The 72,089-nt window shown below is 46.8% G+C and overlaps 1 protein-coding gene across 1 annotated transcript; it reads right to left on the bottom strand.

The window, feature by feature from the left end:
• Positions 1–27,779: 27,779 nt before the first annotated feature.
• Positions 27,780–64,757, bottom strand: LOC130544284 (uncharacterized). Its single transcript, XM_057315340.1, has 14 exons — positions 64,700–64,757; positions 64,221–64,383; positions 61,493–61,740; positions 60,960–61,096; positions 48,966–58,197; positions 47,833–48,030; positions 47,152–47,320; positions 45,409–45,668; positions 45,104–45,237; positions 44,694–44,994; positions 30,489–30,624; positions 29,867–30,114; positions 28,963–29,096; positions 27,780–28,052 (listed from the first exon to the last, which is right to left on the bottom strand). Exons 1-14 carry the CDS (start codon positions 64,755–64,757, stop codon positions 27,780–27,782), a joined length of 11,691 nt encoding a protein of 3,896 aa, XP_057171323.1.
• Positions 64,758–72,089: the final 7,332 nt, after the last annotated feature.

The following is a 72,089-nucleotide window of genomic DNA, read 5'->3' as shown; positions in this document are numbered from 1 at the left end:
GAGGCAGTGGGACCCCGCGGCGGAGAGGGCAGACAATGCCCGGTTGCTGTCCAGACTCGCTCTGTTGCTGTAGCTCTTTCATCTCCAGCCCTCGGAGATCCTTGACCGAAAGCAGTTTGTGAACCACTCGCAGATGTCAGCCATGATCAGTGAGCAAGATGAAGGCATACTTGGCTACCTGACGGATTTGAAGGTCGGCCCGGGAGACTGAGGCCGGGGTGGGGGACAGGAGAGGAGAGGGTGGCCAAAGTGAGTCCTCCCCCAAGTCAGGAGGGTCAAGGTCTGCTGGACAGAGCTTTCACGCCTCTGCCCCACTTTCCCGCCGGGCAGGTGGAGGAACTGCGGTTTCCCCGTGAGTGCCGCCACATCCTGCTCTTCTTTCGCAAGAACTCCTACTTCCGGAATGAAGTCGTTGTGAAGCAGTATGTCGTCAGCGCTGCTGGTAAGAGGCCGCTGTCTGGATGGGCGGTGGCAGGTGGAGGAGGGCGGGTTGCCTTCCCCGACTCATTACCCAGCACCCTCTCACACACTCGTCTTCCTGCAGGGTACGGGCCATCTCATTCCCCTCCCATCCAGTGGCACCAGGATTTCGAACGAGAGGCCCACAGCCGCAGGCACCACAACAGCAGCCTTAACTTCTTCAACTGGTTCTCTGACCACAGCTTTGCCGGGGCTAGCAGGATAGCTGAGGTGGGGCCCTGTGACAAACAGCGTAAATGACCTTGCTGGCTTCTCCAGCTGCTTGGGATGGACACCTGAGCCCTGCCCCCGTTTCTCCTGCCAGATCCTCATGGACGACCTGTGGCCCAATCCCCTGCAGTATTATGTGAGCAAGAAGGCAGCAGGAGAGGGAACTGAGAGGACGACAGGTGAGGAGCCCAGGGCGTGGGCGCCGAGACGTGTGCTGTCGGGATCCCTGGGCCCTGGGCTACACAAAGGGAGACACTGAGGTTCACAGGAACACTCCGAGACAGCGACCCCGGGACAAAGCACGTCACCCTGACATGGAACGTGGGGAGGTGCAGTGCCAAACGGGTTGTGCCTGGGGAAGCTTGAGGCAGGCGAGGCCACGCAGCGTCATGGAGCAGAGCCAGAGAAGCAAAGCCGGCTCAGCGGCTGCACTTGCGGCAACTGTCATTCTGTGGCCCGTGAACCCCAGCCTCAGGTCTGCGAGTGGCGCATTACAAGGGTGACCAGAGGCACCCTTGGCCCAAATGTCTGGGTGTCCTGGTGCAAAGCCGCACCCCGCCTTCCCGTCCCTTCTCTGTGTTGATCACCACAGTTGTCCCCTTAAATTCCGGAGGCATCTCCTTTGCCAAGCCCACTGGCCCGCGGGCAGTCATGAAGGAGCACGCTCGTTAATACGTGGCTGGAGGAAACCTAACGCGATCACAGTCGGGGGCAGGGGCTTGGCCAGGGGAGAATGAACGCCATTCCCGACGAGAACCTTGAAACCCTCAAGCAACCTTAAGTATGGCCCAGTGAAGATACCCACTGCTGTCCTCCTGTGTCCGTGTGCACGTGTGTCCCCGCGTGCGTGCTTGTGCGTGTGCGTGTGCGTGTGTGTGTGTGCCATCTCGTCTAGGGAGCTTCATGATGTTGAAATGAGGATGAGGACCATCGCACTTGACGGAAAGCAGTCCGGAAACTTCAGAAGGAGCCGAAGGGTCAACCCGCTTCCTCTCTGCAGGAAATAACTGAAGACAGGTGCCGGGGTGAAACACGGCCTGTTGAGGCCCCGGGAGCCCTGGAGAAATATCGAAATGTAAATAAACAACGTCAAGTGTGTTTCCGTGTGTGTGTGTGTGTGTGTGTGTGTGTGTGTGTGTGTGTGTCTGTGTGCTCTGGCACACGCACTCTTCCTCCTGGAAGGGGCTCCAGGGGACTGACTGAACACAGCGGCTGCATGTCGGTGTTTTCCTTCTGCGCCTGGGCTTCCCCAGTCTGTGGATCGGCCTGTCCTCTAGGCTTGCCCACAGGGCTAGGACACGCATGGTCTGGGACTGCATCCCAGGGGGCAGAGGTACCGTTCCCCCAGGCCCAGGGGGGCTGGGCAGGGAGAAGACCTGATCGAAAGGCCAGCCAACCGGGGCTCATCTCTTCCCTGGGGAAATGAGGGAGTTCAAGGAAAGGGAATAACGAGCCAGGGACAAACACGTCCAGTAGCCAGGTTAGGTGGACGCCGATGGTGGCCTCCAGGGATGCTCCCTGGTGGATGGCCTCAGACACACCCACCGCACATTCCATGGGGGGAGGACTCAAGGTCCATGACTCTGTCGAACCCAGTGCCACTGCTCTCCCCAGGTCTAGGAACGCACACAGCCTCCTGCTGACACAGTCAGGCTCTGAGGACCAGCAACCACGTTAAGGAGTGAGGGCCAGGCTGTATGGAGGGACTGTGGGAGAGGGGACAGAGGGAGCTGGGAGGGTAGGAAACATGACCCTCTCGTTCCGGCACAAGGGCCCAGGAGAAAGGAGAAATTGCAGGGGGACACACACACACGCACGCGCACACACAGTGGTGCACAGACACTGCGTCCTCACACACACACTCAAACAGCCGCACCCGCAAGCTGACACACACACTCAGGTGCACCCTCAGTCACCCACCCCCCCCCACACTCCACTCCCTCACTTGTCCTGGCACACACAAGCTCACACAGCCACGCTCTGCCGGCATCTCTAGTGCCCTGACTCCCTAGGGCCCTCGTTTGGGCTCCCCCAGACGACAAAGAGGCGGAGGCGTGCGGGAGGGGTGGTATGGTTCCTCAGGACTGGCAAGGCCCAGTCCCCGCAGCGGTGTGCTGTCTGTCCCATGACCACTGTGGTGCTGAGATTCCTGTTTCCACATGGGCTTAAGGCGTTTGCCCAAGGCCCTCTCTCCGCTGAAGACCCCACAAGGTAAGCACCACCAAGAGGCACGAATCACTGGTCCCTGTCACAAGCTGAGGCAGTTAGTCTCCAGGTGTCAGCCCACAAGACCCTTCCACACGTGAACAATAACCCCTTAGGTAGGGGCAGGATCAAAGCCGTGATTGCAACACCTTATCAGGGATTGCACAGGGCCCCACACTCCAGGTTGGAAAGAGCTTATCCAACTCCCTAAACTTTTGTTTTGTACATTACCATGGCTTCCAAGATCCTGAAACTTATTTTATTTAAACTTATTTATTTATTTATTTATTTATTTATTTATTTATTTATTTATCAGAGAGAGAGAGAGAGAGAGCACAAGCAGGGAAACAGCCCAGGGAGAGGGAGAGGCAGGCTTCCCGTCGAGCAGGGAGCCCGAAGCGGGGCTCGATCCCAGGAGCCTGGCTGCAGGACCTGAGCCGAAGGCAGACGCTTAAGCGTCTAGCCACCCAGGCGCCCCAAACCCCCTAAACTTGAACAGGAACGCAGCAACCCTTTGGGGAGCTCTGTACACTTGCTGAATAAACTTTGCCCTGCTGCCCACCACTCCTCTTCTGGACTACATCTCCTTTCCATGACACGGCATGACTGAGAACCCGGGCACTGAGGGACCCACAGTCCTGGATCCCAGACTGCTGTCTCATCGGAGAGGACCACATCAGGAGTTCACTAGCGTTCTGGCTCCATGACTCTGAACCACGTGTGTGTCCCTGGCCCTTCTGGATCTTCGTGTTCTTGTCTGTGTAAAGCGTCCCTCTTTGCCCGTGTTAGTCAGTCTTCCCGAACATGCCTTGGCGTGTCTTGGCCCGGCTGTGCCTGTGCCGTCAGGTCTCCCATCTCGCATCCGTGCTGAGCCCAGATAGGCACAGCTGTGCCTCTAGGAGTGCTCTGGGCTTTGCGAGTCTCTGCTTGGCTACAGCTGCCGGGCTGTTGGCCTGCCAATGGGTTGGCGTAAGGGTTCCTGTCTCTGAGTCTGTCCACCTGGGAATTGGACCCCGTTTCATCCATTTCGGGGTCAGAATCCTCTCCTCCTCCGACGGGGGCGCGTTAGGAATCTTTGGTGAGTCCCGAGAAGTCCTTCACTTCCTGTACCGTAGGGTGGCGCAGTGACGCCTCCTTGGAAACAGAGGAAGGGCCAAGCTCCTCCTGCCGGGCAGCTAGGGGCTCACCAAAGGGTCCTCAGCCGCCCCGCTTAGGGCCGAAGGTCACTCATCGTTCTCCCTTTTCCCGCTTTCAACTACTTTGTGGCCTCAGTCTCTTGCACAGTGCGTTGATGTGGGCAGGTTTTCAAAGGCAGAACGTCCTGCTGCCGTCCCCATCTTGCTGTGTTGCCGCGTAGCCTGCTCCTGAGCAGGACCGACTGACGTCCGCCACTGTGGTTCTTGGTTTCTGTGTAACCCATGCCCCTTTCCATCCTCAATTCCTGCGTTACGTCCTCCTTTGCTGTCCGCTTCGTGTGTCTGGGAGACAGGCGGACATCTCTGGCACCACTGGATCGAGCTCCGCTAGGCCTCCGAGACCTTGTGCGTGAGCGAGGTACCCAAGGCACCGTCAGGGACATGCGGGGACCTCCAAGAGGTCCTTCCTGCCCCTTCGTTCTGAAATTCCTCTGCAAACGCTTGGCTGATCCCAACGCTAGGGACGCAGCCAATATTGCCACCTGCAGGCCCGGGGCACCTTGGGTCGGTAGAACTCCTGCGCCTGGCGGAACTCAGTGTTCACACCCCGACCCCGTTCACCCCGTCACCACTGCTCTACCCTGGGGTTGCTTGCCCGCCTCTGGCTCTGTTAGCTTCCTACACATGGGTGCTCCCACCCGTAGGCTTCCTTCTGGGAAGGGGCTGGCTTCCTCCACGGTAGACAGTGCTTTACCGATTCTACGCTGAACGCCCCTTCTTGGGGGCCCTCCCCACTCACAGTTGCAGGGAACACCCCAGCCTGGGGGAACCCAGGTTTGCCCATAAGTGGACTTGGTTGACGTAGTGGGCGAGGGGCCTGCTCCCGGGTGGGTGTCGTGACTCCACTTCACGTTCCCACAGCTTACAAGACCCAGCTCTGTGCATGCTGAGCCGACGATCCTACCCATGCCCCTGCTTGGATGCACTTGTCCTTCAGGCCACACAGGCAACGCAGCGTGGTTCCATAGGCAAATCCTGCTCTCCTGTTTCCTCTGCGAGTACTTTACGGGGATGCCTTGTATCTCAGGCTAGCCCTTGGACTTAAGGGTCTAGTGACCGGCTTCCTTTCAGCGGGTAGGACTCTGCTTATCTTAGAGCCACACACCCCACCGCCACCCCACGGCCCTCTCCCTACCACCCTAGGCTCATCCTCTCACTCCTTCTCCTGATGCCTGGTGCATATTTTCTCGGGCGTCCTTGGCGACCATAACCTTTACGTTACACTCTTTTTCCCTGAACGTGTTGAAGGTTATCACCCACTGCCTTCTGGCCACCGTCCATCCTAAGGGGAAGCTGGCTCTTCCTCCCACTGAGGAACCCCGGGGTGTGATGGGTCAGTCCCGCCTCTGTGGGCTGCCGAGAGGCCTGTCCTTGCCTTTGCACCAAAGACAAGAGCCCATTGGCCTGGGCATCCCTTTGGATCCTTCCTTCCCCTAGGACTGCATTGGGCTCCTTGGATGTGCAGAGTCAGCATTGTCCGCAAAGTGGCAAAGCTTTATCACCTTAGGTCCTCATGCACTGGCTGCCTCTTCCTCTCTCCCACCTCTTCCTGGCATTCCCAATTTGTGCCTGCTGGTGGTCAGCATGAGCTGACCCCTCTCCCTCCCTCTCCCTCTCTCCCTTCCTCTCTCCCTGCAGAGTCTCTCCCTCCTCTCTCCCTCTCCCTTTCCCTCTCTTCTCCTCTCCATCCCTCCTCTCCCTCTCCCTCCTCTCTCCCTCACCCTTCTGTGTCCCTCTCCCTCCTCTCTCCCTCCTCTCTCTTCTTCCCCCTCCCTCCTCCTCTACTTCTCCCCTCCTTTCCCTCTCTTCACCCTCTCCCTCTCCTCCCCCTCTCCCTTCTGTGTCCCTCTCCCTCCTCTCTCCCTCCTCTCTCTTCCTTCCCCTCCCTCCCTTTTCCTCCCTCCTCAGTCCTACTCTCCCTCTCTTCCCCCTCTTGCTCTCTTCCCCATCTCCCCTCACCTGGAGCCCCCAGCCTTCTCCATTTCCATGGCTGTGCTGCTTCTGGTGCAGTATTGCCTCAGGAGCTTCCTTCAGGGGCTCGAGCAACATGACAAGAGCTAGTGTAGTTAGGACTGTAGTGGTAACTCCAACGTCTGGGCTGTCTCAGGGACGGTGTTAGAAAATTTTGCTTCTCCCGCCATATGGCCTTTGGTTTTGCTCCCTTCCTCGTTTGCGTCAACAAGCAGATTTTGAAACACTGAAACGTGCTACCGCCAAAAGCCCTGCACTTTACCCCAAGGGGGACCCTCCTGCCCCTTTCCGGTTGAAATCCTCCAGGCGCCCAGACCCATTCCTTTTAAATGAGGCCCTCCCACAATGCAACACTAACCCTCGCGGCCTTGGCATCACCCACGCGGCCTTCCTGGCACTCAAGGCGGTATCCCTCGGGCACCTCAATGTTCACCCAAGGTGGGGACCGCCATGAGGCGTGGGACTGTCCCGAAGGACCTGGTGAGTACCGGAGAAAGGGCACGTGTGCTGCCAATGCTCGCTGCCATATCCCCTCGCAGGCAGGTGGTCCACTCGGTGACAGACACAGCAGGAACATGCAGCCAGTGGGGGGACCAAAGGCAGTGGAGCTGCCCAGCAGCCTCAGCTCCTCAGGAAGGTGGATAAAAGCAGGCTCCGTGGACCATTCTGCTGGAGCTCTGACATCCTTGGCAGTTAGAGCAGGAGGGAAGGAGGACACGAGAGTCCCCCAAGGAAGGAGAAAGCAAAGATGGGAAGAGAGCCAGACAGAGAAGGGTGTGGCAGAGGAAAGTACAGCGGGAGCAAGTCCTGCCAGCGGCTTTGATGAAAGACTACCCCGAGTCACTGTGTAGGCTACATGGCCTGCCCATTGGCATGCCACCGAGTCCGAATCCCGGACCTCCCTGGGGCTGTGTTAGTAGCTCTGTAGGCACCGTGGGGTGGCCAGGGACCTTGGCTCTTTGCTAATTTGAGGCCAGTTATGTGTGTGTGTTTCCTCTCTTTTGAGGAGAGTCCGGGCGCGGAGGGGGTGAGGGAGGCAGCCCCTGCATCCTGGATCCTGGTGGGCGGCCCCCTGACACCCTTCGCCACCGTTCGGGTAAATGCGGGAAGGCCATGGGCACAGCGATCTGGCGGTGGTTGGAGCACCAGGTAATGGCTCCAGGGCTTTCCTTCAGGGTCACTAAGAAAGGGCCGGGTGAGGCTTCCGGGGGTCAGGGGGTCACCCTCTTGAGCCGTTGCATTGGAATTCCCCAGTGCCAGCAGCCTGGTCCCCCTGGACGGCCGGGAAAGGCAACACGGGCTGTGTGATAGGAGGGACCTCCGGCTCATGGCCTGGCAGGTGATAGCCGGGAATAGACCAGGTTCCAGATGCGGAGGCCACCCCGGAGGAGGAGGCACACAGGCCGGCTCCCTGGCTGGTGCCTTCGGGGGCCGAGGGGCGGGGGTCTGGGCGGGCACACGCTCCGCCCTGTCATCCTCAGTACGCTCCGTGCCCAGCGGCCTGGGCGTGACTCAGGGCTCCGTGTCACAAAGGCCGCATGCGTGGCGTCGCGTCACCGTCGCCCCGTGGCCATCTGGTCCCTAGCTCTTCTGCGCATGCCTTCACCAGCCTCCGGCCTCTTGGAGGCCTCTGCTTCCCGCCTCCAGTTGGGGGCGCCAGAGCTCCACCTGCCGGCCGCGTGCGGGAGCCAGGTGCTGGCTCCTCCAGCTCCTTCGCTCCGCTGCGGGCTCTGCTCCCTCAGCACCAGCACCACATGGAGAGCGCGGCGGGCTCCGGGCAAGGCGGGGCTGCCCTGCCATCCTGGAGCACCTTGTTCCTGGAGGGGGGCCGTGAGGCGCCGGAGCCCTGCGCCCAGGCAGGCGCCTGGGGTGAGGCGGGGCCGCTGCAGGCCCTAGGTGCCGGGGGGATGGGCGCAGAGGCTGTGCTGGGTGCGGAGGCCCAGCAGGGCAGAGAGCAGGCCGGCCCCGGGGACGAGTTGGTGCTGGTGGTGGAGCATATCATGGCGGTGGTGGAGGTCGTGGCCGAGGAAGACCAGGAGGCGGTGCAAGCACAGCAGGACGAGCAGCTGCAGCAGCTCCAGCAGGGGGAGTCAGGGCTGGGTCCTGAGCCAGCCGGCGCCCCACTTGCCGCGCTGGAGATGGTTCAGTTCGCGCTCAGCTCTGTGGATGCCCAAGCTACCAGGGCCTACTTGCGGCTCAAGCGCAGGATGAATCAGAAGCGGAGTTCTCACCTGGCTCGAAGAAGGGCCATCATCCAGCGCATCCCCGGCTTCTGGGCCCAGGCGGTATCCTTTCTCCTGCTGGGCTTGGGTTTGTCTGCGGTGGAGGACCACTGGGAGGAAGGGACCAGCAGAGGCTCTGCCAGGGGCAGGAGTGCTGGGGGAAAGGGTCCCCGGCCCCTCTCCACCCCCAGTGGGAGTGGGTCCCCTGTCCCTATAAGGCGCAGCACAGGGGCGTGGGCCTTGAAGGTGGGGGGAAGGCAAGGGCTGAGGCTTGTGGAGACCACGTCTGAGCAGAAGCTGCGGGCAAATGCTCTGGGACTGCAGGGAGCACTCCCAACACTCTCCCAGGGGTCATGGAGCACATGTCCACGCCCTGCATGTCTAGTGTAGTTCCACCCTTGGCTCGGAGCAGGTCCTGGAAGGAAACGTCCTGCCGGCTGCGTGGGGTATGCCCATTGAGAGGCAGGCCACCCCCTTCCCTGTCCTTCAGAGCCTGTGTTCTTTAACAAAGAGTACAGTGCCCACCCACTGCTGCGTCCTCATGCGGCTTCCAGAGTCATTCAGCAGGCCGCCAGGCTTCCCCGTACATCAGAAACCCAGACACGCTGTACGCGGTGCTGCAAACTGTCTCCTCAGGCCCTACACAGCCAGGCTGCGGCCCCATGCCCAGGCGCCCCCCCACCCCCCGTTTGCTCCCTCCGTGTCTCTCCCCTCTATGTGCGTCCCACCCTCTCCCTCGCTCCCCTCTGCCCTCCCTCTGTGTCCCTTCCTCCTGTGTGGGTATCTCTGTCTCTGTCTCTCCTTTGCTTCCCCCCCCGCCCGTTGCCACCCAACCCCCTTCCCTCCCTCTCTCGCTGAACCTAACGGGCCCTCCCTTTGCCCTGTGGGTGTGCAGCCAGGCTAAGGGAGATGAGTGGCCCCTTTGTGGGCGCAGAAGGCCCCTCCAGGACACAGGCCTGCAGGCCAACACATAAGCAAACACGGCCCTGAGAGCGCAACCGACCACATCTGGACACCCAAAGCAGTCACTGCCTGCCTGCCAAACACACAGGCCAGGGTGACGGTGGAAGGGAGAACAGGCAGGCCCTTGACCTTGTCCTGCCGGGCGCAGACCCTCTCGGAGGCACTGGAAGCCAAGGCACCTGCTGGTATTGAGCAGCTGTGATGAAAGAGCAGGAGCTGAGTGGCTTGGGAGGGCAGCAGGGCCTGGTGGTTCTACACGTGCCCTGTTTGGGGCCCTTCCTCTCCCCGGGAAGGGCTGGGTTGGTCCTGGCTCTCCTTCCATAGCGCTGAAGGCGAGGCTCCTTGACCCAAGGCAGATCCTGAATCACCCCCAGATATCAGCCTTGACGGGTGACCAGGACAAAGATGTGCTCAGCTACATGACCGATTTGGAGGTCAGCACTGGGAGTGGGTGGCGGGGGTAGGACCACTGGGAGTGGAATTTGGGCAAGGGAGGGCCCGGTAGTATTGTTCAGCGGAGGATGCAGGGAGCATCTCGGGACCCGTGGAGGACAAGTCCCCTTCCCCTCGTCTTTCTTTTATGTTGCAGGTGGAGGAACTGGGCTGTCCCAAGGACCACAGCAGGTTGATGTTCTTCTTTGGGAACAACCCCTACTTCCAGAACAAAGTGATCCTTAAGGAGTATCACCTTAGCATTGCCGGTAGGCGTGGGCTAGAGCTTCGAGGGTGCCGGGGGCGGGCCGGCGGGGGCAGGTGGGCACTCGGGAGGAGCAGGGAGTGTGCAGGGACACAAGTGGAAGCCAGAGCCGGCACAGGATGGAGAGAGGCTGAGAGGAGAGCGGGAGAGAGGGCGACAGGGTGTGGGTCCTAGGCAGTGCAGAGCCTCCCCTGAATTTTCCCTTCCTGCAGGATACAGGGCGACTCGGTCCACTCCAGTGCAGTGGTTCTGGGATGAAGAACGTGGAGCTCCCAGCCAAAGACTCGACACCACCAGCCTTACCTTCTTCAAGTGGTTGTGCGACCCCAGCTGCCCAGGGTCTAACAAGATTGCCGAGGTGGGGCCGCTGAGGCCTTCATTAGCATTGGTGATGGCAATGGGGGCAGCCTGGGAAAGGGTCCCGGGCCCCGTGCTCACCTGGGCGGTTTCCCCTACCAGATCATCATCGAGGACCTGTGGCGCAATCCCTTGCGGTACTACCTGAGGCAGGGAGGCAGCCGACGACACTGAGCAGACAGGAGGACCTGTCGGTGAGTAGCCGGGCCACTGCGTCCTGAAATATGTGTGGGAGGTGCCAGGGCACAGTCGGGTTTGGGACTCAGTTTGGAAACTGAGGCTCAGAGGACCCTGGGCCCCGGATCACCCAGGGAGCGGCTGGAGGGAGAGTAGGGACCCTGGCGAGGGAACTCAGGGCACACACCCAGGGCAGGGTGTCCACTGGGGCAAGTTCATCCGGTGAGCCAGGTGTGAGCCAGAAAGTCTCAGGTCGTTCGGGGGAAGCAAGGCTCCTCCACCCCATTTCTCTGAACACTCACCCATGGCCGTCCGCCGGGTCCTCAGTTCTCCTGCTGGCTTTTCAGGTGGGGACAGTCTGCCAAATTTTGGGAGTGGGGCTCCCTTGTCCCGAGACGCTCCGACGTCCCTCCGTGTTACGGACCACCCCGTGGCCTCCCAGAGCCACACGGCCATTCTTGGCAATGGTACTAGGCCATCTGGAGGAGGGTGGTGAAGCCCTAGAGGAGGAGGAAGCGGGATCCCACAAGGACAGGGCCCTCGGTCACCGCCGCCTTAGCGATCCTCGGCATGAGGCAGTGTCACGAACACCTCCCTTGTGCGTCCGTGTGTCGTGTGTTTGTGTGTATGTGTCGCGGGCACGGCAGCTGTGCGGACGTGGACACCGCAGAGCATCAGAGTTGGACCAACGAGAAGCAGTGGAGGAGGCGTCCAGCGTTGTGAGAGACGGGTGGACGAGTCTACGTGGTGCTCTGCCCGCACAGGACAGACGTGGGGGAACAGATCTTCAGGGCCAGCTCTAGAGAGTGTCCAGCACCCAGATCGCCAGGGATGGCGGGCGAGTCATAAACAAGTTCAGAAGGCCTATGTGTCTGTGTGTGGATGTGTATGGGGGACCCAGCACACGGCCAGTAGGAGATCAGCCCTGGCCTGTGGGATTCCGTGTGTGCGGGGGCTGTAAGGCACGGGGGCAGGGCAGGGCAGGGCTTGGGTGTGGAGAGACCACCACTCTTGCTCGGCAGGTCAGGGAGAAGGACGGGAAAGGGCACACCTCTCTACATGGGAGCCGTGTTCTTCAGGGCAGGGGAAGGGGCGTGCCGAGCGGGGCACTCGTGGCCCGGTGGCTCTGCTACCGCCCCGTTCACCCCGCTTGGAGAGCTTCTCCCTGTACCCTTTCTCCTGGAAGCGTGCCCTGCATTGCTGTGATGCCGTCCCGTGCATGCTTCCTCTAGTCAGGATCACCGCAAAACCACGTGTCCCTGGAGGACTAAGGAGGCGGTTCCTCAGGGTCCCTCACGGTCCCTCCAAACCCACGTCCTGTCCCTCTGCACCACCCTCCCACAGGCGTGCATGTGTGTGTGTGTGTGTGTGTGTGTGTGTGTGTGTGTTGCGTGTTCAAGTGTCTGCATGAGCACACACCTGTCCCAGTGTGGTTGTAGGCCCTGTTCGATGATGGAGAGGGACTGCGGGGTTTCTAGCTCTGCTGACTGAGGAGAAAGGGGTCAGTGGGTGACTGCAGCCACATCCCTCCTGACACACAGACGTCGTGGGCATTCCTTGGGTATTCAGGGGTGTGTCTGCCCCCGGATGCCACACGCAGAGGGGCCAAGGGGAGCAGGGAGGGGTGGGAGCTGGCAGGCGTATGTCAAGCGACCTCCCATCTGTGCTGCTGGCACGGCTGGTCCCAGCTGTGGGAAACACCGTGAGGTTTCAGCATGTGCTACAGAGGGGCTAAGAACTTGTGCCCCGATTTGCGCTGTCGGCCAAGGGTCCCAAAGAGTAAGTAAGTCCCCACTGGCAGTACGTTTCTGCAGAGGAAAGAGTCCTGAGGGGAGCGCTCCTCCTGGCCGAAGGGCCGTCCTGGTGTCCGATGAGCTCCAGGTTGGGGCGGTCATCTCTGCCTCCTGTGGACCAGGTGGAGAAGAGGGAAAGGAGAGGAGGTGGACCCTCAGGGCCCGTGTTTTCTGCCTCACCGAGGGGCACCTAGCTTGCTGCTCCTGAGTCGACAGGCGCTTCCCAAATCAACACCTCTCACTACCCCTGAGCTGGCTCCCACCACCAGCATGCCCCCGAGGACGCACTTCCCCAGGTGACGTTCCCCACTAGCTCTGCCACAACTGGACCTCGCAACGTGGGCCCCAGCTCTGTCTTCCTGTTGCCTATCAATGGTCTCTGTGTGAGCGACCCAGTGGCCCCTGGGCTGCTATGCTGACAGCTCAGCCTGTTTGGACTCTTGGCCTCTCGTCTTTGGGGAACTCTGTTCCTTCCTGCCTGTCGGAGCAGCTAGCTGTAGGTAGAGGAGGGTTCTGGCCTTCGGGCTCTGGAAGCCCTGCTGGGCCCATGGCCCCGTGTCCGGAACAGCACTAGGTGGCACCACTGTGCGGCAGTGGTGGGGATCTAAAGCCCGATACACTCCTCAGGAACAGAGTAGTGCGCTGGAGAGCCGCAGTGCCGTGGGCACAGGGAGCTTCCCTTGAGCCACTGGAAAGGCTGTTCCCTCATACACGTCTTCCCGGCTCCTTGACTCCTAAGCTGCAGGGCAACCTGGCAGCTCCCATGGTCTGGTCCCTAGGATTCTTCATGTCCGCAAGGTGGAGCTGAAGACCCATGGACCCCACTGGTCCCACGGGACCGGCCAGCATGCCTTAGGCCCTAGAAGTCCCCAGAAAGGGCCAGCCCACCATGCCTGTTTTCCCTGGAACCTTCTGGGCTTCCTCTGGGCTTTCGGGAAGGACCTCCCAGCTATAAAAGGGAGAGGAAAGGCTGGACGGTAGCCACATGCCCTGTGCCCCCAGAGCAAGGCGCCGTGCTGCCTCGGCCACGTGGAAGACCTGTCTGCCGTGGAATGAGGTGGGGTTGATTGGATGCAGGCATCAGCTGCCAGGGAGTAAGTCTTACGTTGCCACGCCGTCTCCGGGGCATGGCTCGTGAGGCACTTTGCCGGCACCGAGGACAAAGTGGGTGTGGAAGGAGGCCCTACTTTTCAGTCATGCCTGGAGAGACTGGCTTGCATTGGCACCAAACCAACTGCCCAAAGCTTACTGTGCCGGCTTACAAGCACACTCTGGGTGTCCTCTCACCACGACTGCGAGCCCGCCGCGGGGCCGTGGTGGCCCGGCCTGATATTCCGCTCACGGTCTGACCCGGGTGGCCTGGACGGGCCAAGGCTAGGAAGGGTACGTTCTCTTCTGCAGGCCAGGCGAGCCGGGAACCCTTTCCCATGGCATTCGCAGTGTTGGCACAATGCAGCACAACACATTCTGTGTCTAGTGGGAAAGGCGTGTGCATTCCTGCTACGTGTGTCCTGGGTGCCGTCCTCAGCTCCTTGCCGCCTGACCTCCCTAACAGCAGACAGACAGGTGGCTCCAGGCCAGCAGACGGCATCACCTGCCACCCTCTTAACAGGGTTCACCCAGACATCCTCTTCAGGGTCCCCTTTGCTCTATGCTCGTGGCTCCTCTAAGGGTCAGTTTCTCTGTCCTCCAGGGCAAACACACTGCGTGTCTGCTTGCGTGGTTGTTGGGTGAGTGTGCTGCTGTGGGACCCCGCTTGGGACCTTTTCCAGGGTCACCTGACTGGGTGCCAGTCACAGAGGGGGACAGGGCTTTTATGCCCAGGGAAAAGAGCTGCTCAGAGGGGTGAATGCATCTTCTGTCCTGAAGTCCTTCTCCCCTAGAGACCGTGTGGCCAGTGAGGGGCCAGAGAAAGAGCACCTGAACCCAAAGACTTAGAGGAAGACGGAGAGGAGAGCAAGAAGAAAGCACAGGCACGCAGATGGACAGAGCACTCTTTGTCACTCTTCTCCTGAGTAGCAAAGGACATGGGCTGGAACAAACTGTGGCCACACTTTTCCCCCCACGCTGGCCTGGCAGAGAGCATCGGGGCACCTGTGTCCTGGAATTGCCCTAGATTCTCCGGGGCATGGGCTGACGCTTTCCACACACACTGGTCCAGGGCTCTCGGGGGTGTGTACCGTGTCCTGAGTCCTAGAGGAGTCTATTCGGGTAGGCGAGGGACAGCCTGGCATTGCCTGGCCTCAAATACCAGGCGGAGGGCCCCCCGGGAGGAAGCGGCGGGAGGGGTGAAGGTGGAGGTGTGTCCCGGCGGGACGGCAGGCGGGGCGCCGCAGCTGGCTCCCTGAGTGGTGCCTGCAGCGCGAGGGGCGGGGCCCTGCGTGACCACGCCCACCAGCCGTTACCTGATTGGACACGGGGTTCTCCCTCGTCCTAGGCCAGCCCAGGACTCAGTCCCACCAAGGCCGCACACGTGATACAGCGTCATCCTGGGGCGTCACAGCATGCCCCCTATCCCTTGTGCGCATGCGTTCAGCGGCCCACGGCCTCTGGGAGGACGCTGCCTCCCGCAGACAACTAGGGGCTCCAGAGCTCCACCTGCCCGACCGTTTGCGGGAGCCACGTGCTCTCACCTCCAGCTCCTCTCCGCTGCTGGCTCTGCTCGCTCATGACCAGGACCACATGGAGAGCGCGGTGGGCTCCGGGGAAGGCGGGGCTGCCCCGCCGTCCTGCACCACCTTGGTCCTGGAGGGGGGCCGTGAGGCGTCGGGGCCCCGTGCCCAGGCAGGCGCCCGGGGGGACGCAGGGCCGCTGCAGGCCCTAGGTTCCGCCGGGATGGGCGCAGAGGCTGTGGTGGGTGCTGAGGCCCAGCAGGGCAGAGAGCAGGCCGGCCCCGGGGACGAGTTGGTGCTGGTGGTGGATATCATGGTAGCGCTGGACCCTGGTGTAGAGGAGGTTGGAGGGGAGCACACTGTAGAGGAATCAGAGGAGGAGGAGGACAAGGAGGCTGAGCAGGAAGCCAAAGTTGCGGTGGAGTCTCAGGACACAGTCAAGTCTGAGGAAGAGGAGAAAGCTGAAGTGGTGGCACGGCCTGAAGAGGCTGAGGAAGGGGAGGCTGTTGAGGATGAGAAGGAGGACACTGAGGAGGGGGCTGTTGCGGAAGAGTCTGAGATATACCTCCAAGAGGTTACGGAGGTGGGGGAGGAAGCTGATGAGGGAAATGAGAAGTCCACGGAGAAAGAGCATGAGGAGGCGGAGAAGGCTGAGGAGGATTCTGTGGACGGAGCATCTGAGGCCAAGGAGGAGGAGGCTAAGAAGGAGGAGGACGCAGATGGTGAAGAGCAGGTGGCTGAGGAAGAGGAGGCCGAGGAGTGGGAGCAGCCTGAGGAAGGGGAGAAGGCTGAAGAGGCTGAGGAGGTGGCTGTGCAGGAGGAGGCCAGGGAGGAGGGCCAGAAGGAGGAAGAGGCGCAGGAGAAGCAGGAAGGGGAAGAACAGCCAGAGGCACGGCGGGGTCCATCCCTGTCCCCGCTCGAGGCTCTAGGGGCCCTGCAGTCCGAGCTGGAGCCCGTGAATAAGCAAGCCAGCAGGTCCTACTCTCGGCTCAAGCTCAAGTCATGTCAGAGGCGGCAGCGTCACCTGGAACACCGAAGCGCCATTATCCGGGGCATCCCTGGCTTCTGGGCCAAGGCTGTATCCTTCATGCTGTCACTGAGGGATTCCGATGTATCTGGGCCAGTGCATGAGGAACGAGAGGGAGGGGGCTGTTGACTATCAACATGCATCATGGGGGGGAACCCCCCTCACGCCCCGCAGCATTGCAGAGGACACGCTCATGCCGTGGGGATCAAGACAGCCTGGAAATCCTGGTTCCGGTTGGGCGTGGGGGCCGCAGGGTGCTCTGGGTGTCGCACGAGGCACTGAAACTCCGCTGGGCATCTAGGAGCACTGGTTCGGGTCAGAGTCAGGAATAGCAGCAGGGTCTCTTCACCCAAAACACATTCACACCAAGCACGGGTTCCCCTGGGTAGAATGCTGCAGGCAACGGGTGGTGAGAGCCCACCCGGTCAGCCTGAGGCAGGAATGTGTGCTGTCCGGAAACGCGCTAGTTCTGCCTAGCCATCAGCACACGAGGATGAGCTGTGGAGGGGGTGTGGGGCGGGAGGGGTGTCTCTCAGGATGCCAGCTGCCTATGTCCGTGCTGAGATATGTAGCACCACGGGGCGCCGTGGTCCTTGAGGCAGCCGGGGCGGAGGCAGTGGGACCCCGCGGCGGAGAGGGGAGACAGTGCCCGGTTGCTGTCCAGACTCGCTCTGTTGCTGTAGCTCTTTCATCTCCAGCCCTCGGAGATCCTTGACCGAAAGCAGTTTGTGAACCACTCGCAGATGTCAGCCATGATCAGTGAGCAAGATGAAGGCATACTTGGCTACCTGACGGATTTGAAGGTCTGGCCCGGGAGACTGAGGCCGGGGTGGGGGACAGGAGAGGAGAGGGTGGCCAAAGTGAGTCCTCCCCCAAGTCAGGAGGGTCAAGGTCTGCTGGACAGAGCTTTCACGCCTCTGCCCCACTTTCCCGCCGGGCAGGTGGAGGAACTGCGGTTTCCCCGTGAGTGCCGCCACATCCTGCTCTTCTTTCGCAAGAACTCCTACTTCCGGAATGAAGTCGTTGTGAAGCAGTATGTCGTCAGCGCTGCTGGTAAGAGGCCGCTGTCTGGATGGGCGGTGGCAGGTGGAGGAGGGCGGGTTGCCTTCCCCGACTCATTACCCAGCACCCTCTCACACACTCGTCTTCCTGCAGGGTACGGGCCATCTCATTCCCCTCCCATCCAGTGGCACCAGGATTTCGAACGAGAGGCCCACAGCCGCAGGCACCACAACAGCAGCCTTAACTTCTTCAACTGGTTCTCTGACCACAGCTTTGCCGGGGCTAGCAGGATAGCTGAGGTGGGGCCCTGTGACAAACAGCGTAAATGACCTTGCTGGCTTCTCCAGCTGCTTGGGATGGACACCTGAGCCCGGCCCCTGTTTCTCCAGCCAGATCCTCATGGACGACCTGTGGCCCAATCCCCTGCAGTATTATGTGAGCAAGAAGGCAGCAGGAGAGGGAACTGAGAGGACGACAGGTGAGGAGCCCAGGGCGTGGGCACCGAGACGTGTGCTGTCGGGATCCCTGGGCCCTGGGCTACACAAAGGGAGACACTGAGGTTCACAGGAACACTCCGAGACAGCGACCCCGGGACAAAGCACGTCACCCTGACATGGAACGTGGGGAGGTGCAGTGCCAAACGGGTTGTGCCTGGGGAAGCTTGAGGCAGGCGAGGCCACGCAGCGTCATGGAGCAGAGCCGGAGAAGCAAAGCCGGCTCAGCGGCTACACTTGCCGCAACGGTCATTCTGTGGCCCGTGAACCCCAGCCTCAGGTCTGCGAGCAGCGCATTACAAGGGTGACCAGAGGCACCCTTGGCCCAAATGTCTGGGTGTCCTGGTGCAAAGCCGCACCCCGCCTTCCCGTCCCTTCTCTGTGTTGATCACCACAGTTGTCCCCTTAAATTCCGGAGGCATCTCCTTTGCCAAGCCCACTGGCCCGCGGGCAGTCATGAAGGAGCAGGCTCGTTAACACGTGGCTGGAGGAAACATAAAGCGATCACAGTCGGGGGCAGGGGCTTGGCCAGGGGAGAATGAACGCCATTCCCGACGAGAACCTTGAAACCCTCAAGCAACCTTAAGTATGGCCCAGTGAAGATACCCACTGCTCTCCTCCTGTGTCCGTGTGCACGTGTGTCCCCGCGTGCGTGCTTGTGCGTGTGCGTGTGCGTGTGTGTGTGTGTGCCATCTCGTCTAGGGAGCTTCATGATGTTGAAATGAGGATGAGGACCATCGCACTTGTCGGAAAGCAGTCCGGAAACTTCAGAAGGAGCCGAAGGGTCAACCCGCTTCCTCTCTGCAGGAAATAACTGAAGACAGGTGCCGGGGTGAAACACGGCCTTTTGAGGCCCCGGGAGCCCTGGAGAAATATCGAAATGTAAATAAACAACGTCAAGTGTGTTTCCGTGTGTGTGTGTGTGTGTGTGTCTGTGTGTGTGTGTCTGTGTGCTCTGGCACACGCACTCTTCCTCCTGGAAGGGGCTCCAGGGGACTGACTGAACACAGTGGCTGCATGTCGGTGTTTTCCTTCTGCGCCTGGGCTTCCCCAGTCTGTGGATCGGCCTGTCCTGTAGGCTTGCCCACAGGGCTAGGACACGCATGGTCTGGGACTGCATCCCAGGGGGCAGAGTTACCGTTCCCCCAGGCCCAATGGGGCTGGGCAGGGAGAAGATCTGATCGAAAGGCCAGCCAACCGGGGCTCATCTCTTCCCTGGGGAAATGAGGGAGTTCAAGGAAAGGGAATAACGAGCCAGGGACAAACACGTCCAGTAGCCAGGTTAGGTAGACGCCGATGGTGGCCTCCAGGGATGCTCCCTGGTGGATGGCCTCAGACACACCCACCGCACATTCCATGGGGGGAGGACTCAAGGTCCATGACTCTGTCGAACCCAGTGCCACTGCTCTCCCCAGGTCTAGGAACGCACACAGCCTCCTGCTGACACAGTCAGGCTCTGAGGACCAGCAACCACGTTAAGGAGTGAGGGCCAGGCTGTATGGAGGGACTGTGGGAGAGGGGACAGAGGGAGCTGGGAGGGTAGGAAACATGACCCTCTCGTTCCGGCACAAGGGCCCAGGAGAAAGGAGAAATTGCAGGGGGACACACACACACGCACGCGCACACACAGTGGTGCACAGACACTGCGTCCTCACACACACACTCAAACAGCCGCACCCACAAGCTGACACACACACTCAGGTGCACCCTCAGTCACCCACCCCCACACACACTCCACTCCCTCACATGTCCTGGCACACACAAGCTCACACAGCCACGCTCTGCCGGCATCTCTAGTGCCCTGACTCCCTAGGGCCCTCGTTTGGGCTCCCCCAGACGACAAAGAGGCGGAGGCGTGCGGGAGGGGTGGTATGGTTCCTCAGGACTGGCAAGGCCCAGTCCACGCAGCGGTGTGCTGTCTGTCCCATGACCACTGTGGTGCTGAGATTCCTGTTTCCACATGGGCTTAAGGCGTTTGCCCAAGGCCCTCTCTCCGCTGAAGACCCCACAAGGTAAGCACCACCAAGAGGCACGAATCACTGGTCCCTGTCACAAGCTGAGGCAGTTAGTCTCCAGGTATCAGCCCACAAGACCCTTCCACACGTGAACAATAACCCCATAGGTAGGGGCAGGATCAAAGCCGTGATTGCAACACCTTATCAGGGATTGCACAGGGCCCCACACTCCAGGTTGGAAAGAGCTTATCCAACTCCCTAAACTTTTGTTTTGTACATTACCATGGCTTCCAAGATCCTGAAACTTATTGTATTTAAACTTATTTATTTATGTATTTATTTATGTATTTATTTATTTATTTATTTATTTATTTATTTATTTATTTATTTATCAGAGAGAGAGAGAGAGAGAGAGAGAGCACAAGCAGGGAATCAGCCCAGGGAGAGGGAGAGGCAGGCTTCCCGTTGAGCAGGGAGCCCAAAGCTGGGCTCGATCCCAGGAGCCTGGCTGCAGGACCTGAGCCGAAGGCAGACGCTTAAGCGTCTAGCCACCCAGGCGCCCCAAACCCCCTAAACTTGAACAGGAACGCAGCAACCCTTTGGGGAGCTCTGTACACTTGCTGAATAAACTTTGCCCTGCTGCCCACCACTCCTCTTCTGGACTACATCTCCTTTCCATGACACGGCATGACTGAGAACCCGGGCACTGAGGGACCCACAGTCCTGGATCCCAGACTGCTGTCTCATCGGAGAGGACCACATCAGGAGTTCACTAGCGTTCTGGCTCCATGACTCTGAACCACGTGTGTGTCCCTGGCCCTTCTGGATCTTCGTGTTCTTGTCTGTGTAAAGCGTCCCTCTTTGCCCGTGTTAGTCTGTCTTCCTGAGCATGCCTTGGCGTGTCTTGGCCCGGCTGTGCCTGTGCCGTCAGGTCTCCCATCTCGCATCCGTGCTGAGCCCAGATAGGCAGAGCTGTGCCTCTAGGAGTGCTTTGGGCTTTGCGAGTCTCTGCTTGGCTACAGCTGCCGGGCTGTTGGCCTGCCAATGTGTTGGCGTAAGGGTTCCTGTCTCTGAGTCTGTCCACCTGGGAATTGGACCCCGTTTCATCCATTTCAGGGTCAGAATCCTCTCCTCCTCCAACGGGGGCGCGTTAGGAATCTTTGGTGAGTCCCGAGAAGTCCTTCACTTCCTGTACCGTAGGGTGGCGCAGTGACGCCTCCTCGGAAACAGAGGAAGGGCCAAGCTCCTCCTGCCGGGCAGCGAGGGGCTCACCAAAGGGTCCTCAGCCGCCCCGCTTAGGGCCGAAGGTCACTCATCGTTCTCCCTTTTCCCGCTTTCAACTACTTTGTGGCCTCAGTCTCTTGCACAGTGCGTTGATGTGGGCAGGTTTTCAAAGGCAGAACGTCCTGCTGCCGTCCCCATCTTGCTGTGTTGCCGCGTAGCCTGCTCCTGAGCAGGACCGACTGACGTCCGCCACTGTGGTTCTTGGTTTCTGTGTAACCCATGCCCCTTTCCATCCTCAATTCCTGCGTTACGTCCTCCTTTGCTGTCCGCTTCGTGTGTCTGGGAGACAGGCGGACATCTCTGGCACCACTGGATCGAGCTCCGCTAGGCCTCCGAGACCTTGTGCGTGAGCGAGGTACCCAAGGCACCGTCAGGGACATGCGGGGACCTCCAAGAGGTCCTTCCTGCCCCTTCGTTCTGAAATTCCTCTGCAAACGCTTGGCTGATCCCAACGCTAGGGACGCAGCCAATATTGCCACCTGCAGGCCCGGGGCACCTTGGGTCGGTAGAACTCCTGCGCCTGGCGGAACTCAGTGTTCACACCCCGACCCCGTTCACCCCGTCACCACTGCTCTACCCTGGGGTTGCTTGCCCGCCTCTGGCTCTGTTAGCTTCCTACACATGGGTGCTCCCACCCGTAGGCTTCCTTCTGGGAAGGGGCTGGCTTCCTCCACGGTAGACAGTGCTTTACCGATTCTACGCTGAACGCCCCTTCTTGGGGGCCCTCCCCACTCACAGGTGCAGGGAACACCCCAGCCTGGGGGAACCCAGGTTTGCCCATAGGTGGACTTGGTTGACGTAGTGGGCGAGGGGCCTGCTCCCGGGTGGGTGTCGTGCCTCCACTTCACGTTCCCACAGCTTACAAGACCCAGCTCTGTGCATGCTGAGTCGACGATCCTACACGTGCCCCTGCTTGGATGCACTTGTCCTCCAGGCCACACAGGCAACGCAGCGTGGTTCCATAGGCAAATCCTGCTCTCCTGTTTCCTCTGCGAATACTTTACGGGGATGCCTTGTATCTCAGGCTAGCCCTTTGACTTAAGGGTCTAGTGACCGGCTTCCTTTCAGCGGGTAGGACTCTGCTTATCTTAGAGCCACACACCCCCACCGCCACCCCACGGCCCTCTCCCTACCACCCTAGGCTCATCCTCTCACTCCTTCTCCTGATGTCTGGTGCATATTTTCTCGGGCGTCCTTGGCGACCATAACCTTTACGTTACACTCTTTTTCCCTGAACGTGTTGAAGGTTATCACCCACTGCCTTCTGGCCACCGTCCATCCTAAGGGGAAGCTGGCTCTTCCTCTCACTGAGGAACCCCGGGGTGTGATGGGTCAGTCCCGCCTCTGTGGGCTGCCGAGAGGCCTGTCCTTGCCTTTGCACCAAAGACAAGAGCCCATTGGCCTGGGCATCCCTTTGGATCCTTCCTTCCACTAGGACTGCATTGGGCTCCTTGGATGTGCAGAGTCAGCATTGTCCGCAAAGTGGCAAAGCTTTATCACCTTAGGTCCTCATGCACTGGCTGCCTCTTCCTCTCTCCCACCTCTTCCTGGCATTCCCAATTTGTGCCTGCTGGTGGTCAGCATGAGCTGACCCCTCTCCCTCCCTCTCCCTCTCTCCCTTCCTCTCTCCCTGCAGAGTCTCTCCCTCCTCTCTCCCTCTCCCTTTCCCTCGCTTCTCCTCTCCATCCCTCCTCTCCCTCTCCCTCCTCTCTCCCTCACCCTTCTGTGTCCCTCTCCCTCCCCTCTCCCTCCTCTCTCTTCTTCCCCCTCCCTCCTCCTCTACTTCTCCCCTCCTTTCCCTCTCTTCACCCTCTCCCTCTCCTCCCCCTCTCCCTTCTGTGTCCCTCTCCCTCCTCTCTCTTCCTTCCCCTCCCTCCCTTTTCCTCCCTCCTCAGTCCTACTCTCCCTCTCTTCCCCCTCTTGCTCTCTTCCCCATCTCCCATCACCTGGAGCCCCCAGCCTTCTCCATTTCCATGGCTGTGCTGCTTCTGGTGCAGTATTGCCTCAGGAGCTTCCTTCAGGGGCTCGAGCAACATGACAGGAGCTAGTGTACTTAGGACTGTAGTGGTAACTCCAACGTCTGGGCTGTCTCAGGGACGGTGTTAGAAAATTTTGCTTCTCCCACCATATGGCCTTTGGTTTTGCTCCCTTCCTCGTTTGCGTCGACAAGCAGATTTTGAAACACTGAAACGTGCTACCGCCAAAAGCCCTGCACTTTACCCCAAGGGGGACCCTCCTGCCCCTTTCCGGTTGAAATCCTCCAGGCGCCCAGACCCATTCCTTTTAAATGAGGCCCTCCCACAATGCAACACTAACCTCGCGGCCTTGGCATCACCCACGCGGCCTTCCTGGCACTTTAGGCGGTGTCCCTCGGGCACCTCAATGTTCACCCAAGGTGGGGACCGCCATGAGGCGTGGGACTGTCCCGAAGGCCATGGTGAGTACCGGAGAAAGGGCACGTGTGCTGCCAATGCTCGCTGCCATATCCCCTCGCAGGCAGGTGGTCCACTCGGTGACAGACACAGCAGGAACATGCAGCCAGTGGGGGGACCAAAGGCAGTGGAGCTGCCCAGCAGCCTCAGCTCCTCAGGAAGGTGGATAAAAGCAGGCTCCGTGGACCATTCTGCTGGAGCTCTGACATCCTTGGCAGTTAGAGCAGGAGGGAAGGAGGACACGAGAGTCACCCAAGGAAGGAGAAAGCAAAGATGGGAAGAGAGCCAGACAGAGAAGGGTGTGGCAGAGGAAAGTACAGCGGGAGCAAGTCCTACCAGCGGCTTTGACGAAAGACTACCCCGAGTCACTGTGTAGGCTACATGGCCTGCCCATTGGCATGCCACCGAGTCCGAATCCCGGACCTCCCTGGGGCTGTGTTAGTAGCTCTGTAGGCACCGTGGGGTGGCCAGGGACCTTGGCTCTTTGCTAATTTGAGGCCAGTTATGTGTGTGTGTTTCCTCTCTTTTGAGGAGAGTCCGGGCACGGAGGGGGTGAGGGAGGCAGCCCCTGCATCCTGGATCCTGGTGGGCGGCCCCCTGACACCCTTCGCCACCGTTCGGGTAAATGCGGGAAGGCCATGGGCACAGCGATCTGGCGGTGGTTGGAGCACCAGGTAATGGCTCCAGGGCTTTCCTTCAGGGTCACTAAGAAAGGGCCGGGTGAGGCTTCCGGGGGTCAGGGGGTCACCCTCTTGAGCCGTTGCATTGGAATTCCCCAGTGCCAGCAGCCTGGTCCCCCTGGACGGCCGGGAAAGGCAACACGGGCTGTGTGATATGAGGGACCTCCGGCTCATGGCCTGGCAGGTGATAGCCGGGAATAGACCAGGTTCCAGATGCGGAGGCCACCCCGGAGGAGGAGGCACACAGGCCGGCTCCCTGGCTGCTGCCTTAGGGGCCGAGGGGCGGGGGTCTGGGCGGGCACACGCTCCGCCCTGTCATTCTTGGCAATGGTACTAGGCCATCTGGAGGAGGGTGGTGAAGCCCTAGAGGAGGAGGAAGCGGGATCCCACAAGGACAGGGCCCTCGGTCACCGCCGCCTTAGCGATCCTCGGCATGAGGCAGTGTCACGAACACCTCCCTTGTGCGTCCGTGTGTCGTGTTTTTGTGTGTGTGTGTCGCAGGCACGGCAGCTGTGCGGACGTGGACACCGCAGAGCATCAGAGTTGGACCAACGAGAAGCAGTGGAGGAGGCGTCCAGCGTTGTGAGAGACGGGTGGACGAGTCTACGTGGTGCTCTGCCCGCACAGGACAGACGTGGGGGAACAGATCTTCAGGGCCAGCTCTAGAGAGTGTCCAGCACCCAGATCGCCAGGGATGGCGGGCGAGTCATAAACAAGTTCAGAAGCCCTATGTGTCTGTGTGTGGATGTGTATGGGGGACCCAGCACATGGCCAGTAGGAGATCAGCCCTGGCCTGTGGGATTCCGTGTGTGCGGGGGCTGTAAGGCACGGGGGCAGGGCAGGGCAGGGCTTGGTTGTGGAGAGACCACCGCTTTTGCTTGGCAGGTCAGGGAGGAGGACGGGAAGGGCACACCTCTCTACATGGGAGCCGTGTTCTTCAGGGCAGGGGAAGGGGCGTGCCGAGCGGGGCACTCGTGGCCCGGTGGCTCTGCTACCGCCCCGTTCACCCCGCTTGGAGAGCTTCTCCCTGTACCCTTTCTCCTGGAAGCGTGCCCTGCATTGCTGTGATGCCGTCCCGTGCATGCTTCCTCTAGTCAGGATCACCGCAAAACCACGTGTCCCTGGAGGACTAAGGAGGCGGTTCCTCAGGGTCCCTCACGGTCCCTCCAAACCCACGTCCTGTCCCTCTGCACCACCCTCCCACAGGCGTGCATGTGTGTGTGTGTGTGTGTGTGTGTGTGTGTGTGTTGCGTGTTCAAGTGTCTGCATGAGCACACACCTGTCCCAGTGTGGTTGTAGGCCCTGTTCGATGATGGAGAGGGACTGCGGGGTTTCTAGCTCTGCTGACTGAGGAGAAAGGGGTCAGTGGGTGACTGCAGCCACATCCCTCCTGACACACAGACGTCGTGGGCATTCCTTGGGTATTCAGGTGTGTGTCTGCCCCTGGATGCCACACGGAGAGGGGCCAAGGGGAGCAGGGAGGGGTGGGAGCTGGCAGGCGTATGTCAAGCGACCTCCCATCTGTGCTGCTGGCACGGCTGGTCCCAGCTGTGGGAAACACCATGAGGTTTCAGCATGTGCTACAGAGGGGCTAAGAACTTGTGCCCCGATTTGCGCTGTCGGCCAAGGGTCCCAAAGAGTAAGTAAGTCCCCACTGGCAGTACGTTTCTGCAGAGGAAAGAGTCCTGAGGGGAGCGCTCCTCCTGGCCGAAGGGCCGTCCTGGTGTCCGATGAGCTCCAGGTTGGGGCGGTCATCTCTGCCTCCTGTGGACCAGGTGGAGAAGAGGGAAAGGAGAGGAGGTGGACCCTCAGGGCCCGTGTTCTCTGCCTCACCGAGGGGCACCTAGCTTGCTGCTCCTGAGTCGACAGGCGCTTCCCAAATCAACACCTCTCACTACCCCTGAGCTGGCTCCCACCACCAGCATGCCCCCGAGGACGCACTTCCCCAGGTGACGTTCCCCACTAGCTCTGCCACAACTGGACCTCGCAACGTGGGCCCCAGCTCTGTCTTCCTGTTGCCCATCAATGGTCTCTGTATGAGCGACCCAGTGGCCCCTAGGCTGCTATGCTGACAGCTCAGCCTGTTTGGACTCTTGGCCTCTCGTCTTTGGGGAACTCTGTTCCTTCCTGCCTGTCGGAGCAGCTAGCTGTAGGTAGAGGAGGGTTCTGGCCTTTTGGCTCAGGAAGCCATGCTGAGCCTATGGTCCGTGCTCGGAACAGCAGTATGTGGCTCCACTGTGAGGTGGTATTGGGGATCTGAAGCCTGATACACTCCTCACGAACAGAGTAGAGCATTGGATGCCACAATGCCATGGGCACAGGGAGCATCCCTTGAGCCACTGGAAAGGCTGTTCCCTCACATACATCTTTCCAGCTCCTTGACTCTTAAGCTGCAGGGCAACCTGGCAGTTCCCATCGTCTGGTGTCTCGGATTCCTTGTTCTGTAGGGTGGAGGTGAAGTCCCAGGAACCCTGCCTGTTGCAGTGGGTCAACCAGCATGGCTCAGGTTTCAGATTGTCCAGAAAGGGTCTGTGCAGCATGCCTGTTTTCTTTGGAACCTTCTGGCCCTCCTTTGGGCTTTCAGGAAGGACCTCCCTGCGATAAAGTGGAGAGGAAAGGCTGGCGGTAGCCCTGAACCATGTGCCCTGGGCCACCAGAGCACAGGCGCCATGGTGACTTGGCCACGTGGAAGACCTGTCTGCTGTGGAATTAGGTGGGGACGATTGGACGCAGGCATCAGCTGCCAGGGAGTAAGCCTTATGTTGCCACGCCTTCTGCAGGGCATGGATCCAGGGCACTTTGCAGGCTCCGAGGACTAAGTGGTGTGGACAAAGGCCATACTTTTCAGGCATGCCTGGAGAGACTGGCCTGCATTGGCAGCAAACTAACTGCTCCAAGCAGTGTGTCTGTGCCTTGTCCTGTGTAAGCGTTGTCTTTGCCAGTGTTAGTCTGTCTTCCAGTGTCCTACTCCGCTCTCCTGTTCTCCTCTCCCTCCCTACTCTCCCTCTCTCTCCTCTCACCCTCTCCCTTCTGTGTCCCTCTCCCTCCTCTCTCAGTCTCCCTCCCTCCTCTCCCTCTCCTACCTCTCTCCCTGTCCTCCTCCCCTTCTCTCCCTCCTAGTCCTCTTTGCTCTATGCTCTTGTGTCCATGAAAGGCTCACGTTTTGTGTCATCCAGTGTGGCTCCCTGGATTTTCTTTGTACAAAATAAAAGGTTTTTTTGACCCTGATGATCATAGCTCTACAGCCAATTGTATTCTTGTTTCTTTCTTTTTCCCTAAACTCCGTTTAAAAACAAAATAATTTCAATTTCAGGAAATTTAATATTTTGTGCTATATTTCTTGTGTATGATTATAGTGATTTTCAGGTTCATACAAATGCCTTGCGTTTGATCATGTTCTCTCCTTAATTCCTATAATTATTAATCTAAGGCACCATCCCTTGTTTTCTTACCTAGTGTTGTTTAATAATTAATTGTGCTTTTTGTTTGCCTTTTCCTTTTCCCCCCTATGTTAACCTGTTTTATTATATAAGGGGAATCCAAAGCAAAAGTACTTAATTCTTTTTACTGTTTATTTTTATGTACTAATTTAACTTGTTTGTGTACATTGTGTAGTATGTTTTTATTACTAGAGTTGTAAAATACTCTTTTTTCTCTTTAACAATTGAAATAGATTAGGTTATTTGTGTATGTTTTTGATATAGCACATGGGCTCCTTGAAGTTATATATAGTGAGATTACTGAATGTGTACTTGTCAAAGAGATTTATTTTTTATATTATCTTTTTCACTATTATACAAAAGTCATGTGGAAGGTTTTAAATTTTGAAATTTGAAATTGTTAAACTCTATTTATTTAGAGTTAAGAGACTGTCATTTTAATGGATAGAATTGATGCTTTCGTAAGGAATAACTGGGGAGAACTCAGGGTCTTAATTCAACTGTTTTGCTTTAATTTGATGTTCTGATATCTTTTTAAATCACAATTTAACTGGATAAGTAGAGGTCACCATAACCCCTGGTTTATAACAGACTCTGCATTGCAAGAATTATTAATGATGAAAGTGGTAGGGTTGTTGCCTGTTTATGAAGACTAGATGACTTTGGCCTCTCTGCCCAAGGCATTAGGGCCTGGTTTAGGGGATGGTCTGCTTTTGCCGATGTGGATAATATCCAGGAGAAGTGTGGGCTGATTATGGTAGCGAGTGCCTTTAGACTGGTAAGACCTATCTGTCTCCAGCTGCCATTTCCAGACACTGGTCTGCACATAACAGCACTGCCAGGAGTCACAGGTTCCTGTGAAGGCAATGGTAGAATTTTGATTCAGGTCACTGTGTTAAATTCTTATCTTTCCAATAAACTAGAGTTTAAAAACATAATTTTTTGAGGAAGTTTCTTCTTTAAGTAACTTTGTTTTTTCCCACTGAATAAAAATCCTATTTCTCATATTTGTAACTTATTGATTGCATGAGCTCAACTTAATATACAGAAAAAGTTATAGTTTCTATAAATTAGAATTTTTAAAAATAATTTTTTATTATGTTATGTTAGTCACCGTACTGTACATCCTTAGTTTTTGATGTAAAGTTGCATGATTCATTAGTTGCGTATAACACCCAGTGAACCATGCAATATGTGCCCTCCTTACTACCCATCACTGGCCTATCCCAATTCCCCACCCTCCTCCCTTCTGAAGCCCTCGGTTTGTATCTCAGAGTCCACAGTCTTTCATGGTTCATTCCCCCTTCTGTTTACCCCCCTTCATTCTTCCCTTCCTTCACCTACCGATCTTCCTATTTCTTATGTTCCATAAATGAGTGAAACCATATGACAATTGTCTTTCTCTGCTTGACTTATTTCACTTAGCATAATCTCCTCCAATCCTGTGCATGTTACTGCAAATGTTGGGTAATCATTCTTTCTGATGGCTGAGTAATATTCCATTGTATATCTGGACCACAACTTCTTAATCCAGTCATCTGTTGAAGGGCATCTCGGCTCCTTCCACGATTTAGCTATTGTGCACAGTGCTGCTATGAACAAGGGGTGCATATGGCCCTTCTCTTCACTATGTCTGTAATTTTGGGGTAAATACCCAGTAGTACAACTGCTGGATCAAAGGGTAGCTCAATTTTCAACTTTTTAAGGGACCTCCACACTGTTTTCCAAATTAGAAATTTTTAAAAAAGGAAAAGGGGCTGTTTACCACATTTGAATCAGAGCCTTTCTCCTGAGTAATGAAGCAGATAATTGAACTGCCAATGTCAGGGTAGAGGTGGGCACAGCTTGAAGCTCCTATCACCTGCATCTGTAACATTTCTGGATTCTCATCTGTCTCACCTAGAAAAACAGGTATAAAATAAGAAGTTCAAGGGAGACAGACTGCATAACACTAACTAATGAGATGATATCATAATCACTTTAAATTATCTTTAAGTTTTAATAAGAAATTTATTTTGTAATCACTGTATTACTATGCAAATTTATCCATTCTAATAATTCCCGCACTTTTTAAATGCCATTCCAAATAATTAACATTTGATTTTCATTTGTAAAATAAATTTTGAGTCAAGTTTAGCTTCACTTTCTTAAGCATAAATAAAAACAAAAACCTATGTTTTTCATTATAAAAGTCGACTTAGGAAGCAGTTCATGTTTACTTTATTTATGAAACTTGATAGTGCACAGAAAGATCTTCCTTGTTTATTTTGCACATTGAAATCTTATGGAGTGATTATCAAAACCATCATTTTATAAAACAAAAACCAATCCCAGACTATATCTCCGATTTTGATTAAAAATTAAAATTAATAGGGCTCTTGGGGAGCTCAGTCAGTGAAGTATCTGCCTTCAGTTCAGATCATGATCCCGGGGTCCTGAGATTGAGTCCAGCATCAGGCTCCCTGCTCAGGAGGGAGCCTGCTTCTCCCTCTCCCTCTGCCTCTTTCTCTGTCACTCATGAATAAATAAAATCTTTAAGAAAAAAATTAAAATTCATAATAGAGACAATATTGGTTAGCTTTCTTACCTGAATTTTAACATCAAACAAATGGACACTCCATCTCACATGTTTTAGAATCACTGTCCTAATAAGCAAAGTAACTACTGACCTGGTTTGAGAACTCTTGGCCCAGAAAGCCAGCATTCTGAGCTATTGAGGTTCTTCAGATATCCCAATGGTGCTAAGAGCTGAATGGGAGTTTGGACCTCTTGAAGGAGCAGCAGTGCTAGATCATTTCTTGCTGCCCCACTCACCAACCGAAATCTCTCATGCAATAGAATGTCAGACACCTTAACAACTCTCAGAGGTGCTCCAGGGTGCTTCAGGCCCAATATTACAGCAGTGTCTTCAGGATTCCTAAGTGTGTAGTTAAGAAATGATTTAGAATATATTCACTAGGAAATACGAGCCTTTAGCAGCCATCAGTTTTAGGCTTTCTAATGTATTCCATTAGCTATGATACACAATGCTCCTACTTTACCTGTAGGGCCATCAGAACCCTATGAAAACTCAAAATTCATACACAGTGGAATTATAGAGGTATTAACTAAGAGAGATATCAATCAGACACGCTGATGCAAATTTCTTGCTTAGCCTGATGCAAAGATGCTATAGAGATAAGAGATACTGTTCAGACATAATATGAAGTGAATTAATCCAAAGAATACTTCAACAAACTAGTTTGAATATATGTATAATACTGTATTAGATGAAGCAGGATGCAAACTTACATGTTCCTGACACAATGGGCAGCAGTGAGAACCCAAGAGCTGCTAACAATGGAGCCACTGCAAATCTGACTGCCACAACTGACAATCATGGCCTGCCAAGGCATGGCATATCGTAGAGAAATTCGATCTGCTAAAGCTGGGAATAAAAGTAAATTCAGTAGAATTGTCATCTGTAGTCCCTCTTAGAAGTTTTTTATCCTTCCTAGCCCTGCTAAGCTTATCATTACTAAAACTGAATCACAAACGCACAGTGTGTACTACTACATATGTGCTACTTCTCTAAAAAGAATAATTGCCTTATTGTTATGTTTCCAAATCCATCATTACTTTATGGCCCAGTTTAATTACCTTTCATTTGTCAAAATATTGAGAACTATTATAGGTCTCTTCCCAAGTAGAATTCTTTTTCAACTGTTAGCATGCCTAGTTAGGTGTCATTAACAGAATAAGCAATAAAAAGGAAAATTTTATTTGACCATTTATTAGAGAAATAAATTTTTAAAAATTAATTAAAGTGGAACTGGAGGAATGGAGCTTAAATACTTTGAAAAATTTAGTGACACTTAGGAGGGAATGATGGTGGCACAGGAGGAGGACCTTACAGTCACCCCATCTAGTGAACACAACTACATAACTATCAAATTATCTGAAATGCAACAGAAATTGATATGAAGACTGAGAGAACAAATTACAAACTAAAGACAGAAGAAGCCATATTGAAGAAGGCAGGAAGTGTAGAGATGTGGTTTGGGAGAGAAATGGATCATGGCCACTGCAGTGGGTAGGGAACAATGATGGAGAAGAAGGGTGACAGACAGACTAACACACATGGCAGTGCACAGGGAAAACAAACACCATAGGAATTAGCTTGGAAAGTGAACGGAGCTGAATTTTGTAATTTCTTGCAACCAGTGGGGCTGAAGTCTGTAGTTAAACATCAGTAGGCTTGGCTCTGGGAAAGCCCAGAGACACTGAGGCTGCCCCATTTGAAAAGGCAGGGAAACAGCCCAGGAACATAGAGTGTGGAAACAGCAATCTGAAGAGCACCTTTGGCACAATCAGAGAGGCTCCATTTCAGAGAATGTCCCAGAGAGGCAGCGTTCACAGACAGACCATCTCTAGGAACAAAGGATCTAGCAGACCATCTCTAGGAACAAAGGATCTAAAAACAAATCATGGAACACCATTTACTTCTTCCGCCCCTCAGAATAAACACAGGGCCACATGTCATAACCAGTGCAGCATGATCACTTGCTACACAACTTGTTTACACCAAGCTCTACCCCCTTGTGTTCTAGCAGGACTGCCATTCTCAGTCAAATCTGCCTCAGTCTCAGCGTGGTGGGGTTTTCACCATGGTGGGCTTCCCATAAGCCCAGCACAAACACCTGCCTACACCACATCTCCCAACCTGAGAGTTTTGTGAAGCCTGGGTTCCAGAGACAGTGGTAACACATCTCATTTCACAATCTGATCAGAGCACACCTAGAAAAAAAACTACCACATTCAGGACAGGGACCAAACACTGCCCACAACAGGCCTATGTAGAAGACAGACTGGAATGATAAAGTGGCCAGAAAGAAACAAAAGAAAAAAGGTAGCACACACTGGAGGCATGCCTGGAAGTGGCAGCTGTTGGGGAACAATGACACTATACAGCAGGGCACTACAGGACCTCTTCTTCCTAAGGCCACTACCCTCCAGAAGAGGAAATGTAGCTAACTTTCCTAACACAGAGAAACAGCCATGGAGACTTAGATAAAATAAAAAGATGGAGAAATTTATCTTAAATGAAAGAAAAAGATAATACTTTATATGGAAAACCCAAAAGACTCCACCCCCAAATTACTAGAACTCATAGAATAATTCAGTAAAGTGGTAGGAAACAAAATCAATGCTCAGAAATTAGTTGCATTTCTATACATGAACAATGAGACTGAAGAAAGAGAAACTGGGGAATTGATTCCATTTATAATAACACCAAAAACCATAAGATATCTCGGAATAAACTTAACCAGACAGGTAAAGGATCTATACTCTAGAAACTACAGAACACTGATGAAACACATTGAAGAAGACACAAAAAGATGGAAAAACATTCCATACTCATGGATCAGAAGAATAAACATAGTTAAAATGTCTATGCTGCCCAGAGCAATCTACACTTTCAACACCATCCTGATCAAAATACCAATGACATTTTTTAAGGAGCTGGAACAAACAATTCTAAAATTTGTGTGGCCAGAAAAGACCCCATATCACCAAAGAAATGTTGAAAAAGAAAAACAAAGCTGCGTGTATCACGTTGCCCGATTTCAAGCTGCACTACAAAGCTGTGATCACAAAGACAGCATGGTACTGCCACAAAAACAGACACATAGACCAATGGAACAGAATAGAGAACCCAGAAATGGACCCTCAACTCTATGGGCAACTAATCTTTGACAAAGCAGGAAGAAACATCCGGTGGAAAAAAGACAGTCTCTTCAATAAATGGTGCTGGGAAAACTGGATAGCTACAGGCAAAAGAATGAAACTTGACCACTCTCTCATACCATACACAAAGATAAATTCCAAATGGATGAAAGACCTCAATGTGAGACAGAAATCCATTAAAATCCTAGAGGAGAACATAGGCTGTAACCCCTTCAACACTGGCCACAACAACTTCTTTCATGACATATCTCCAAAGGCAAGGGAAATAAAAGAAAAAATGAACTTTTGGGACTTCATCAAGATAAAATTTTCTGCACAGCAAAGTCAACAAAACAAAGAGGCAACCCACAGAATGGGAGAAGATATTTGCAAATGAAACTACAGATAAAAGGCTGGTATCCAAGATCTACAAAGAACTTCTCAAACTCAATACACGAGAAACAAATCATCAAATGAAAAAATAGGCAGAAGATATGAACTGACACTTTTCCAATGAAGACATTCAAATGGCTAACAGACACATGAAAAAATGTTCAAAATCATTAGTCATCAGGGAAATTCAAATCAAAACCGTTTGAGATACTACCTTATGCCAGTTAGAATGGCAAAAATGGACAAGGCAGGAAACAACAAATGTTGGAGAGGATGTGGAGAAAGGGGATCCCTTTTAAACTGTTGGTGGGAATGCAAGTTAGTACAGCCACTGTGGAAAACAGTGTGGAGGTCCCTCAAAAAGTTGAAAATAGAGGTACCCTATGACCCAGCCATTGCACTACTGGGTATTTACCCAAAGATACAGATGTAGTGAAGAGAAGGGCCATATGCACCACAATGTTCATAGCAGCATTGTTCACAATAGGACAGGAGGAAGGAGCCGAGATGCCCTTCAACAGTTGGATGGATAAAGAAGACGTGATCCATCTATATAATGGAATATTATTCAGCCATCAGAAAGAATGATTACCCACCATTTGCAGCAAAGTGGACAGGACTGGAGGAGATTATGCTAAGTGAAAGACAATTATCGTATGGTTTCACTCATTTGTGGAACATAAGGAATAGCAGAGACAGTGGAAGGAAGGGAAGAATGAAGGGGGAGTAAACAGAAGGGGGAATGAACCACGAGAGAATATGGACTCTGGGAAACAAACTGAGGGTTTCAGAGAGGAGGGGGGTGGGGAGGGTGAGCTAGCATGGTAATGAGTATTAAGGAGAGCACATATTGCATGGAGCACTGGGTGTTATATGCGAAGAATGAATCATGGAACACAACATCAAAAACTAATGATGCCCTGTATGGGACTATCATCACATAATAAAAACAAAAATTTTTAAAAAGGACAGGGCCAGATGTCTAAGCAAAACAGATATAAATAACACGCTTGATAGAGGATTCAAAATAACGGTCATAAGGATAATCACTGGATTGAGAATAGAGCGGAAGGCATCAGTGAGACAACTAACACAAAAAATAACATAGGAGATAAATGGCTGAATAAATGAAATGAGAAACATTCTTGATGGAATTGAAGAACTGAGTTAGAAGAAACAGAGAAACAAATTAATGATCTAGAATACAGAATAATGAAATGTAATCAAGCTGGACAAAAGAGAGAAGAGAGCAGTACATAAAAAGAGAATAAACTTAGTGACTCCATCAAATGTAATAATATGCATTTTATTGCAGCCAGGAAGAAGGAAAAGGGGGCAGAGAATTTATTTAAAGAGATAGTAGTTGAAACTTCCATAATCTGAAGAAGAAAACATATCCAGATCCAAGAGTCACAGAAACCCCTCAACAAAATCAACAAAAGCAGATCCACACCAAGATATATTGTAATCAAATTAGGAAAATATAGTAACAAGACAAAATTTTGAAAGCAGCTAGAAAAAAGAAGACAGTTACATACAAGGGAAAACCCATAAGGATAAGAGTGGATTTTCAGCAGAAAGGAGTGGCCTGATATATTCAAAGTGCTGAATGGGAAAAATCTGCAGCCAAGAGTATTCTACCTAGCAAGAGTATCATTCAGAATAGAAGGAAAGATAAAGAGTTTCCCAGAAAAAGGACAACTAAAGGAGCTGGAGACCAGTAAACCAGTTCTGCAAGAAATATTAAAAGGGGACTCTTTGCGTAGAAACAGGAAACCAAAAGTTACAATATGAAGGGAGGAAACATAAAAGCAGTACAATGAATATTTTTATAAAATTTCATGCAAGGAACTCAGAAAATAAAAGGATTTAAAATATGACAGCATAGGGGGCCTGGGTGGTTCATTTGGTTAAGCCCCTAGATTTCGGCTCAGTTCATGATCTTAAGGTTGTGAGATGGAGCCCCAAGTCCAGCTCCATGTTGGGCATAGAGCCTGTTTAAGATTCTCTCTCTCCCCCTCTCTCTGTCCCTCCCTTCTTGCTCATGCTCTCTCTCTCTCAAAAATAACTAAGTAAACTAACTAAATAAATAACAGAATATATTAAAATGAAAGGAGTAAATGAGTAAAGAATGGGTTCAATCTTAAATGACCATGAACTTAATATAGACTGCTATATGTAGAAGATATTATATACAAACCTAATGGTAATCATAAATCAAAACCACTAATAAATATGCGAAAAATAAAGAGAAAATAATCCAACTATATCACTAAAGAAAATCAGCAAATCATTAAAGAGGAAAAGACAAGAAAGGATCAAAGAAAATCTTCATAAACAATCACAAAACAAATACATTGATATGTCTTTAGCAATAATTATGTTGAATGTAAATAGACTGAACATTCCAATAAGAAGACAAAGATTGACACAATGGATGAAAAAAAAAGACCCATCTACATGGTGTCTACCACAGACTCATTTTAGACCTAAAGACATCTGCAGATTTAAATGAGGAGATGGAAAACATTTATCATGTGAATGGCTGTAAAAAAGAAAGCCAGAGTGGCAATATTTTTATTGGGCAAACTAGACTTTAAAATAAAGACTGTTAACAAGAGACAAAAAAAGGCACTATATAATCATAAAGTGGACAATCCAACAAGAAGAACTAACAATTGTAAATATTTATACACCCAACATGGGAGCAGCCAAATACATAAAGTAGTTAATAACATTAAGAAACTCAGCAGTAATAATACAATAATAGCAAGGGACTTGAACACCACACTTACATCAATAGACAGATCATCCAAACAGAAAATCAAAAAGAAACAAGGGCTTTGACAAACTGAAGGCTTCGGAGAGGAGGGGGTGGAGGAATGGGATAGACTGGTGATGGGTAGCAAGGAGGGCACGTATTGCACGGAGCACTAGGTGTTATACGCAAGTAATGAATCATGGAACACTACATCAAAAACTGGGGATGTACTGTATGGTGACTAACATAATATAATAAAAAATATTTTAAAAAAGGAAAGCAAGACAGAATCTTCAGATCACTGTATTACATCTACCTAATTAATGGTTTTTAAAAACTCTTTTAAAATATTTCTTATCTACTACCATATGTAGTTTTCTCACACTCTCAAAAAATAAATGATAATAATGTTTAATAAATAAGTAAATAAATAAGTAAATAAGTAAGTAAATAAGTAAATAAATAATAAATAAATAAATAAATAAATAAATAAATAAATAAAGTAATGGACCACATAGACTTAACATATATATTCATGACATTCCATCCTAAAACAGCTGAGGACACATTCTTTTCAAGTGCACATGGGTCATTCCCCAGAACAGATCACATGTAAGCCCACAAAACAGGCCTCAACAAATTCAAGATTAGAGTCATACCACGCATCTTTTCTGACCACAATGCTATAAAACAAGAAGTCAACAAGAAAAAAATCTGGAAAGCCACAAATTCATGGAAGTTAAACAACATACTAAATAATAAATGGGTCAACCAGGAAATCAGAGAAGGAATAAAAACGTACATGGAAGCAAATGAAAATGGAAATACAACAATCCAAAATTGCTGAGATGCATCAAAAGTGGTCCTAAGAGGGAAGTATACGGCAATACAGACCTACCTCAATATGCAAGAAAAATCTCAAGTACACGACCTTACCTTACACCTAAAGGAGCTAGAGAAAGAGCAACAAACAAAACTGAAAACCAGGAGAAGGAAGGAAATTTAAAACATGAAAGCAGAAATAAATAATATAGAAACTAAAAACAACAACAATAGAATAGATCAATGAAACCAGGAATTGGTTCTCTGAAAAATACCAATAAATTTGATAAGCCTCCAGGCAGATTTATCAGGAAGAAAAGAGAAAGGACTAAAATAAATAAAATTAACAACCAACACCACAGATATATGAACAGATATAGAAATAATTATACGAAAATAGGAAAAACTATATGCCAACAAACTGGACAACATGGAAGAATTGGGTAAATTCCCAGAAACAGGAAGAAATAGAAAATTTGAAAAGACTGATTTACCAACATATAAATTGAATCAGTTATAATAATGATTTAATAACTCCCAACAAACAAAAGTCCAGTACCAGATGGCTCCCCAGGTGAATTCTACCAAACATTCAGAGTTAATACCTATTCTTCTCAAACTATCCCAAAAAACAGAAAAGGAAGGATCACTTCCAAATCCATTCTATTAGGACATAATTACTCTAAAATCAAAACCAGACAAACACTCCACTAAAAGAGACAACAACAGGCCAACATCTCTGATGAACATGGATGGAAAAATTCCTGATAAAATATTAGCAATTCAAATCTAACAATACATTAAATAAATCATTCACCAAATCGATTGGATTTATTCCTGAGCTGCAGGGGGGTTCAATTGTCACAAATCAATCAATGTGATAAACCACATCAATAAAAGGATAAAACCAAATGATTATTTCAATAGATGCAGAAAAAGCATTTGACAAAGTACAATATTCATTCATGATAAAAATTCTCAACCAGGTAGATTTAGAAGGAACATACCTCAACAACATAAATGTAATATATGAAAACCCCACAGAAAACATCATCTGTAAAGGCTAAAAACAGAGCTCTCTCCTTAAGGTTAGGAAAAAAAAAAACAAGGATACCCACTCTCACCACTGTTACTGAACATAGTATTAGAAGTCTAGCCTCAGCAATCAGACAAGAATGAGAAATAAAAGGTATCCAATCAGCAAGAAAGAACTAAAACTTTCACTACCTGCAGATGACATGACGCTATATATAGAAAATCCACAAGAATCCAAAAAAAATTCAGGTTGAACTGATAAAGTCACAGGATACAACTCAATGTACAGCAATCTGTTACATTTCTACACATCAATAATGAACAGCAAAAAGAAATTAAGAAAGCAATCCCATTTACAGTTTCACACACACAAAAATTAAAATATCTAGGAATATATCTAACCAGAGGGATGAAATATCTGTACTCTGAACTGTAAAACACAGATGAAAGAATTTATAAAGCATACAAAATATGACAGATATTCCACAGTCATGCAATGGAAGAAAAGTTATTGTGAAAATGTCTACAACCTAGCAATCTACAAATTTAATGCAATCCTATCAAAATGCCACCAGGATGTGGTGGGATACAAAATCAATGCTCAGAAATCAGTTGCATTTCTATACACAAATAATGAGACTGAGGAAAGGGAAATTAGGGAATCCATCCCATTTACAATAGCACCAAAAATCATACGTTACCTTGGAATTAACCAGAGACGTAAAGGACCTATATTCTAGAAACTACAAATCACTCTTGAAAGACATTGAGGAAGACACAAAAAGATGGAAAGATATTCCATGCTCATGGATTGGAAGAATTAACATAGTAAAATGTCCATGCTACCCAGAGCAGTCTACACTTTCAAAGCTATCCCGATCAAAATACCGAGGACATTTTTCAAAGAACTGGAACAAATAGTCCTTAAATTTGTATGGAACCAGAAAAGGCCCCGAATTGCCAAGGAACTGTTGAAAAGGAAAAACAATGCTGGGGGCATCACAATGCCGAATTTCGAGCTGTACTACAAAGCTGTGATCACAAAGACCGCATGGTACTGGCACAAAAACAGACGCATAGACCAATGGAACAGAATAGAGAACCCAGAAATGGACCCTCGGCTCTATGGGCAACTAATCTTTGACAAAGCAGGAAGAAACATCCGGTGGGAAAAAGACAGTCTCTTCAATAAATGGTGCTGGGAAAATTGGTCAGCTACATGCAAAAGAATGAAACTTGACCACTCTCTCACACCATACACAAAAATAAATGCCAAATGGATGAAAGACCTCGATGTGAGACAGGAATCCATCAAAATCCTAGAGGAGAACATAGGCAGCAACCTCTACGACATTGGAAAAAGCAAACTTTTTCATGACACATCCCCAAAGGCAAGAGAAACAAAGATACAATGAATTTATGGGACTTCATCAAGATAAAAAGCTTCTTCACAACCAAGGAAACAGTCAAAAAAACTAATAGGCAGCCCACGGAATGGGAGAATATATTTGCAAATGATGCTACAGATAAAAGACTGGAATCCAAGATCTACAAAGAACTTCTCAAACTCAATACACGAGAAACAAATAAATACATCAAAAAATGGGCAGAAGATACGAACAGACACTTTTCCAATGATGACATACAAATGGCTAACAGACACATGAAAAAATGTTCAAAATCATTAGCCATCAGGGAAATTCAAATCAAAACCACACTGAGATACCACCTTATGCCAGTTAGAATGGCAAATATTAACAAGGCAGGAAACAGCAATTTCTGGAGAGGATGTGGAGAAAGGGGATCCCTCCTACATTGTTGGTGGGAATGCAGGTTGGTGCAGCCACTCTGGAAAACAGTGTGGAGGTCCCTTAAAAAGTTAACAATTGAGCTACTCTACGACCCAGCCATTGTAATACTGGGTATTTACCCAAAGATACAGACGTAGTGAAGAGAAGGGCCATATGCACCCCAATGTTCATATAGCAGCATTATCCACAATTTCTAAATCGTGGAAGGAACCGAGATGCCCTTCAACAGATGACTGGATTACGAAGCTGCGGTCCATATATACAATGGAATATTACTCAGCTATCAGAAAGAACGAGTTCTCAACATTTGCTGCAACACGGACGGCACTGGAGGAGATAATGCTAAGTGAAATAAGCCAAGCAGTGAAAGACTATTATCATATGGTTTCTCTCATCTATGGAACATAAGAACTAGGAAGATCGGTAGGGGAAGAAAGGGATAAAGAAAGGGGAGTAATCAGAAGGGGGAATGAAGCATGAGAGACTATGGACTATGAGAAACAAACTGAGGGCCTCAGAGGGGAGGGTGGTGGGGGAATGGGATAGACTGGTGATAGGTAGTAAGGAGGGCACGTATGGCATGGTGCACTGGGTGTTATACGCAACTAATGAATCATTGAACTTTACATCGGAAACCAGGGATGTACTGTATGGTGACTAACATAATATAATAAAAAAACATTAGAAAAAATGCCACCAGGGTTTTTCATAGAGCTAGAATAATCCAAAAATTTGTGCAGAGCCACAGAAGAGCTTTATTTTTAAAATTATTTTACATATATATTTTTATTATTATGTTCAGTTGGCCAACTGAAGAAATTTTTTTGTCAATCAATGTTGAAAAAGAAAAGCTAAGCTAGAAGCAGCACAATTCTAGTCTTCAAGTTATATCACAAGGCTGTCATCAGCAAAACAGTATTTGACAGGTCCTGAACACACAGATATATAATACACAAAAACAGATCAATAAAATAGAGTAAAAAACCCAGAAATAAACCCACAGTTTTGTGGTCAACTAATCTTCGACAAAGCAGGAAAGAACATCCAAAGTTATACACAACTAATGAATCATGGAACTTTACATAGAAAACTAGGGATGTACAGTATGGTGACTAACATAATATAATAAAAAAGAAGGAAAAAAAGAATATTAAACCAGAAAGAAGAAAGAAAGAAAGAAAGAAAGAAAGAAAGAAAGAAAGAAAGAAAGAAAGAAAGAAAGAAAGAAAGAGAAAGAGAGAGAGAGAGAGAGAGAGAGAGAGGGAGGGAGGGAGGGAGGGAGGGAGGAAGGAAGGAAGGAAGGAAGGAAGGAAGGAAGGAAGGAAGGAAGAAAGGAAGGAAGAAGGGAGGGGGAGAGGCAGGGAGGGAGAGGGAGGGAGAGAGGAAGGAAGGAAGGGAGGGAGGGATGGAGGGAGGGAGGAAGGGGGAAAGGGAAGGGAAGGGGAGAGGAGTGAAGAGGGGAGGGGGGAGGGGAGAGGGGAGAGGGGAGGGGAGGGGAGGGGAGAGGAGAGGAAAGGAAAGGGGAAAGGAGAGGAGAGGAGAGAGGAGAGGAGAGGGGAGGGGAGGGGAGGGGAGGGGAGGGGGAGGAAAACATCCAAAGGAAAAAAGACAGTCTCTTCAACAAATGGTGCTGGGAAAATTGGACAGCTACATGTGGAAGAATGAAACTGGACCATTCTTATACTATACACAAAGCTAAATTCAAAATGGATTAAATGTGAGAGCTGAATCCATTAAATCCTAGAAGAGAGCACAGAACAGTAACTTCTCTTGACATTAGCTGCAGCAACTTCTTACTAGTTACATCTCCAGAGGCAAGGAAAACAAAAAGCAAAAATTAATTATTAAGACTTCATCAGTATAAAAGGCTTCCGCACAGCAAAAGAAACAGTCAATAAAACTAAAAGGAAGCCTACAGAATGGGAGAAGATATTTGCAAACAATATATCTGATAAAGGTTTAGTATATAAAATATAAAAATAATTGAATAGACATTTCTCCAAAGAAGATATCCAGATGGCTAACAGACACGTGAAAGATTCTCAATATCACTTGTCATCAGGAAAATACAAATCAAAACCACAATGAGATACCACCCCACCAGTCAGAATGACTAAAATAAAAAATACAAGAAACAACACATGTTGACGAGGATGCAGAGAAAGAGGAACCCTCTTTCACTGTTGATGGGAATGCAAACTGGTGCACCCACTTTGGAAAACAGTGTGGAAGGTTCCTCAAAAAGTTAAAAATAGAGGTACCCTGTCACCCAGGTATTGCACTACTGGGTATTTACCCCAAAGACACAGACATAATGAAGAGAAGGGCCATATGCACCCCAATGTTCAGGGCAGCAAAGTCCACAATAGCTAAATCGTGGAAGGAACCAAGATGCCCTTCAACAGATGACTGGATTAAGAAGTTGTGGTCCAGGGGGTGCCTGGGTAGCGCAGCGGTTAAGCAACTGCCTTCGGCTCAGGGCGTGATCCCAGCATTCTGGGTTAGAGCCCCACATCGGGCTCCTCCACTAAGAGCCTGCTTCTTCCTCTCCCACTCCCCCTGCTTCTGTTCCCTCTCTCGCTGGTTGTCTCTGTCAAATAAATAAATAAAAATCTTAAAAAAAAAGAAGTTGTGGTCCATATATACAATGGAATATTACTCAGCTATCAGAAAGAATTCTCAACATTTGCTGCAACATGGACGGCACTGGAGGAGATAATGCTAAGTGAAATAAGTCAAGCAGAGAAAGATAACTATCATATGATTTCTCTCATCTATGGAACATAAGAACTAGGATGATCGGTAGGGGAAGAAAGGGATAAAGAAAGGGGGGGTAATCAGAAGGGGGAATGAAACATGAGAGACTATGGACTCTGAGAAACAAACTGAGGACCTCAGAGGGGAGGGGGGGTGGAAGAATGGGATAGACTGGTGATGGGTAGTAAGGAGGGCACGTATTGCATGGTGCACTGGGTGTTATACACAACTAATGAAACATTGAGCTTTATGTCGGAAACTGGGGATGTACTGTATGGCGACTAACATAATATAATAAAAAATCATTAAAAAAAAAGAAGACGTGCTCCATATATACAATAGAATATTACTCAGCTATCAAAAAGGATGAAAACTCACCATTTTCAGCAACATAGACAGGACTGGAGGGAATTATGCTAAGCAAAGTAAATCATTCACAGAAAGGCAAATACCATGTGATTTCACTCACATTTGGGATTTAAGACAAAACAAATGAACATGGGGAAAAGAGAGAGAGACAGGCAAACCAAGAAACAGACTGTTAACTCCAGAGAGCACAGTGAAGATTACCAAGGGGTGGGGGATAGGCGAACTAGGTGATGGGGATGAAGGAGGGCACTTGTCATGATGAATGCTGAATGATGTATGGAAGTGTGAAACCACTATACTCTACACCTGAAACTAATATTACACTGTATGTTAACTGGAATTTAAATAAAAACTTAAAAAATAAAACTTTAATGTGATAGGCAATTGTTAGTTTAAATATCTTCAGGGGCGCCTGGGTGGTGCAGTCATTAAGCGTTCGCCTTCGGCTCAGGGCATGATCCCGGCATTCTGGGATCGATCCCCACATCAGGCTCCTCCACTAGGAGCCTGCTTCTTCCTCTCCCCCTCCCGCTGCTTGTGTTCCCTCTCTCGCTGGCTGTCTTTGTCTGTCAAATAAATAAATAAAATATTAAAAAAATAAATAAATATAATTTTCAGGTTTGCAACTTAGGAAAGTGAAGTTTAGAGTCTGTCATAAAAGTTTTGAGTTGAAGTAATAGTAATTAATACATACACAAAAAATATGGTAATAGATAAGGTATGTATAAAAAGGAAAAAGGGAAGAGAATAGGTGAAGATAGAATCTAGACTATTCAGGGAATTACAGTCTTTAAATTGTCAAAGTGATAAGGACTTTGAAATATCTGACCAAAGTTGTTAGATAATCTCAGTTATGTTTTAAAAGCATTGTTTACTATGGATATGAGTATACTATGGAGTATGAACATGATAAACAAGTTTAATTACATGAGCATATAACATGAAGAAATATGATTGTGCTAGAAATCAATTTCTAAGGAAAGAAATAAAGTGAGGTATGACAGCATGATAAGACTTCATAATAGTCAGGAAAAGAAAGATGATCACAATGTAATAGATTTCAGTATAGCATATTAGAGAAATCATTAAATATTACTAGCAAGAAAGTATATATTGATTTCACTCATTGATGGAACATAAGAAGTAGGAAGATCGGTATGAGAAGGAAGGGAAGAATGAAGGGGGGATAAACAGAAGGGGGAATGAACCATGAGAGACTATGGACTCTGGAAAACAAACTGAGGGCTTCAGAGGGAAGGGTGTAGGGGAATGGGATAGACTGGTGATGGGTAGTAAGGAGGGCACATATTGCATGGTGCACTGGGTGTTATTGCAACTAATGAATCATCGAACTTTACATCAAAAACCAGGGATGTACTGTATGGTGACTAACATAACAAAATAAAAATTATAAAAAGAAAAAAAAAGGAAAGTATATATTTAACTTAAAATTCTGACATTACATTTGTAAGACTCTGTAGTAGTAAAGAAGTTTGTATTAGAAGAATAAAAAGTTTGAGTGTCTATGCTAAGCTTGTTTCCTCTTTCTATTCTAATAATGTGATGAAACCATTCTATTTCTATGGGTATCACAGTAATGAAGAAAATTATTATAATCATGTCATCTATATCAGAAAGAAATATTATGAAAGTTAAATAATACACCAAGTATGAAATACCTTTGGAAGCTATGAGGTTAATGATTCCTATTATTTGGTTGGTATTAAAAACTCATGCATTTCTCTGGAAAAAATCTCTCCCCCTCCTTTTCTAATTCCATTATCCTTTTCTCTTCCTTTTTTTCCCCCATACCTCCCTCACTACCATTTTCTTGGGCCTTACTCTGCGGCTGCAGCAGAGAGATGAATTGTGGTCGGATAGAGGCAGGAGTAGCAGTAAAAGCCGAGGCATTCATAGAGGTAGAGACTGAAAGGGAGATGGAAGCAGAGGTAGTCATGGCCCCGTGCTGGGACCATGGTGCATGGCTGGGCCGTGTAACTCCCTGAAGCCAAAAAAGGAAAGGGCTCACTTGGCTGAAGACATAGGGCTTTGTGCAATGTTCATCGAAGTGACTCAAAATTCCCACCTGCACCCATGTGTCCTTTTGTTGTAGATGGCACACTAGAGGTGCCCCTAAGTCACCCTGCAAAAAACAAGGAGCAAAATGTCCATGTCAGTTTAAAGGAGACTGGCAAGTAACTTCTGGTGTTGAAGAAGTAAGTTCTGCTTTCCACACCCCTCAACTGTATCACCTTACAGCCAGCCTCGCCCATAGCTTTCTTGGCTTCTACACAGAATGTGAATTCATTCAGCTTGGGCCAAAACTGGGCACATGTGCTGACTTGAAGTATGCTTAGGTGCCTTTTTTGCAGAATCCCAGGACTTCCTAGTGGAAAATGGAGAAGAGAGAGGATTTTAGGTTTACCCTAGGTTGGAGGGAGACAGATGGCTGAAGAAAAAGGTAATAACAAATATCCTACTACATGAAAGGATTTTACTCCTTCTTTCCAAATATATCAATCTTATTAAATCCCTGTAATTATTCTGCATTACTCACCTCTCATGAGGGACCAACTGGGTAGCCAGCAGTCATACAGCTGTATATTTTTCTCTTGCTCCAGGTTCTCCTCTAGGCAGATAGGAAGCACCAAGGGTTGAAAATGCAGTGGCTGTTTCAGGTAGATTAACCCAGGACCCAAAGGTCCCTTGGGACCTAGATAGGGCATGGCACGGTGAATGCCTACAGTTTGAGCTTGAGCAGGCTCCTGAAGATCAATAAGCCCCACTTGGACCACGGCTAATGCTTCTGAGTTTTTTCTGGGAGGGAAATTTATCAAGCATTTTATTATTACATATTTCAATGTGAAAAAGAACTCTAGAGTTAACATGAATTAGATAAAGTCCAGATGAGCATTAAAGTACTACTCCTATTCCCTTTCTACTTGTGTCTTATTAGGAATGCTATGTTTAGACATCTTCAGGAATGAGGAGGTAAATATTACAATGCAAAGGATTTCTTTATTGAAAATTCCTAACTTAAATTATTAGGCATTCTACTATTTATTATTTAACACTTCATGAAATACATTTTGAACGTTAGGAGTTGAAATATCTCACTTCATAAAACGTAAATAACATTGCACAGTTATTCCTTTTTTGGAGGCCTATTCTCCTTTAAACTGACATGGACATTTTGCTCCTTGTTTTTTGCAGGGTGACTTAGGGGCACCTCTGGTGTGCCATCTACAACAAAAGGACACATGGGTGCAGGTGGGAATTTTGAGTCACTTCGATGAATATTGCACAAAGCCCTATGTCGTCAGCCAAGTGAGCCCCTTCCTTTTTTGGCCTTTATTTCACTATATTAAAAGAAGAAATAAAACTATACTCAATAGAATATTTTTCAAATAGTTATAATTCTCCTACAGATTCATATATTTAAGAGATAACATGGTTGAAGTAAAAAATGGAAAACTGTGAACCTAATATGTTAGTTATTTAAACTTTCATTTTATTATAGCTAAAATTATACAAAACAGGTATCTTTTTACATATCTATTGGTTTGGATCATGAAATTAGCCCTGAAAAATAGGTAAAACAGTAATTTAGGGATACTTAAGGAAATGACAAGATACAAGAGGAGATACTTTCTCTTTAGTTAAGAAAATATATCAGATGTGATTACTACAAGAAGATACACTAAATTTGATTTCTGTAGCAAACAGAATATGTACCTTCTTTTTTTTAAATAAGTATTTGCCATCTTTATTATTTGTGGTCACTGCAATACAGTGAGATCAATTTTATTAATATCTAGAATTTTTAATTGAATACCTAAAATATACCATTTAGCAAGGGAGGGAACCAACTTGTATAAAGTTAAAAGTTAATTTAGTTGCATCTCCAACAAATGAACATTTACCCAACTCTTCAACATGGCACAGGACATTCAATTTTATCTAACTCCCACTGAATTATTATAGTTTGATTTGTTTGAAAATTCTCTTATGCTTAGAAAAGTTTATTTCATTGTAATTTCCCTTCAATAATTAATGTTGTATAATTAGAGACTGAGGTAGAGAGTTTACTCATTGCCCCCCAGTTACTGGTGTCCACACTGGATACAAAGTATCTTTCAATTAGCTGAATTTGGTTCCTGCATTTGGCAACAACAACAACAACAACAACAACAACAAGAAAGGCTTAACAAATATAATATTCTTTTTTATAATAATTTTAATTATGTTTATGGATATGTACCTTCTTTAAACAACCTTGAAACAACTTACTCAGACTTACATGAAATTTGCACATCTAGCTGTGGTAAGGATCCACTGTTCATTCAGTATAGAGCCAGCACAGAAATGGGAGAAAGACAGTTGCACAGAAACCATCCAAGGAAATTCACCCACTTCTGCCTCCCAGCAGTTGGGACAGTGGGGAACAAGGCCAGTTCGTAATCCACACTCTGCAGAAAGAATCCATTCAATAGGTTGAAGTTAGTATTATCACCTGTTTTACCTGAACAGTTTGATTTCCTATTTTTCAAGTTTATAAAAGTGCTTGTAAATTTTCAAATTCAAGAAAGTGCTTGAATATACATAATTTTAACCCTATAGAGATTGGTATAGGAACAGAGACTGTCTGAATACACTCTCTGAAAATAACATGTCTATTCATTTCTCAAATGGAATAAACCATTTCTAAGCATTAAAAGTATTTTTATATTATGTTCTGAAAGGAACTATATTTATAAAACAAACTGCTTCTAGCAAAAATTAGTCTTCTCATAATATGTAGATGTCTGTTAAGATTTTATTGTCTGTTGCCCATTCTCTGATCTAAACAAAGGTTTGAATTTTGTTTTGCCCAAATATGAGGACATGACTTCTGACCTATACAGAAACTCTTGCTTTGGACTCTAACAATGAGCTTGGTCTCAAGGATAATAACTCAAATAGATGACTACACTGAACTTGCCTGTGGTTTCATGAGAAATAACAGCTGTCTTGAAGAGCCAGAAAGCCTGGACACTCTCTTTCCAGACCACACCCAGTTGACACTCAGCCAAAGAAACGTTGAGTTCTGAATACTTGAGAGGATCTTGTTCAGGCTGATCAGACTTGGTTCCAGACTGAGATCCAGGCATCAGAGAAGGTTCTTTTGTTAAAAGTGTCGCTGGAACAGCAAGCAGATATGAAAAAAGTATGAGAAAAAATGCTCTCTTCAGTAAATTTTAAGGAAGAAAGTTCCTTGACAGAGCTATCAGATGATGAGGCTAAGGGCAGGAGAAAAGGAGAGGAGGCTGCTGGAGAAAGAATGGCGCAAGAAGGGAAACTACAGAATAAAGGGAATGTGCAAGAAGAAATGACTGAACAGGAATGGGACAATGCACATGGTGATGGGAGAGAACAAGGAACGAGAAAGGAAAATGATGGAGAGAGGGAGCTAAGAGAAGTAGATGTTACATCAGGACTTTCATTTGTTTTAGTAATTTGTAATTTATTGCCAAACTTCAGGTAATGAAGTCTTTCAGGAAGCCAAGCATTTGAAAGGGGAAGAAAGGGAATGTTTGTGCGCTCAGTAAAACAGAGAGAATTGATTTGATATTGACTTTCTGTTGTAGCTATCTCAGTTGACAAAGCTATAAAATACTGATCTGGGGAAGGAATTACTTCTATTGGTAAAAAAGGTACATGTTTAGACCAGGAACTGAAATGGCTAGTTAAGAGAGTTGCTCCATCTGGCTCAACCTCAGAGGGAACAAATGATATAATTCTATCAGGTTTATAATGCCTTGTCAGGTCTGATTTCTACTTCAGTACAGATCCATGTTCTTACTTTCTCATGTTTAAGAATAGCAGAGGATGCAATAATACCAGTTTCAGGGTAAGCCCCGGATCTGACTGCTTGGGTTTCAGGGTGGATCCAAGGATGAACCATACCAACTTCAGGCTGCAATCCGGAGCTGAAGATCTGAGATTCAGAATTGGTCCATGGTCTGACTTTATTCATTTGAATGTAGAACCAAGATCTAAGTGCATCAGCTTCTAGCTTCATCCAGGGTCTGACTGTTTGGATTTCAGAGTAGGTCCAGGGTTGATTCACAGTACCTCTTTGCTGAGTCCAGGGGTGATTTATACCAACATCAGCCTGACTCCAAGGACTGACAGACTGGGAGTCAGATTTAATCCGCAGTCGAGTTGTATCACTTTGAGTCTGTAACCAAGATGTAATTGTATCAACTTCAGATAAGGTTGGAGGTTTTACTACTTCACTTTCTCTCTCGGTCCAAATTTGGATTGTTTCAGTTTCAGGTCGAGTCCGTGATCTAATTGTATTTGCTTCAGGCTGGTTCCACGGTTTCATTGAATCCATTTGAGTCTGGAACCAATGTCCTATTATTGTATCAGTTTCTGACTGGGTCACAGGGTATATTCCTACATTTTCAGACTGGGCCCATGATCTAATTGTAGCGGTTTCAGCCTGAATCCAGGGTTGCACTGTACTGATTTCAAGCTTGGTCCAGGATCTGACTTTACTAGTTTCATACGGAGTCCAAGAGCTACTTATACCATTTTGGGTCCCAGAAGATGTCATTTGAGATTCAAGTTGGGACCAGGGACTAACTGCATCATTTTGAGTCAAGTACCAAAATATGCCTGTATTTCCTTCAGTCCAGATACTGACTGACTGAGACTCAGGCTGGGTCCAGGGTGTGACTGTACTACTTTTAGACTGGATCCAGAGGTTGAACATACTAGCTTCAATCTGAATCCATGGTCGTAAGGCATCACCTCCAAAAAGGGTCCCGTTTCTTACTCTGTCTCTTTCAGACTTATTCCAGAGGTGGAATATACCAGTTTTAGTTGGAATCCATGATATGACTGTATGAGTTTCATGTTGGGCCAAGGGCTCAAATGTTCCAGTTTCAAACTGGGTCAAAGTACTCACTGTTTGGAATTCTGAGTGGGTCAAGATTCTTACTCTTTCTGTTTCAGTTTTAAACCAATATCTGCTAATACCAGTTTCAGATAGGGGTGAAAGTCTGGCTGCTTGAGACGAAGCCGCTATCCATGATACCAGTGTTTCATATTCAGGCAAAGTCCATGTATTGACATTATTAATTCCAGGATGTGTTGACAGAAGAGATGCTTGATTTTCTCCTTGAATCAACGATTGAGAAATATCACTTTGAGGATGCAATGAAATACTGAATATACCAGCTTCAGGTAGTATCCAAGATTTCTTAGACTCAGATTTAAGCATTGTCCAAAATATGACTGTATTAGTAACACTTGGTATATATGAACTTACTGCTTGATATTCAGCCTGAGTCCAGGATGTAGTGGTGGAGAGTACAGAATATGTCCAGATTTTTATTAACGAATGATCACTTTGAGTTCCTAGTCCCACTGTAGAAACTTTAGTCTCTGCCAAAGGATTTAGGGGAGAGGGAGCCTGGGTCCATGGTGTAACTGTAGAAACAAGTATCACTGTCCAAGGATTTACTGCAGAAGGTACAGCTTGGGTCCATGGAATGACTCTGGAAGCAACAGCCTCTGTCCAAGCATTTACTGCTGGAGGTACAGGCTGGGTCCATGGAGTGACTCTGGATATATCAGCCTCTGTCCAGGGATTTACTGCTGGAGGAACAGATTGGGTCCATGCAGTGACTCTGGAAGCACTAGCCTCTGTCCAGGGATTCACTGCTGGAGGAGCTTGGGTCCATGGAGTGAATTTGAAAGCACCAGCCTCTGTCCAAGGATTTACTGCTGGAGGAACACCTTGGGTCCACGGAATGACTCTGGATGCAACAACCTCTGTCCAAGGATTTACTATTGGAGAAACATCTTGGGTCCACAGACTGATTCTGGATGCACTTTCTTCTGTCCAGGGATTTACTGCTGGAGGAACAGCTTGGGTCCATGGAGTGAATCTGGATACACCAGCCTCTGTCCAGGGATTTACTGCTGGAGGAACATCTTGGGTCCGTGGAGTGACTCTGAAAGCACCAGCCTCTGTCCAGGGATTTACTGCTCGAGGAGCTTGGGTCCATGGAATGACTCTGGAAGCACCAGCCTCTGTCCAGGGATTTACTGCTCGAGGAGCTTGGGTCCATGGAATGACTCTGGAAGCACTAGCCTCTGTCCAGGGATTTACTGCAGAAGGTATAGCTTGGGTCCATGACGTGACTCTGGATGCACCAGCCTCTGTCCAGGGATTTACTGCAGAAGGTATATCTTGGGTCCATGACATGACGCTGGATGCACCAGCCTCTGTCCAGGGATTTATGGCAGAAGGTACAGCTTGGGTCCATGGAGTGACTCTGGAAGCAACAGTCTCTGTCCAGGGATTTACTGCTGGAGGAGCTTGGGTCCATGGAGTGACTCTGGATACACCAGCCTCTGTCAAGGGGTTTACTGCTGGAGGAGCTTGGGTCCATGGAGTGACTCTGGATACACCAGCCTCTGTCAAGGGGTTTACTGCTGGAGGAGCTTGGGTCCATGGAGTGACTCTGGATACACCAGCCTCTGTTGAGGGGTTTACTGCTGGAGGAACACCTTGGGTCCATGGAGTGGCTCTGGATACACCAGCCTCTGTTGAGGGGTTTACTGCTGGAGGAACACCTTGGGTCCATGGAGTGAATCTGGAAGCACCAGCCTCTGTCCAGGGATTTACTGCTGGAGGAGCTTGGGTCCATGGAGTGACTCTGGATACACCAGCCTCTGTCGAGGGGTTTACTGCTGGAGGAGCTTGGGTCCATGGAGTGACTCTGGATACACCAGCCTCTGTTGAGGGGTTTACTGCTGGAGGAACAGCTTGGGTCCATGGAGTGGCTCTGGATACAGCAGCCTCTGTCCAGGGATTTACTGCTGGAGGAACACCTTGGGTCCATGGAGTGAATCTGGATACATCAGCCTCTGTCCAGGGATTTACTGCTGGAGGAACAGCTTGGGTCCATGCAGTGGCTCTGGATACACCAGCCTCTGTCCAGGGATTTACTGCTGGAGGAACACCTTGGGTCCATGGAGTGAATCTGGAAGCACCAGCCTCTGTCCAGGGATTTACTGCTGGAGGAGCTTGGGTCCATGGAATGAATCTGGATATGCCAGCCTCTGTCCAGGGATTTACTGCTGGAGGAACACCTTGGGTCCATGGAGTGACTCTGGATACACCAGCCTCTGTCCAGGGATTTACTACTGGAGGAATACCTTGGGTCCATGGAGTGAATCTGGAAGCACCAGCCTCTGTCCAGGGATTTACTGCTGGAGGAACAGCTTGGGTCCATGGAGTGAATCTGGATATGCCAGCCTCTGTCCAGGGATTTACTGCTGGAGGAACACCTTGGGTCCACGGAGTGACTCTGAAAGCACCAGCCTCTGTCCAGGGATTTACTGCTGGAGGAGCTTGGGTCCATGGAGTGACTCTGGATACACCAGCCTCTGTCCAGGGATTTACTCCTGGATGAACACCTTGGGTCCATGGAGTGAATCTGGATACACGAGCCTCTATCCAGGGATTTACTGCTGGAGGTACAACTTGGATCCATGGTGTGACTCTGATAGTGGCAGCCTCTGTCCAGCGATTCATAGCAAGAGCCTGACCCTGAGTCAATGCTGTGACTGTGTCACTCTCAAATCGTGTCCATGTTTTAACCACTACAGATTGAATTTGGGTGAATGGTGGGAATATTTCAAAAGTAGACCAAGGATTTACTGTTTTGGCTTGAGTCCAAAATATATCTGATGAAGATAATAACTGTGTCCACAGTTTTGCTCTTGAAGATTCATCCAGGGCCCACACTGTGACTGTATCTGCTACAGACTTTGTCCAGGGAGTTAATGCTGGAGATTCTGTCTGAGTCCAGAGTATAATTCTATCAGTTACAGCCTGTGTGAATGAACTTACTGCTGGATATTCAGCTTGTGTCCATGGTATGACTATGGAAGCTACAGGCTCTATCCAAGGATTTACTGCTGGAGATTCAATCTGAGTCCACAATGTGACTATAGTAGCCTCAGGCTCAATTGATAATTTAAGGGCTGGAGATTTGTACTCTGTCAAGATATTTAGAGCTGGTGATTCAGATTGTGTCCAGGGATTTACTGCTGGAAATTGAACTTGAGTCCAAGTATTTACTGATGGAAATTTAGTCTGTGTCCATTTTATGACTTTATAAGCTATAGGCTGTGTCCAGTGATTTACAGCTAGAGTGTCAACCTGGGTCCATAGTGGGACTATGGAAGCTATAGCTTCTGTCCAGGGAACTAAGGGTGGAGATTCATACTGAGTCCACATTTTGACTGTACCTACCTCAGTGTCCAATGTTTTGGACAACTGCAGTGTCCAAAGTTTTACTTCTGAAAATTGAGATTTGGTGGCTGGTGTGACTTTAACAGATATAGTCTCTATCCAGGGCTTCATGGTTGGAAAAAATCCCATGGTCCATGGTATGGCTGTTTTAGAAACAGTCTCTGTCCAGGTGTTTTCTTCTGGAGATTCATTCTGGGTCCATGGTGTGACTGTGTTATTTTCGGGCTGTGCCCAGAGTTTTACTGCAAGGGATTCAGCCTGGATCCACAGTGTGACTGTGACATTTTCAGGTTGTGTCCAGAGATTTACTGCAGGAGATTCAGCTTGGGTCCATGTTGTGATTGTGTCAGTTTCAGACTGTGTCCATGGGTTGACTGCTGGAGACTCAACCTGAGACCATGATGTAAATGTGTCAGTTTCTGGCTGTGCCCAGGAATTTAATGGTGGGTATCTACCATGGGTCTGCAGTGTGACGAGATTAGTTTTGGGCTGGATCCACAGATTTCTTGTAGCAGATTCAGCCTGGGTCCATGGTGTGACTGTGTCAGTTTCAAACTGTGTCCAGGGATTCATTGCAGGAGATTCAGCTTGGGTCCACAGTGTGACTGTATCAATTTCAAATGTTGTCCAGGGATGTACTGAAGGAGATTCAGCTAGGCTCACTGGTGGTACTGTGTCACTTACAGCATCTGTCCAGGGATTTACTTCTGGGAACTCAACATGAGTCCATGGTGTGATTGTGTCAACTACAGGTTGTGTCCAAGGATTTACTTTTAGAGACTCACCCTGAGTCCACTGTGTGATTGCATCAGTTTCAGACTGTGTCCAGGGATGTACTAGAGGTGATTCAGCTTGGTTCCAGAATATGATTGTATCAGATACTTCCTGTCTCACAGACTTTATTGCTAAAGACTCAGCCAGAGTCAGTGGTGTGATTATGAAAGCTACAGCCTCTGTCCAGGGTTTCACTGATGGAGCCTGATCCTGAGTCAACAGTGTGAAAGCTACAGCATCTATCCAGGGATTTACTGCTACAGATTCAGCCTGATTCCATGGTATTACTGTGGCAACTATAGCCTCTGTCAGTGGATTTACTGCTGACGATTTTGTCTGGGTCCATGGTGTGACAGTGGAAGTTACAGTCTCTGTCCAGGGATTTACTACTGGAGTTTCAGTCTGGGTCCACAATGTGACATCAGCCAATGGGTCTGTCCAGGTTTCTACTGCAGGAAATTCAAACTCAGTAAATGATGTGACTGTATCTGATACAGTTTGTGTCCACTGATTTATTGCTGGAGGTTCACTCTGGGTCCACTGTATTACACTATCAGATATAGGCTCTGTCCAGGGATTTACTGCTATAGAATCAGCCAGAGTCCACAGTGTGTCTACATCAGCTATAGATTGTGTCCATGGATTTACTGCTGGAGATTCAACCTGGATCCATGGTATACCACTATCAGATACAGTCTCTGTCCAGGGGTTTACTGCTGGAGATTCAGCCAGAGTCCATGGTGAAACTATTTCAGTTATAGGTTGTGGCCACAAATTTACTCCTGGAGTTTCTGCCTGGGTCCAAGTTGTATCAGTTTCAGACTGTGTCCAGGGATTTACTTCTAGATTTCCTTTTTTGGTCCACATTGAGGCACTATCAGTTTCATATTGTTTCCAGGAATTTCCTGCTAAAGATTCTGTCAGAGTCCATGTTGTAAGTGTATGAGTTTCAGACTTTTTCCAGGAATGTAATAATGGAGACTCATTCTGAGTACACAGTGTGACTGTATCAGCTATAGGCTGGGTCCAAGAATTTACTGCCAGAGATTCAGCGTGGGTCCACTGTGTGCCTGTCCCAGCTACAGTATCTATCCAGGGATTTACTGTTGGAGATTCAGCCTGAGTCCACAGTAGGACTGTGTTAGTTTCAGACTGTGTCCAGGGATTTACTGCTGGAGACTCAGCCTGCATCCATGGTGTGACTATATCACTTTCAGTCTGTGTCCAGGGGTTTATTGCTGGGGATTCAGCCTGCATCCATGGTGTATCAGCTATAATTTTCACCCAAGGAAGTACTTCTGAAGGTTCACCCTGGGCCCACTGTGTGACTGTATCAGCTATAGGCTGTGTCCAAGGATTTATTCCTACGGACTCATCCTGGGTCCATGATATGACTGTATCATTTTCAGACCATATCCAGGGATTCACTGCTGGAGAGTCAGCCTGTGTCCACATGGCTGTGTCAGCTATAGTTTTTGTTGAGGAATTTATTTCTGAAGGTTCACCCTGGGTCCACTGAGTGACCGTATCATCTACAGGCTGTGTCCAGAGATTTGCCGCTGTCAGTTCAGGCTGAGTCCACTGTGTGACCATATGAGATAAAGGATACATCAAGAGCTTTTGTCCTGGAAATTCAGTCTTTGCCCATGTTGTGACAGTATCAACTAAAACCTCTGTCCAAAGATTTATTGCTGGGACTTCTCCCTGGGTCGAGAGTATAGCTGTTTCAGTTTCAGACTGTGCCCAGGGATTAACTTCTGGATTCTCATCCTGCACCCATGCCCATGGTGTTGATGTATCAGCTTCATTTTGTGTCCCAAGATTGATTATACCCACATCTGGCTGAATCCAAGGTCTTGTATCAGATTCAGATTGCATCCAGAATCTAACTTTATCACCTTCAAGGTCATCCCAGGGCCTTACAGTATAAATGCCATGTTGTATCCAGGCTCTTAGCTTGTCTCCCACAGGCTGGTTCCAGGGCCTGACTATTTTTGTTTTGGACTGTATCCAGTGGTGGGCTGTTTGGGATACTGGCTCTGTCCATGTTGTGGCTATCTCTACTTGAGTCGGAAACCAATGTCTGACACTGTCAGTCTCAGATTTAGCCCAAAGCCTGGCTATATTACCTTCAGGTTGGGTCCAGGAGTGGGCTGTTTGAAATTCTGTCTCAACCCAAGGTTTGAATGTATGCATCTGACTCTGCAGCCAAGATCTGACTCTATCAGCTTCAAGCTCAGACCAGGAAATGGTTGTTTGAGATTCGGATTGGCTCAATGATCTGACTGTATTGGTTTGAATTTGCAACCAAAGTCTAGCTGCCTCAGCTTCAGGCCCTGTCGATGGTGTAACTGTATTAACTTTAGACTGTGTCCAGATTCTTAATATTGATGCTTCAGGCTTCATCCATGATCTCACTATATCAACCTCAGGCTGAGTCCAAGGGTAGAGTGTTTGAAAGTCTGGCTGGGACCTTGCTCTCCTTTGATTAGACCTAATCCATGACCAGGATCTGGCTGTACCAGCTTTAGGCTTGTTCCCAAGCCTGACTGTTTTAATATCAGTGTGGGTCATGGATCTAATCATATCTGCTTCTGGCTGAGTCCAATGTTTGTCTTTACCATTTTCAGTCTGGGCTCTAGGTCTGACTATTTGAAACTTAGGTTGAATCCAGGGTCTGTTTCTTTCAGTTTTAGTCTGTAACCATGGTCTGATTATATTTGATTTCAGCTGAGTTAGTGGGTTTATTCTTTGGGTTTCTTGCTGGGTCCAAGTTTGGACTATGTCAGCTTCAGGTATAGTCCAGGGTCTGACTGTATCAGCATTAGACTGAATAAAAGGCTTAATTACATTTGTAATAGTTTGTATCAAAAACCAGGTTGTATCTTCAGTTTGAATCTGGGGTTTGACCATAATAGACTCATGTTTACTCAATGGACTTATTCTATCCACTTGACTTGATACTTTGATCAGACTAGTTTTATATTGTGCCCAAGACTTAATAGTGTTGCTTGCAGATGGAACCCAAGTAAGAGGCATATTAAGTGCTGAAGAAGTCCATAGCTGAGGTGACTTAGATTCAGGGTGAATCCAGTATTCATTAGTCTTTTCTACAAGTTCTTGGGATCCATCTAAATTTAAGACTGACTGAAACCAGGGTTCTAAGGTAAGAGTTCCTATAGGATACTGAGATCCATCTGCATTTAGTGTGGAATGAGTCCAGAATTCATTTTTATTAACTGTTAAAGGAACCCATGCATTCAAGTTATAAGTTACTGTTTTAAAAGAAGTGTGCACTCTATCAACTACATGGTGTATTTTGCTTCCAATATTCTCTTCACTAGATTGGATTTGCATCACTGTTCCTGTTTTATCAAGTACAGAATGTGTCCAAGGTCCAACATCAGGGGTGATTTCTAACCACGGTTTAGCTAGAATTTGACCATGGAAAGGAACCTTACTAGACTGAACTTGAGACTGTACAGTATTAACCCCAGAAAGAAGTTGGGACCCATCTATGCCACTTGAAAACAAAAGCCAGGATATAGCAGAATTAACTAGTGGTAGAGTATGAAGCCCAATTATACCAGCTAAAGGATTAACCCAGGAGTTTACTGAATTGGTCATAGTCTGGTATTGATATTTCATTGTATCTTTCAGAGAAAGTTCCTGGGGTATAAATTCATCAGGTATTCGAGGCTTTGGGGGTCCAGAAAGAACCAAAGTTTCAGAAGTATCAGTTATTGGGGTATTCCAGGGCTCAAACATATCAGAAGGATCCCGTTGTTTGGTAACAAGAGAGGTCCAAGATTGTATCATTGGGAATTTGATAGTTGAGGGTAGCTGACTAGTTTGAAGGTGTGACTGTCTACTGACAAGAAAAGAGTCTCTATTATTTGAACGGAAAAATACAGGAGAAGGATTCCGGCGCTGTCTGTTCAGTGGGGAAGTGCCTAATCTTCTCTTCCATGTCTGAACAGAGAATCCATGGGAGGTCAAAATGGCAGTGCCCCTGTTCAGGGTAAGCCTGTCTTGTGGGCCATGTTCTACACCAGAAGTAAAACTGCAGGGTATGGAAAAAATCGGATCCAACGGCTTCTGGGATGTCTTGATAAGCCATTTCATCCAAGATAAATATGGGGCTGTCTTGATGACAAGAATAGGGTTGTAACAGGCCATTGAGGACTCACTGACCAGGCCTACCAGTTCCCAGCGGTTGCCAAAGAGGCAGAGAACAGGACTACCCTGCTGTACCTGAATGATGAAAAAAATGTAAGGCATATTTATATGAGACAAACAGGCAGATACATAAGCATACAGAGTAAACATATATTAAAATATATGTAACATAAGCCATATATAAATATATGATATATATTAATTATAAGATATATGGCTACATATATACATTGTAAAAAGGTTATATATTATATACATAATATTGTCTATATGTACATTGAAATACGTACAATTTATGTATTTCTCTACCACATACCCATATGACATGGTGCACAATAATAAATGTTACCTGGTGTATACTTCACAAAACTCCAGAATATGACTTACACGTAAGTGTAACTCCAGTTAAAAGAGAAAAACCAAATGGCAGAGGGTTTTTAGAGAAAACTTCCAGACTCTAAATAGCAATTACATATTCAACATTCCTTATTTGGATATCACTTATTCCCTTTGCTGAATATTTTTAGGCAAGGCACAACTTATACAATCATATGTAATGACTGTGTTTATCCTTATCACCTCCACTGCCATTACTGTGGTTCAAGTTGTCATCGTTTCTTATTTTCAAGCCATTGTCATGCCCAACCTTATTCCATGCTTTCTTCTCCTCCTGGCAAGTCAAAGTCTTTCTTAATTAGTTTCTGATCTCAGCTCAAATTTTTCCTTTGTTCATTTTGGTACCATTATATTTGCTTCATTCTTCACAGAAATTTTTCCACAGTAGTTTCCTCTGCCTGGAATTGCATTTGATTGATTTCTCAAGCGCTTTAGGTTTTTGGTCAAATAGAACATTTTTAAAGACGTTCTGCATTTCTCCTTTTTTGATAGCACATTTTCATCATTTTGCTATCACCAATTGTTTTCTTAAAAGTATGTTTTATACCCTCAACATTTTACTCTTCTATTTCATTCCCATAATTTGCAAGCTTCATAAGGATAAGGATAATTATATGCTTTTTTAAAATGCTAAATTCTAGCATAGCACTAAATCATGTTTAGGCATTTAATATTTAATGAATGAATAATTTCTTATTGTTTTTTTCAGTTCATGCCAGATCAGAGGAAATAAATGTGAAGAGTACAAAGATACTTTTTAATAGACTTGGTTAGAGTCCTAAATAAATCTGGCTTCTTTAATTTAATTTTAAAGGCCATCTTTCATACCACCTTTCAGAACAGAAAATGTTTGATTCTTCTAAAATGCATCTTTTTGTATTAAAATCTTTCTGTGACTCCAAGGACTTCATCAATCAAGTCAATGGACCATTACTTTGTAATATGGTCAAAGCGATTTTTTTCCTCATTTTTTAAAAAGATTTTATTTATTTAACAGAGATAGAGACAGTCAGTGAGAGAGGGAACACAAGCAGGGGGAGTGGGAGAGGAAGAAGCAGGCTCATAGCAGAGGAGCCTGATGTGGGGCTCGAACCCAGAACGCCGGGATCACGCCCTGAGCCGAAGGCAGACGCCCAACCGCTGTGCCACCCAGGCGCCCCTATTTTTTTCCTCATTTTTTGAATATTTTTCTTACCACCATGTGCCCCTACACATTTTACCATTCAAATATTTTCTATGAATTAAATGGTTGTTACATTTACACATCTTGTCTCTATTGTGAAGAGCTACTTTCCTCTCAAAATTTTAAGCATCCCCTTTACCTAGCCAAACGTACGTATAATTGTATCTCCACTGTTCACAATAAAGATTTCTATAAGAAAATTAACAAAATTATATCATACCAAAACATTGCACTATTCTCTATCAAATCATAGACTCTGGTGACTGGGCCCAGGCTGGGATCTTCTAAGAACTGGAACCAGGCCTGTTTTCTCTCTGTACCTATTAATTTGTAATGTACCATGCTGTGGTTACCTTGTCTTGCTTAATTTCAAGCTCCTCAAATATTGATTTCAACATTGTTTCTTTCTTTGGTCTTTTGGGCTTGACAAAGTTTTGGCAATATGTTTGTGAAGAAGAATTTGATATCATATCCCTTTTTCATAACGTATTCTAACATCCTCCTTATTTGTAAATTTCAATGTTTTTACTTTTGCCTCTCTTATTTTGTTTTGCCTTAAATTTGTTTGTTGCCATTTGGGACTTTTTAAATTTTATCTGTGTTACAAACTAAATATTACTCTTTCTAAAATGTATTACATGATCCCCTTGTTGAGCTTTAGAAAAAAATGCCACCGTATTCTTTAAAAATATATATTGGTAGCAGGTACTCCTCATCACTAATTCTATGTTACAATATTTTTGTAGCTTCAGGATGGAGGGATAATAATTATATCTCATAACTGAAGACTTTTAAGTAAATACTCAGTTTGTATTTGTAAAACAAAATTCTTATTCTATTCTAACAATCCAAGGATAACCTGTTCTTCCCATTTCTTCAAACATACTTTAGCAAGTTTTCTAATTCTGAAATTTTATTGATGTAAATATTTCTGCTTTTTTGTGATCTTAACAATAAATACATCTCTGAATCTTTTTTGACATGTATTTATGATTATATAATCACATAAACATTACATCTGTAACTGCATGAGAAAGTAAAGAAACTTTCTTTTTTATTAAAGGAATAATAGTAAACATGTTATCTAAACCTCTTAAATTTTTAAGTGCACAGTATAAGATTCTTAACTATATATACTAGATTGTTCAGATCTCCAGAACTTATTCAATTTACATAAATGAACTTGTATCCATTTTATATTTTAAATACACTTTTACATCTCCCCGCAATAGTAACTTTGCCCTTATATAGTAAGTACCCAGCAGTCTTCTTGTGGCTGACTCCAGATGCATAAATTGTTACTTTTAGTCAAGTGAATATGTTGGTGGTGGCAGAATGAGAGATCCAGCAGCTTAACTGAGAGCTTCTTGATACTGGTGCCAAAGTTATTGTGGTCTTAAGGAATAGAAATAGAAAGGACTATGAGTTATGGGCTGTTACATTATATGATCTATTACTAGGTTGGTATAGCTTTCAATCTTTTAATTACACAAAATTATTGACATATTCTGACTTCTCTTTTCCTACCATCTTATCTCATACAACTTATCTCACACTTTCTTGGATTTTTTAGCTGTTCCTAAATCCTTCTTAATAGAACACAGAATATTATAACCCATGATATTGTCACTTTACCTTCTCTACTCCATGTAAAGTGGAGTAATATGGATTTAATTATTTACCAGATTTTTTTAACTTCCTATTTTATTTTCCATTATTTTGCTTTCCTTTTTCTGTATCATTATACGAGCTACATTTATGATATGACAGAACATGACTCTTGTGGCTTACTCTGATATTGGTATACCCTGCAGTGTCTGTATTGGCAGTTATAACAGCTCTTCCAGAAGATGTTATAAGTGTGATAAAGTGGTATTTTTTCCCTCCTGATAGGGTACTGCAGGAGGACCACTCCTATGTCTCCTTTGACTGGATCTGTTCCACCTTGTGCAGCAAAACTGGGGTGCAGGCATATTTTATGGCCAAGTAAGATATCTTCTTGGTCAATGACTCCTGAAATGTCAGAATGCAAATGTTTCCTAAAAGAATAGAAAAGTGAAAAACAGCATAATGAAATAATACTGAAAAGAAAACATTTCATTAAACTTCCATTTCTGCTGAAATATTAATGTAAAGCTTTTGCTTACTTAGCAATGTAATCCAACAAATTTCTATTTACATCCCTGTAAAATGATGCTCTACAATATACACTGAATAGAATTTGATTTTAGAATGCCAAGCTTCATTTTTTTAAAGATTTTATGTATTTGACAGAGAGAGACACAGTGAGAGAGGGAAACACTAGCAGGGGGAGTGTGAGAGGGAGAAGCAGGCTTCCTGCTGAGCAGGACCCCAATGCGGGGCTCGATCCCAGGACCCTGGGATCATGACCTGAGCCGAAATCAGAGGCTTAAAGACTAAACCACCCAGGCACTCCTCAAGCTTCATTTGTAATATATTATTTTCCAAAGACAAAGTCCCTTGAATGCATCAATATCTAATGCAAATCCACCCCCAAATTACTAGAAGTTATAGAGCAATTCAGTACTGTGGCGGGATTCAAAATCAATGCTCAGAAATCAGTTGCATTTCTACACGCGAACAATGAGACTGAAGAAAGAGAAATTAGGGAATCTATTCCATTTACAATAGCACCAAAAATCATAAGTTATCTCGGAATTAACTTAACCAGAGACGTAAAGGATCTATATTCTAGAAACTATAAATCACTCTTGAAAGACATTGAAGAAGACACAAAAAATGGAAAAATATCCCATGCTCATGGAACGGAAGAATTAACATAGTTAAAATGTCCATGCTACCCAGAGCAATCTACACTTTCAATGCCATCCTGATCAAAATACCAATGACATTTTTCAAAGAACTGGAACAAACAGCCCTTAAATTTGTGTGGAACCAGAAAATGCGCCGAATCGCCAAGGAATTGTTGAAAAGGAAAAACAAAGCTGGGGGCATCACGTTGCCGGATTTCAAGCTGTACTACAAAGCTGTGATCACAAAGACAGCATGGTACTGGCACAAAAACAGACACATAGACCAATGGAACAGAATATAGAACCCAGAAATGGCTCTTTGGGCAACTAACCTTTGACAAAGCAGGAAAAAACATCCGGTGGAAAAAAGACAGTCTCTTCAATAAATTGTGCTGGGAAAATTGGTCAGCTACATGCAAAAGAATGAAACTTGACCACTCTCTCACACCATACACAAAGATAAATTCCAAATGGATGAAAGACCTCGACGTGAGACAGAAATTCATCAAAATCCCAGAGGAAAACAGAGGCAGCAATCTCTAAGACATCGGCCACAGAAGCTTTTTTCATGACACATCTCCAAAGACAAGAGAAACAAAAGATAAAATGAACTTGTGGGACTTCATCAAGATAGAAAGCTTCTGCACAGCCAAGGAAACAGTCAAAAAAGACTAAGAGGCAGTCAGGAATGGGAGAAGATATTTCAAATGACACTACAGATAAAAGATTAGTATCTAAGATCTACAAAGAACTTCTCAAACTCAATACACGGGAAACAAATAATCAAATCAAAAATGGGCAGAAGACATGAATAGACACTTTTCCAATGAAGACATACAAATGGCAAACAGATGCATGAAAAGATGTTGAAAATCATTAGCCATCAGGGAAATTCAAATCAAAACCACACTGAGATACCACCTTATGCCAGTTAGAATGGCAAAAATTGACAACGCAAGAAACAACTATTGCTGGAGAGGATGTGGAGAAAAGGGATCCCTCCGACATTGTTGGTGGGAATGCAAGTTGGTACAGCCACTCTGGAAAACAGTGTGGAGGTCCCTTAAAAAGTTAAAAATTGAGCTACCCTATGACCCAGCCATTGCACTACTGGGTATTTACCCCAAAGATACAGACGTAGTGAAGAGAACGGCCATATGCACCCCAATGTTCATAGCAGCATTGTCCACAATAGCCAAAGCGTGGAAGGAACAGAGATGCCCTTCAACAGATGACTGGATTAAGAAGTTGTGGTCCATATATACAATGGAATATTACTCAGCTATCAGAAAGAACGAGTTCTCAACATTTGCTACAACATGGACGGAACTGGAGGAGATAATGCTAAGTGAAATAAGTCAAGCAGAGAAAGAAAATTATCATATGGTTTCACTCATTTTTTGAACATAAGAAGTAGGAAGATCGGTAGGAGAAGAAAGGGAAGAAAGGGGGGTAAACAGAAGGGGGAATGAACCACAAGAGACTAGGGACTCTGGGAAACAAACAGAGCTTTAGAAGGGATGGGAAATGGGCTAGCCTGGTGATGGGTAATAAGGAGGACACGTATTGCATGGTTCACTGGGTGTTATACACAAGTAATGAATCATGGAACTTTACATCAATAACTTGAGATGTATAGTATGGTGAGTATAACATAAAAAATTACTCTTAAAGTAATTTTGACAAACAAATATAAAATGTATACATAACTATGATCCCTTTATCATTACTCTAGATGTACTTACAATTTACTCAGACAGCTGGCCGTGGAAAGGATCCACCACCGACTCAGAATAATGCCCTGGCAGGTTTCAGCCATGGACACTAGCCATGGGATGTTGCTGGACGCTGTCAATGGGGCAATCGTTGGGGTCAATGAGGTTAACCACTGCTTTTGAGAACTGGGTACTAAAAGGCCAGATAGGGAGGGGAAGAGGTAATTATAACATGAAAAACAACATCTTGCTGAATGATTAATGAGATTTGTCATCCTATCTTTTGTTTGTTGAAGATGAGAAATAAGAAAATATAGAGAAGAATGAGAAAGGTAAATGAAAGATTATATAAGGTAAATGTAAGATTAAGTAAAAGAGAAGCATGAATAAGCAGTAGGAAATGAGATAAACAGAAGATATTTTAAAATGTTAGGTAAAATCAAAAATATTCTCCCCAGTAATAAGACAAACAAGAAGAGGAAAAAAAATTCCATTTATGTGTAACTTACCACCACAGCAGTGAAAAAACAATCCCCATAACTGGTAGAAGCAAAGTGGAGATCTCATGTTGGCTCAAGTGGAAGTGAATGCAAGATAGGGTTCTAGTCGAGTTGCTGCCAGGGTTGAGATTGAAATTATAGCATATAGAATGTCTGACATCATAATACGTATTTATGAGATAACTGCCTTCTTCTCTTATAATTACCCAACCAGAAATGTTACACATAACAAATTTATTAAAGTTAAATGTAATTTAAAAATTAAAACAAACTTTTATTTAGTTCAATATTAACTTTCATTTTTGGAGTGAGACAATGAATATCCCATTCCCACACCTTGTAAAGAATATCATCTATTTGGTATTACCATGTAACTTTACTTACCTTCTACATATACATAATAATTAAAAGAATTAAACCCATATGTGCTAAGAGAGAAATAAGTTTATAAAATACCGATCAATAATAGATTAAAATAACTTACAGATCAGTATAGAAAATGATAGAAATTACAACTGTAGAAAATTATCTCAACAGCTGCAAATACTTCTCTCTGATGACAATCTCAGGCAAAGAGCAACAATTCAAAAAATATTTACCCAGGGGCGCCTGGGTGGCACAGCGGTTGAGCATCTGCCTTCGGCTCAGGGCGTGATCCCAGCGTTATGGGATCGAGCCCCACATCAGGCTCTTCCGCTATGAGCCTGCTTCTTCCTCTCCCACTTCCCCTGCTTGTGTTCCCTCTCTCGCTGGCTGTCTCTATCTCTGTCGAATAAATAAATAAAATCTTTAAAAAAAAAAAATTTTACCTAATCTCATTTGGAGTGTGCCATAAGTTGAACACATCATAGGATTTTCAATTCAGTGGAGGAATATATTGGTTAAGGTTAGTTTCTGCTATACTGGACAGAAAATATAAAATCAATTATATAAAAATAAATATATATTTCATATGAGCTACCTGTGAAATCAGCTTCAGGATTTTATTTGAGCTCATTCTATCATTCTGTTCACCAATTTTATTACTTGAATTCCATCCTGAAAATGACTAAAAAATGCTTTATCTCTACCATGTCCTCATTCAAAACAGCAATTAAAAACACAGAAGAGAGGGCAAGGGCAAAATCTAATGTCTTCCATTTAAGTCTTTATTCCATTTTGAGTTATTTTTGTGTATGGTGTAAGGAAATAGTCCAGTTTCATTCTTCTGCATGTGGCTGTCCAGTTTCCCAGAACCATTTATTGAAGACAGTCTTTTTTTCCATTGGATATTCTTTTTTTTCCTTTTTTTAATAATAATTTTTTATTATGTTATGTTAATCACCATACAGTACATCCCTAGTTTTTGATGTAGTGTTCCATGATTCATTACTTGCGTATAACACCTAGTGCTCCATGCAATATGTGCCCTCCTTACTGCCCATCACCAGTCTATCCCATTCCCCCAACCCCCTCCCCTCTGAAGCCCTCAGTTTGCTTCTCAGAGTCCATAGTCTATCACGGTTCATTCCCCCTTCTGTTTACCCACCCTTCATTCTTCCCTTTCTTTTCCATTGGATATTCTTTCCTACTTTGTTGAAGATTGGTTGACCATAGATTTGAGAGTCCATTTCTGGGCTCTCTATTCGGTTCTATGGATCTATGTGTCTGTTTTTGTGCTGGTACGATACTGTCTTTTTTTTTTTAATAATAATTTTTTATTATGTTATGTTAGTCACTATACAATGCATCCTTAGTTTTTGACGTAATGTCAGTACCATACCGTCTTGATGATGACAGCTTTGTCATACAGCTTGAAGTCTGCCTTGTGATGCCTCCAGCTTTTTCTTTTTTCCTCCCCAATGTATCTTTTATCTTTTATTTTTTATTATGTTATTTAGTCACCATACAGCACTTCATTAGTTTTTGATGTAGTGTTCCATGATCATTTGCTCATTACACCACATGCCCTCCTTAATACCCATCACGGGGCTAGCCCATCCCCCTACCTCTGTCTCCCCCCTTTAGTTCTCTGTTCCTTCTCCTAATGTCCTCCGTGCTATTCCTTATATTCCACATATAAGTGAAACCATATGGTGATGGTCTTTTTCTGCTTGACTATTTCACTTAGCATAATCTCCTCCAGTCTTGTCCATGTTGATCCAAATGGTGGGTAATCATCCCTTCTGATGGGTGAGTAATATTCCATTGTATGTATGGACCACATCTTAATCCATTCGTCTGTTGAAGGGCATCTCGACACCTTCCACAGATTGGCTATAGTGGACATTGCTGCTATGAATGTTGGGGTGCAGGTGCCCCTTCTTTTTACTACATCTTTATCTTTGGGGTAAATATCCAGTAGTGCATTGTTGGGTCATAGGATAGCTCTATTTTTAAATTTCTGAGGAACTTCCATACTGTTTTCCAAAGTGGCTGTACCAACTTGTATTCCCACCAACAGTGTAAGATGGTTTCCCTTTTTCCACATCCTCTCCAACATTTGTTGTTTCCTGCCTTGTCAATTTTTGCCATTCTAACTGGTGTAAGGTGGTATCTCAGTGTGGTTTTGATTTGACTTTCCCCGATGGCTAATGATTTTGAACATTTTTTCATGCGTCTGTTAGCCATTTGTACATCTTCTTTGGAGAAGTGTCTGTTCAATGAGAGACTATGGACTCTGGGAAACAAACTGAGGGCTTCAGGGGGGGATGGGATAGGCTGGTGATGGGTATTAAGGAGGGCACGTGTTGCATGGTGCACTGGGTGTTATACGCAAGTAATGAATCATGGAACTTTACACCAAAAACTGGGGATGTACTGTATGGTGACTAGCATAATATAATAAAAATATTATTATTAAAAAAGAAGCATCTGTTCATGTCTTCTGCCCATTTTTTGACTTGATTATTTGTTTTTTGGGTGTTGAGTTTGAGAAGTTCTTTATAGATCTTAGATACCAGCCTTTTATCTGTAATGTCATTTGCAAATATCTTCTCCCATTCTGTGGGTTGCCTCTTTGTTTTGTTGACTGTTTCCTTTGCTGTGCAGAAGCTTTTTGTCTTGATGAAGTCCTAAAAGTTCATTTTAACTTTTGTTTCACTGGCCTTTGGAGATGGGTCACAGTTGCTGTCGCTGATGTCAAAGAGGTTGCTGCCTGTGTTCTCCTCTAGGATTTTAATGGATTCTTGTCTCACATTGAAGTCTTTTATCCATCTAGAGTTTATCTTTGTGTATGGTGTGAGAGCATGGTCCAGTTTCATTCCTCTGTACATAGCTGTCCAATTTTCCCAGCACCATTTATTGAAGAGACTGTCTTTTTTCAATTGGATGTTTTTTCCTGCTGTGTCAAAGATTAGTTGACCATAGAGTTGAGGGTCCATATCTGGGCTCTCTATTCTGTTCCATAGGTCTATGTGTCTGTTTGTGTGCCAGTACCACGCTGTCTTGGTGATCACAGCTTTTCTTTTTCAAGATAGCTTTGGCTACTTGGGGTCTTTTCTGGTTCCGTACATATTTTACGCTTGTTCTAGCTCCGTGAAGAATGATAGTGGTATTTTGATAGGGATTTCATTACATGTGTAGGTTGTTTTGGGAACCATGGACATTGTAACAATGTTTTGTATTCCTGTCCATGAGAATGGAATATTTTTCCATTTCTTTGTGTCTCCTTCATTTTTTTTTTCATAAGTGTAATTACTTCAGAGTACTGATGTCTTATTCTTTGGTTAGGTTTATTCATAGGTATCTTATGGTTTTGTTGTAATTATAAATGGGATCAATTTCTTTTCTTTCTTTCTTTTTTATTATGTTCAGTTACCCAGCATATAGTACATCATTAGTTTTTGATGTAGTGTTCAACGATTCCTTAGTGGCATATAACACCCAATGCTCATCACAACAGATGCTCTCCTAAATACCCTAGAGAAGAACACAGGGAGCAACCTCTTGAACCTCAGCTGTATCAACTTCTTACTGGACATGTCTCTGGGGACAAGGGAAACAAAACCTAAAAGAACTTTTGGGACTTCGTCAAGATATAAAGTTCTTGCACAATGAAGGAAACAACTGACAAGGCAGAAAGGTAACCAATGGAATGGGAGAGGATATTTGCAAATGACATATCTGATAAAGGGTTAGTATCCAAAGTCTATAAAGAAATGATCAAATTCAACACCCTAAAAATAAAAAGTCCAGTTAAGAAATGGGCAGAAGACAGGAACAAACATTTTTCCAAAGAAGACATAAAGATGACCATCAGATACATGAAAAGATCCTCATCATCAGGGAAATACAAATCAAAACTACACTGAGAATTCACCTCACACCTGTCGGAATGGCTAACATAAACAACACAAGAAACAACAGGTGTTAGTGATGATGCAGAGAAAGGGAACCCTTTTACAGTGTTGATGGAAATGCAAACTGGTAAAGCCTGTCTGGAAAATAGTATGAAGTTTCCTTAAAAAGTTAAGAATAGAGCTACCTTACGACTCAGCAATTGCACTACTAGGTATTTATCCAACAGATACAAAAGTAGGGATTAAAAGGGGCACATGCACCCCAATGTTTATAGCAGCATTAAATTCAAAAGCCTAACTATGGAAAGAGCCCTAATGTCCATTGAGTAATGAATGGATAAGGAAGATGTGATATACATATACAATGGAATATTACCTGCCATCAAAAATAATGAAATCTTGCTGTTTGCAATGACATGGATGGAACAATACGATATTATGTTAAGCGAAATAAGTCAGTCAGAGAAAGACAAATAGCATATGATTTCACTCATATGTGGAATTAAGAAACAAAACATATGAACACAGGGAAAGGGGAAAAAAGAGAGGGAGGGAAACCATAGGTGTTCAACTATAGAGAACAAACTAAGGTTGTTGGAGGTGAGGTAGGTGGAGGATGGGTTAAATGGGTGATGAATAGTAAGGAGGGACTTGTGATGAGCACTGGGTGTTACATGTAAGGGGTGAATCACTTCCTGAAATCAACATTACACTATATGTTAATTTCTTGAATTTAAATAAAAACTTTAAAAAAGACTAATGTCTTCCAGCAGATTTAGATATTAAAAAACTCAATGAGTAGTCTTTTCATGTATTTCCACAGCAACCCCAACTGTTTCTTTTTTCCTTCCCCTTTCCTCTAGTCTGTGAAAGGCACTGCTCTAATAACTTAAGCTTTATGACAGCCCTCAAAATGTCTAAAGGTAATAAACTTATAAAGTGATAATTTTTATATTAAAAATTAGTAAAAATGAGAGCACAATGCTATAATAACAAATAATGGATTCACTGATTTTAAGTGCTATTAAGCTAATGCTTGTATTGAAATCTGGGTTAAGGATAAAATTAAGCGAACAAAATAGGACTAGGAATGGAGTTCCTACTCTTGGTTTAGAGGCCTATGGGGGAAAAAAACATTCAGTGTTGAAGACATTTAAGGAAAGCCAGTGTAAATAAAGTAAAAAGAAGAGAGTGGAAGCAACATAAAGCTAGAGAGGAAGATATTCACCCAATGTTAACAAAACCATAATGCCCCCTACCCATAACAGTGACAGGGGTTTTTATACTGGGTTTTTAATTATTCTACAAGGTAACTAGAAAAGATGGTGGAGTAGGAAGACCCTAAACTCACCTCATCCCATACACATACCAAGATAACAGCTACTTCAGTACACCCAACTTAGAAAAGGACTCAAAGACTAGCAGATCAGACTTTTCACAGTTAATCATGGAAAAGAGGCCATACCAAAAAGGGTAGAAGGGGAAAAGACATGGTGGGGAATAAGTTCTTGATGAAACACCAAAATGGGAGGGACACCACAAGCATGGAGAAGAAACAGAATAGACCCCACACAAGGTATTGTAGACATGGTGGACCTGCACTGGGAAGATGAGTCCCCATATAATTTGACTTCAAAAATCAGAGTTTAATTTTCTCAGATGTTACAATAAGTGGTACTTAACTCTGTGCACTTTAAAAATCAGCAGGCACAGCTCTGGGAGAGCCAGAGGGCAAGAAGAAACTGAGTCTATGGCCTTAAAGAAACAGCTCCCTTGAAATATAGTACAGCAACAGCAATTTGAAAAACTACTAGGGTACACAGGAAGGAAATGTATTTACTAATCTCAGAACATGGCTGGAAGGGCAGGGACCTTTACGAGACTTTTCAAAGAACAAAAGAAGTGACATGTGCCACTTCCCTCACACCTTGAGTCTAGATACCCAGACACATGCAAGAATCCGTGCAAACACTCTCCACCCAGACTGCTAACATCACCTGCCCCATTTGCCTATGCTCCGGTGGATCCACTGCATTCAACCTGCCCCATTCAACTATTATCCATCTAAAGTTGCTCTTGCCCCAAAAGACTGTTGCAAGGAGCCTGAGCAGCAATTGGTGCCACTCCAAAGTGATCCTGCCATATGGTAATGGGAACACAACCATGTGAATGCAGTCCAGCAAATGTGCTGAAGACAGCCATCTGGCATAACCCAAATACAAGTCCATGCTGGCTCCACACGACTCCTTAATAGCACAGGCACCAAACCTTGCCACTGCACCCACAGCAGAGAAAAGGGGAACACTGAAGCCAACTGAAGTGAAGGTAAATAAGCCTCGACCACAATATAGCACAAATGCAGGAACAAATAGGAGATACTCAGGTACCCTAGGGGATACTGCACTACAGAGCAATACAAAACTTCTTCTTAAGACCACTACTTTCAAGACCAGGAGGTGTAGCCTACCTCTCAAACACACGGAAATAAACACAGAGGGTTGAACAACATGAGGAGACAGATATTACATCACAAATAAAAGAATGAGACAAAAAGCACAGAAAAGGGCTAAATGAAATGGAGATAAGCAATATGCCTAATAAAGAATTTAAAGTAATGATCATAAAAATACTCACTGGACTTGAGAAAAGAGTAGACACATCAGTGAGACCCTTAACACAAATACATAAAATAAAGAAGCAGTCGCAGATGAAAAACTCAGTAACAAATTAGATCAGTGAGCCGGAAGATAGTGTATAGAAAGTAATCAAGCTGAGCAACAGAAGGAATAAAGAATAATATAAACTGTGAATAGGTTAAGGGATCTCTGTGACATCATCAAGCATAATAAATTTACATTATAGGGATCCCAGGAAGTGAAGAAAGAGGGCAGAAAATTTATTTGAAGAAGTAATAGCTGAAAATTTCCCAAATCTGGAGAAGAAAACAGACATCCAGATCCAGAGGCATGCAGAGCTCCCATCAAAATCAACCCAAGGGGGTACACACCAAGACACATGGTAATTAAATTGACAGAAAGTAGTAATCAAGAGAGAATTTTAAAGCAGCAAAAGTGGGCACCTGGGTGGCTCAGTCATTAACAACTGCCTTCAGCTCAGGT

This window comes from Ursus arctos, chromosome Y (assembly GCF_023065955.2).
Source record: "Ursus arctos isolate Adak ecotype North America chromosome Y, UrsArc2.0, whole genome shotgun sequence".
In the NCBI taxonomy this organism is placed as follows: Eukaryota; Metazoa; Chordata; class Mammalia; order Carnivora; family Ursidae; genus Ursus; species Ursus arctos.
This window is presented reverse-complemented; position numbering and strand designations above follow the sequence as displayed.

Bases quoted from the DNA above. Each gene is read 5' to 3' on its own strand.
- LOC130544284 (XM_057315340.1), bottom strand. From the start codon at position 64,757: ATGAGATCTCCACTTTGCTTCTACCAGTTATGGGGATTGTTTTTTCAC. The intron at 61,741-64,220 runs GTAAGTACATCT...CTATTCTTTTAG, and splicing joins GCCAGCTGTCTGAGTAAATT to GAAACATTTGCATTCTGACA. The intron at 44,995-45,103 runs GTGATACAGTTG...TGTTTTTTGCAG, and splicing joins TGGGCGAGGCTGGCTGTAAG to GGTGACTTAGGGGCACCTCT.